The following is a 68,113-nucleotide window of genomic DNA, read 5'->3' on the forward strand; positions in this document are numbered from 1 at the left end:
AGGAGAGGGCGTCCGCGACTTGCAAGGGCCTGTACCCTCCCTACCCACACACTCCTGCCCACACCTCAGTGAATGCCGCCATTATGGACATTCAAACAGAAGATGCACAAGCCATGTTCCAGGCTCTGTGCCAGGCCCTTTTAAATAGTTAGTATTCATTTTAATATTTAATATACTAATTTAAAGCCATCACAACAACCTACGTCAGATCATGTAATTCCTTGGCTCACAAAATCCTCTGAGATGACTTCTGTTTTCACTAGGAATAAAAAAGCCATGGCCAGGCTTCCCTGGTGGCACAGTGGATAAGACTCCGCCTGCCAATGCAGGGGACACGGGTTCGAGCCCTGGTCCGGGAAGATCCCACATGCCGCGGAGCAACTAAGCCCATGAGCCACAACTACTGAGCCTGTGCTCTAGAGCCTGCGAGCCACAACTACTGAGCCTGCAAGCCACAACTACTGAAGCCCGCGTGCCAAGAGAAGCCACCTTAATGAGAGGCCTGTGCACCGTAAGGAAGAGTAGCCCCTGCTCGTTGCAACTAAAAAGAAAGCCCGCGTGCAGCAACGAAGACCCAATGCAGACATAAATAAATAAATAAATTTATTTATAAAAAAAAGAAAAAGCCATGGCCTACAAGATTCTAGGTTATCTGACCTCTGCTGCTTGCCCGACCTCTTGTCCCTCCAGTCTCCCCGCTCACTCCCTCCAGCCCCGCTGTCCTCCTGGCTCTTCCGGAGCCCACAGGGCCTATCCCACCACTGTCTGAAGCAGTCTTGCCCAGACTTCTACCCCGTTTGCCTCCCTACCCCTTCAAGATTGGCTCAACTGCTCCTAGCCAGGCCAATTCCCATCATCACCCTGTTTGAAAGTGCAAGTCCCCCACTACACTCCCATCTCCCTTATCCTGCTCCATTTTCCCACAATACTCATATTCTTCTAATGATCTCTACCATTTCTTTATTTCTTTATAGTTGTCTCCTTCCTCGAATATAAGCAACATGGGGGCAGGAACCCTCGTCTGTTTTGTTTGCTGCTATTTCTCTAGTGGCTAGCACAGTGCCAGGCACACAGTAGGAACTCAAAAATGTTTGTTGAATGAATGAGTAAACCCTGAGTTGGGCTACCCCCAATTTATAGATGAGGAAGCTGAGGCTTAGAGATGTTAGGTGACTTGATCAAGACCATACAGTTCATTTATTCAACCAACCAGCCAACATTTATTTGCAGACCACCTACTGTTTTCCATGCAAATTTTTGAGGCACTGTGGCAGGAAGTTTTGGATTATTGGTTTTTAAAAACAGTCTTGAATCCTTTGGTCTTGGTGTTCCATCTGCTTACAATGTCTTCCCCCACATTTTTACTTTTTAGAATTCAATTTACATTTAAGAATTCAATTCAGCATCAGTGGTTGCCTGGGTTGGCGGAGGGGGCGAGGTTGATTACAAAGGGGATGCTCCAGCCAATCTTTAGGGTGATGAGACTGTCCTGTACGGTCCTGGGGTAGCAGATGCACAGGTGTCTGCATATGTCAAAACCAGGAGAACTGCACATCACAAAGAGTAAAAGCTTTAATGTATGTAAACTAAAACCAAAGATTTTATTCCTCCAGGCTCTTGGTCCCTGTAGGCATAATTCAGTATTTAAATTGTTTCTTCTCTGCCCTCTCCATGCACACACAGACACAAGCACACTTTGACTTGGGCCTCCCAGAATGACGGGGTGGGGGGCTTGGGGGGGTGAATAAGTACCTTTCTCCATCTAATGACTCCCAGCTCCTCCTTTGACTCCCCCCTACCTTTTCCAGGCTTCATCCCTCAGGGCTCAAGGTCAGGCCTGGGTCTCTCACCTAAACATCTTTTTAAACTTTTTATTTTGTGATAATTGTATATTCACATGCAGTTATGTGAACTAGAAACAATACAAAGGGACTTCCCTGGTGGCCCAGTGATTAAGGCTCCGTGCTCCCAATTCAGGGGGCCCAGGTTCGATCCCTAGTCAGGGAACTAGATCCCACATAACGCAACAAAGAGATCGTATGCTACAACTAAAAGATCCCACATGCTGCAACTAAAAGATCCCACATGCTGCAACGAAGATCCCGCAAGCTGCAACTAAGGCCCGGCGCAGCCAAATAAAAAAATAAATAAATATTTTAAAACAAACCCAATACAGAGAGATCCTGTATATCATTCACCTGTTTTCCCCCAATGGTAACATCTATAGTACAATATCACAACCAGGAAATTGCCATTGATATAGCCCACCTTCTTCAGGTTTTACCAGTTTGCGCACTCAGTGTGTGTGTGTGTGTGTGTGTGTGTGTGTGTGTGTGAACACGTGCATTTAGTTATGTGCAATTTTACTGCATGTGTAGATTCATATGACTACCACCAGTCAAGATACAGACTGTCTCATCACAAAAGTCTCACTTAGACTTTTAAAAGCAGTAATGTCCTATCTTTTTTTTTTTTTTTCATGGCACGCGGGCCTCTCACTGTTGTGGCCTCTCCCATTGCAGAGCAAAGGCTCCGGACGCACAGGCTCAGTGGCCATGGCTCATGGTCCCAGCCGCTCCGCGGCATGTGGGATCTTCCCAGACCGGGGCACGAACCCATGTCCCCTGCATTGGCAGGCAGACTCTCAACCACTGCGCCACCAGGGAAGCCCTTTTTTTTTTTTGTAATGTCCTATCTTGATGTTTCTCAAGGTACAACTCTTAGATGCATCAGAGTCACTGGGCTACTGATGTACCAATTCCTGAGCCCTCCCAGTGCCCCATGTTGAACCTGCACCTCTGGGAGTGGAGCCTGGAAATCTGTATTTTTAACAGAGGCCATATTTTGAGAACCATGGGTCTAACTGCCTTCCACATCTCCCATCTCGAATCCACCCTCCACAACTGTGGCTGCTAGAGGGATCCTTGTAAAGCACAGCTCTGACAACATTAGCCTACTGTTTAACGCCCTGCTGTGGCCCCCATCAGCCATCAGGATAGACACCTTAGCAAGCAAAGGTCCTCTTATCAGGCCGCACCTCTCACCTCCACTCACCTTACCCCACTGCGGTTCAATTCCTCCAAACTCCTCTGATTCTTTTTTTGGCTTCGCCGTGGGGCTTGCGGGATCTTAGTCCCCCAACTAGGGTTCGAACTCCGCGCCCTTGGAAATGAAACCGCCGAGTCCTAACCACTGGACCGCCAGGGAAGTCCCCAAAGTCCTCTGATCCTTAGCACACGTCATCTACTTTCATCATGCTCTGATTTTGGTCACGCGGTTCCCTCTGCCTGGAACATCCTCCCCACTCTTCTCTGCCTGTTGCAACTCTATACAACTACCCATTTTTTACAAATGAGGACTTGGAGGTTGAGAGAGGTTTGATGTCACCCAGTAAGTAAGGGCAGGGAGCCAGTCCACCTGACTCCCTGCTCCAGGTCTTACTGTTCACCACGGCTGTCCTGGAGGCTGGGGGAGGCCACTGGTCCCTCTTCCCCAGGGTCTGCTCACCTCCACTTGGGCCTGCCTGCCCATCTGCCTCTCAGAAGTCTCACCCAGGACCTCCTCTCCCTCTCCCCCAGCCGCGTGGGGCTGGGAATCAGGGGCCTGAGAGGAGGGAGGAAGGGAAATGGGAAGGAGCCCAAGGGTAACCCGACTCCATGAGTGGGTGGCTGGAGGGGGTGGGGCACACCACGGGAGGGGGCTTGGAACACGTCCTCGGGCACCCCGTTAAGCCAAGGCGGGCGATGGGGGCTCCTAGAGGGGGAGAAGGAGCAGAGTGGAGTCCAAATCCCCTCCTCTGCTGCCCCCTCCCTCCACAACTCCCTCGGCAACCCGAGCCGGGGGGCCTAAAAATAGCCCCCGAGGCGCAACCGCGGCCGCCCTGGTGACCTTCTGGGTAGCACAGGCCGAAGGCGGGCGGGCAGCAGGAAGGCAGGGCGCCGGTTCCCCAGGACTCATCTCCCAGGGCAACATCCCCCGGGTGGCCCAGTGGCCGTCCGGTTCCAGCGTCCCCCCAGCCCAACTCGCAGAGACCATGCAGAAAGCCCGGGGCACGCGAGGCGAGGACGCCGGCACGAGGGCACCCCCCAGCCCCGGGGTGCCCCCGAAGAGGGCCAAAGTGGGGGCCGGCGGAGGGGCGGGGGCCGGGGCGCCAGTCTTCCTGCGGCCCCTGAAGGACGCGGCGGTGTCTGCGGGCAGCGACGTGCAGCTCCGGGTGGTGGTGAGCGGGACGCCCCAGCCCAGCCTCAGCTGGTTCCGGGATGGGCAGCTCCTGCCCGCGCCGGCCCCTGAGCCCAGCTGCCTGTGGCTGCGGAGCTGCGGGGCGCGGGATGCCGGAGTGTACAGCTGCAGGGCGCAGAACCAGCGGGGCCAGGCCTCCTGCGAGGCTGTTCTCACAGTGCTGCAGGTCGGAGGTAATGGGGAGGTGGGGGCCAAGCCTGGCAGGGAGGGCCGCCCACAGGTAGAGAAGGGGTACCTGGGCCACACCGGGGAGGTACCTGTTCATCCAGCCTTCTTCTCGCATTTCTGGCTTCTCAGCTGTGCTGACCCAGGAGTGCCCATCAAGAGAAACGTGCAGGGAAAGGGGTGTCAAGGTAGAGAGGCTCCCCACAGAAGGTCAGAGGTTAAGGGTCAGCATTTGGTAAGCAAAGCCTGAGCCTTACCCAGGCGTTTCTGGGAATTCCATAGTGGGAACCCTCCTAGTTTCCCTGTAGAGGGAGGCTTCCTGGGAAAATTGTTTTCATCGGCTCTGATAATTTAGACTGGAGACTTCTAATCAGCCTCTTACAGGCGTGCGCATGTTTGAAGGATGAGGCCAGCTCCCCTGGTGTGCTGCGATGTTGAGGGGATGGGTCAGAACCCCTCACAGTCCACTGCTAGGGCAGGCTGGTGTGGTCAGCACCAGGCCGGTTGGAGGAGGCCAGTGGGTGGACAAGTACGAACAGGGTGCAGAGCATCAGGGAGTAGAGCTAGGGCTGGGGGCTCCTAGGCACGTATGGAGGTGAGTGCTTGAAAATCCACATGCAAGCACGCCCGTGTGCATGTGCGTGTGCACGTACGGGCTGTGCGGGGGTCTGGTGGTACCAGCAGTTGAGAGGTTTGTGGAGTTGGTATAGAAAGTGCATGGGCCATGTGTGTCTGAAGTTCAGAGGGCATGGAAAGGGGATGCTTAGGCCAGTTTTGGGGCCCCAGTCTGTGTGTGTGAAGGGGTGGATTATGCCCACATTCCGGGCCAGAAGGGGAGGGGTACAAGACTGGTCCTGGTGCTCAGGGTCCTGCTGGGGCAGATGTGGGTGCAGGCCAGGGCGGAATCTCCTTGGGTCAGTGTTTGGGCTTCCTTTTTGACTTCCTCAGCCCCAAGCCAGTTCTTCTCTAGGCTGAAGACATAGCCTCAGCAGACTGAGTCTTAAGAAATAGAATGCTGGGCTTCCCTGGTGGCGCAGTGGTTGAGAGTCCGCCTGCCGATACAGGGGACACGGTTTCGTGCCCCGGTCCGGGAAGATCCCACGTGCCGCAAAGCGGCTGGGCCTGTGAGCCATGGCCGCTGAGCCTGCGCATCCGGAGCCTGTGCTCCGCAACAGGAGAGGCCGCAGCAGTGAGAGGCCCGCGTACCGCAAAAAAAAAAAAGAAAGAAAGAAAGAAAGAAACAGAATTCTGAGGAGGTAGGCTGCAGCTGGAGGAGATGGCAAAGAGCTTGGGGTCACTGAGTCTGTCCTGGATATTTTCAAGAGGGAATTCTCACTCCAGCTGGGTAGTGTCATATAGGGTACATCCTTGGGGGCTTAGGGGGAGGCATACCATGCCACCCGGGTTACAGTGGGACTTGGGGGCTCTAGCATCCTGAAGGAACTCAGAAGCTGGAGGGAAAAGAAGGCCGCAGGGCGCAGCTCTGTCAGGAGCTGGAGCAGGGGTTCAGCCTCCCTCTGTCAGCATCTCCACTGTCTCTCTAGCCCCGCCCTGCCCACCCTCCTCTTCAATGACACAGAGTGCCAAGGCTGGCTCCTCTTGGCTGCCTTCGCACCTGGCCAGGTAAAGGCTTTCCTTGCACCCTTCTGGGGTCAGGGGCTGGGGCCCATCCTGGCAGAGCTCTGAGCTGGGGAAGGATTGGACTCCTTGGGGGTCTTTGCTCTGATGCCCTCGGGGGCAAACGGGACTGAAAATAGAACATAAATAAAGGCACAATAGATAGATTGATGAGAATACAACTTGGAGGACAGAGATATTGGGCAGAGAGAGGAAGCGCTGAGAAGGAGCTTGGTGTCATAATGTTTGTTTAGAGTCAGAAAGGACCACAGAGAACCGCAGGTGCAAAGGCTGCCTTTTACAGGTGAGGACACTGTGGTCCAGAGCAGAGGGAGAGGCCATCACTAGCTAACTAGCTGAAAGACAAACAGCTAGTTATGTCCATCCCAGAACTCAGAACCCAGTCCTTTTGGCTTGGGCTCTGGGGGCATGTTACCTCTTAAGTTCTGGAGGGAGGAGAGAGAAAAGGGAAGGGGAGCTGTCCATTGTATGGAGGGTAGCCCGGCCCTGGCCTTTCTGAAGATGAGAGGCTCCTAGCCTGTTCTTGTCCCCCAAAGTGGGGAGAGTGACATCATGCTAGATCTCCCCAGACCCTCTGTAATCCGGGTGGCATGGTTGGCAGAGCTGAGCCCTGGCTGGGCATACCTAGCCAGAGGCCGGGAGGACGGTCTCCAGGCTGCTGTGGCAGAACAGCATGTTTGAAAGGCTGGGGTGAGGAAAAGACCCTGGGTGCTGGGGGACTGGATTGGGGGCCTTTTGCCAGTCATGTTAAAGCAAGAAGAGGGTTGGGCTGCAGCAAGTCACATTTGAGAACTTTTTCATGCTGGTAAAATCTTTGCCCCAAGAGCAGGTTTATAATTATGATTAATTGGTAATAATTCTTAGTAGTATTGATAATTCGTAATAATATGAATAGCTACTATGCCGCTGTGTGGTAGGCAATATGCTATTGTATCCTTTGATATATCATTTAAGTCCCACAGCAACCCTAGGGAAACTGAGGCCCAGAGGGATTAAATGAAGCATCTTGGTTGTACTGATAGGAGGTGGCAAGGCAGGGATGGAAGCCTGGGTCTGTCTCACTGCAAAGAACCACATGCTTATTAACTACTATGCCCCTCCAACATGATTGGCAAGTGAGGGGCTTTGCTTTGGTGATGTTGGGGGACTGACTGGGTGAGTCTGTCTTCCTCTTCTTCCTATTGCCCGCCCTCCACCAGTCCCTGCCTAGTGACAGGTCCTGGTCAAGGTCAGTTGGGCAGGCAGCTCAGCATTGCTCAGACTTACTCATGGAAAACTTTCTTGGTTGGGATCAACAGCAGGAGGACTTCAGGGTTCTCGAGGAAGTCCAGCCAAGACCTGGCTACAGAGGGAAGAAGGCTGTATCCTGGCTGGGATTGCTGTCTGGCTCGGCAAGACAGGGTGAAGCTAAGGTTCCTGGCGCTCCTGAAGCCTGAGATGTTAGCTCAGGGATAGAGGGATGTTGGCACGGCTGGGGGAGGCTGGGGCCTTGAGGAGACAAGAGGGCTGCAGGCAGGAGAGTCTGGAGGATGGGAAACAGGAGGGTGGGATTTGGGGTGCAGAAATGAGGAAAGACCAGAAATAGTGAAGACGGCAGAGATGCAGAATACTTGCAGAATATGTCACATGTGTAAAGCACCCTATCTCATTTTGGTATTTAAACTTCTAAGCCCCAGGTTACTGTTATGACCATTATATGTAGAAGAAAACTGGGGTTCAAAGAGGGAATTTACCCCAGGTTACATGGCTAGTGAGCTGGCAGGACCAGATCTGAAAGCTGGGTTTCTGGGTCTAGGTCCACAGTGCCTGTCCTCAGAAAGAGAAGTGTGGGAAGACTGAGGCAGGGATCTGTCATCCTGACCATCCTTCTGTCAATATCCCCAAAGCCATCTTCTGCCTCAGTCTCCAAGATAGGCAGGCATGCTTCTCTCTCAAAACATCAGGCTCCCACTTGCATGGGCTAAGGAGCCATGTGCCAATCAAGTAACCAGAGCAAGCGCCACCATTAAAGCTTGGGGCATGTGTGACCGGAGCAGGAAACCTGCACTGAAGGATGGGGGGTGAGGAGGAGAGAGCACAGCCACGGGGGGGCCCAAGCTGGCGATGCTCACCGTGTTTGGCAGTTGGAAGTCTCATAGCCAGGGCCTGGGAGACCCTGGTGCCAATCAGAAGGGCCAGAGGTCAACAGATGGTAGTGAGCCAAGCAGGGGACTTGAAGGCATGGAGAGGAGAGATTAGAGAGAAGGAGAGAAGGCCAATTAGCAAAGGAAAGGTGGTGAATACACCAGGAACTGCATGCGGGTAGATTGTGCAGTGTCATCTTTTTCACCTACAGTGTGGAATGTCCGGATGAAAAGCCAGGAGGAAACTAGTATGGAGTTGGGAACGGGTATTTACAGTGGCCCCCTTCATTCATGCCAAGCCCTAATTAGGGAGAGGAGGAGGGGCCAGAGAGAGAGCCGTGAGGAGTCCTGGGAAGGAAGAAAGGGAAGAACAGAGAGCGCATGAAGTTAGCCAAAGCCGGTGCAGGAGAACTTTCCTGAAGTTAAGGCAGGCCCTCCCAGGAAGATCCCAAGTGGAAAGTAAGATTGTCACTTCTCCAGTTTCTGGAAACGGGTCTGCGTCAGAACAGAGGAGGAAGGCTGGAGAATGAGCTGCTCCGGGAAGATTTACAGTCCCCATCCCCCCATCCCCATCCTGTCCGCCGCTGCTCTGTCGCCCCTTCCCATGTGTATTGAGTGCCCACCGTGTGCCAGTCACTGTGCTAGGTGCTTGAGATTTATAAGTGGGGGGGCGGGAGGGGGAAGACCAAAATTCTTGTCCTCGTAGAGATGACATTCTAGGGAGGGGACACAGCTTATATGCAATAAACAATAAATATGTGAAAATGATATAGTATGTCAGAAATACAGAGCTGGGTAAGCAGGAGGAAGGAAGGGAGAAGACTGAAGCAAGGCAGGAGAGAGAGGGGAGTGGGGGTCTGGCTCAGAGGAGGGTCTGTGTGAGAGATGAGGCATGGCATGACGACGGGTTTTCTCTGGTTAAGGAGAAATGCTGGCGGGGCAGAAGTTGGAAGTCTGGTTTCGGGAAATGGCGGGGGAGCCCAGCTGCCCAGCCTTGGAGGGAAATGGGACATTCTGGGACCAGCTGGGGCCCCGAGAGCGTGCCCCAGGCTGGCCTATGTGGGTGAGCAGTGCAGGCCCAGAGCAGGAACCCAGAATCTCATGGGCCTCTCCTCGGCCCAGCTGTCCCGTCACTCACGCCTGCTGCCCATTGGTTATTTTTGCTATGGAATGTGCCAGCCCCTCGGATTCTCCTGGGCAACAGGGGCTCAAGTTACTCCCTCTCCTCACTCAGCTCCCCCATCTGTGAGTGGGTGTGTTTGGGGGTGGGCAGGGAAAGCGCCTGTGTGAGTCCAGGGTCCTCTGGTTGCAACTGATGTGGACATGCACATGTACCCTCTCATTGCACGTCCTGTGCGTGTGTCTGTAGGCGCAACCTCTGCTTCTGGGGGTCTGGGAAACAGGACCACCTGTAGGCACTGAGATTATACAAGACATGACCTAAAACTTTAAAGGGCCACAAACTCAAATAACTTCAGGAGCCAAGTAGAAACTGAAAAGGAGCGAGCTGCAGTTGTCAGCAGCTGAATTTGAGCGTGTTTGCCGTGCAAAATATTGGGCAGGCTGAACAAAACTCATCAGTTGGCTCTGTATTTATTTTGGACCCATGCTTTAAAGAAAAAAAGTTAGGCGTCCCACTGACCAATCAGCACATGAGGCTTTATGGGACAGTGGTCAGTAACTCAGTCACAGTGCCTGGGTTAGAATCCTGGTCTCCCAGTTACCGGCTCTGTGACCTTGGGCAAGTAACTTCTCTGTGCCTCCGTGCACAGATTAAATGAGTTTATTTATATCAAGTGCCTAGGACATTGCTCAGTACATACTAAGCATGCTGTCAGCATTAATGATGATGACTTAGTAGTCACATCTCAGAAACCAGATTGGCATTACTTGTGCAGGCTGGGGTGGGAATTCGGATCTGGGGACCCATGGAGGCACAGAACCTGTGTGGCTTTGGCTAAGTGATAGGACTTCTCTGAGCCTTAGTCACTTATCAGTTAAATGGAGTCAGTTACACGTTCATAAGGGTTTCAAGCTCACCGTCTTGTTGTCAATAAGGTAACGTTTATAAAGTGCCTGGCATTTAATAAATGCTTAAGAAACTTAGTTATAATGATTGTTGGGGCGGGTAGTTTTGTGTAGGCAACATATGCATGGTACCAAATGAGAGGAGGACAAAGGAAATTTGGTGAGTGTGCTCACCTGTGAATGAGAAGGTGGGTTATATGTGTGAATAATAGGAGCATCTCTGGGCACCTTAGCTCGTGTGTGTGTGTGTGTGTGTGTGTGTGTGTGTGTGCGCGCGCGCGCCAAGATGCACAAAGTACCTATCATCACGGAACTCGAGGGCCCTCTCTGGCTTTCCTAAGCAGCCTGGGGGGATTCGCATTCTGGGTACATGTCACTACGAGGATCCTTGCCCTGTGTATGATCTGAGCGCCCCCGCCCGGCGCCACTGCCCTGCGGCGTGTTGGGTACTGCCTAGAAAGGCTGACGCGTGCGCATGTTTGTGGAGTGAGCCAGTGGAGATGCGGCTGACCTTCCGGAGCAGCCCCGCGGGAGGCGGGTGGGGGTGGTGTGGACGCCGCGTTGGGCGGCCAATGAGAGAGTGGCCCGAACTCTCCTAGGGGCCACTGCACCCCTTTCTGTGCCTCAGTTTCCCCAAGTGCCGATGCGGGGCGGGGGGGCCGCGAGGCAGGTGATCGTCGCCCCAGGGGACGCAGGGGAGCAGGCGAGGGAAGGGGCGTCCGGTGGGGGGGGTGCGGGCTGGCGGGGGAAGGGCCGGCTCCGGCCGCCGCCGCCGCCGCCACTGCCGCCTTGCCCCTGCCTGGGCTCCCGCGGCCCCAGGCTCCTTCCGCCACCGGCGCCGGCCCCCGCCCGCTCCCCGCCTGCTCCACGCCTCGCCCCCGGCCCCGCCTCCGACTCCGCCCCGCCCCCGCCCGTCCCCTCCTCGCCCGGCCGCCGGCCCGGCCCCCTCCCCCGCCATGAAGAAGCTGTGGGTGAAGAAGCGTTTCCAGGTGAGGGCTCTGGGGGCGGGCGGCGCAGGGAGGGGGCAGGAAGGTCTGGGCGCCCCGGAGGGAGGGCGGGTCGCCGCGGCCGGGCCCGGGGAGGGGGCGCCGGAGCCGCACCTGCCCAATCCCGGTCCCCGAGGCCGCGGGCCGGGCGCGCTCCGGGGGGGCTCCCCAGCCTGCGTCAGGCCCCTCCCATCGCCCAAGCGCAGACCCCTTCAGCGCCCGCGACCCCCGCGACCACCGGGGAGGCCCCCGCAGCAGCCCTCGGCGTGGAGCGCCCACGGGCTTCTGTGCCACCTCTCGTCTCTGTTCAACCCCTGGCCCCCGCCTGGCTCTCCCCAGCCCCCAACTCCGGAGCCTTCCATCTTCCGGTGCTCCTGAAAGCACCGCGCAGGGATCTGCGCTGAGCTCAATGCATTCCCCAAACCCTGCCCCGTCCTCCGCGGACCCGGGCCTCCTTTCTGCTTTCGTGAGGCTCCGGCCCTTTGGGAGATCTTGCCCTCTGCCCCTTCATCACCCTCCCTTGCCCTCTTGACACCTATCCCAGATGTCTGTCCTTGCCCCAGCAGGAATCTGTGTCCTGGTCCCTCCATCTCTCAGTCATCCAAGCATGTTCCCCCCACCCACCTCAGTCTCTTCCTTCACATCAGTCAGCCTCTGTCTCTGGGGGGTGTCGCTCAGGTCCCCAGTCCTCTGTCCAGCCTTTGGCCCTTAGTCCTCTCTCCTTCCTCCCCGCTCCTCCCCAGAGGCATGCTGGAGCTCCAGCCGGGAGGGCTGACAGGCAAGGAAGAGTGGAGACATTCCATACGGGGGAAGCTAGCTGCCCGAGGTCTCTTCCACTTCCCCCACCCACATTGGCCCCTGGAATGACTTTCTGTTTGATATAGCGGTTTGGACGAGAGGTATAGGGAGGTCAGGAGCAAGCCTTCCCCTCAACAACTCATTCTGGCTTTTCTCTTTCAGAAAACCGGCCACTCCCGCCGGGCCTTTGGCCGACTCACCCATGGTGCGTGGACCATGAGCTGCCTGCTGTAACCCATGAGCACTCCTCCTCTCGGTTCATGTCCCTTCATGAGGCACCCAGGCCTTGAAGATGGCCCATGAGATGCGGGACCCCCCACATGCCCACACTCACCCACTCACCCAAGAAGGCCCCTTGCAGCTGAGAGAGGGCCTAGCAATGGGGGTGAGGGGTTAGCTGGCACACCCCGTCATGGGCCTGGGCTTACTGTTCTCCATCTGTGGGCCCTGTGGGGATGAGTTCAGTGCCATGCTCCTATAACCAGTACACGGCTCCTGCTTGTCGTGGCACCTGGGGAGAAACTGAGGCACAGAACCTGATAGAATTTGGGGAAGTTAAAAAATGTGCCCAGGAAACTTTGCTCCTAGCCTGACTACATTTCTGAGGACCATTCAGCAGTAGAAGAGAGAGATCGGGAAGAGGGTGTCTGTCACATCATGATGCAGAACAGATGGGGAGGTTTGTTTGAAAGGAGAGGTCACATGCAGATGCACAATGCAGATATTGTAATAGAGGGTGGGCCTGACCCTTAATGGGAGGCCTGGGTCTGTGGCTGGGCCGAGCACAAGTAGGTGTGTGTATGTGTGTCCATGTGTGTGTGTGTGGCCAGTGGGAGCACCAGTGAAAGTGCCAAGGATGCCAGGTCGCTTGGGTAGTTAGTCGAAGAATCCGCCGAAGCACATGGGCTCCCCAGTGCGGGGCCCCGTGGAGCCTGCAGGCAGTCAGTGGATGAGAGATGCTTTGCCCATCCCAGGTGTCTCCCTCCCCCCACTTCCATCCCAACAGGGCAGCTCTGGGCACTGGGTAGCCTCATGGCCCCTCTGTCCTGCCTGCCCACCGTGCCCTGCCCCACAAACCCTCTGATAACAGTCTGTCCATGTCTCTCTCCTGCTGCTCCTATGGAAGCGAAGTTTTCCGCTCCTGCAGAAAGCAAAGTTACGGTAGGAAACTGGCTCCTGCCCTAGCCCTCCACTTCCCCACTTCCCTGCGCGACCCCGGCCTCTCCTCACCCTGCCTCAGCTGCACCCTGATGTGTTCCGGCTGGTTTGGGGTGGAGGACAGGCTCGCCCTGCGGTTGGTCGAGTGCCCTGACAGTACGACTCTGAGGTGACTCCCCTTTGTTCCTGGGGTGCCAGGACCCAGAATTTAGAGCCTTGGAACCTAGGACCTTATTATTTGGGGGGCTGCACAGGAACTTAAGTTATCACTGGCAGGGGAGGAGGGAGAGGGGCTGCAGCCCGCAGTCCCCTAAGTGGCCGGGAGGGGGGACTGTAGGTAGCTTTGAGGGCACCACCAGGGAGGCAAGGGTGAGGAGCCAGGGCCCCAGAGATGGAGCCAGGGGACTGGCATGGGAGGGGTCACCCTGCGCCTCTCAGGATGGGCAGCGGGATGTGGGGAGAAAAGGGGGGGAGGAGATAGATGCTGGAAGCCCTGCTGGTGGCGATACGGAGCCTCCTGTGGGGGAGGCAGGAGGTGACAGAGGGAAGAGTTGGAGTCGGAGGGAGGGAGCCCTGCCCACACAGACCCCTTCTGCTCCAGACTCGGAGACGGGCGAGGATGACATCAGCGACGTGCAGGGGACCCAGCGCCTGGAGCTTCGGGATGACGGGGCCTTCAGCACCCCAACGGGTGAGCTCTCTGGGGCGCTCACAGAGCCGGCAGGCGGCCTTCCCACAAGAGGTGTCTCGCTTCACTGTGCTCCTTTCTCTAGGCGGCTCCGACACCCTGGTGGGCACCTCCCTGGACACACCCCCGACCTCCGTGACAGGCACCTCAGAGGAGCAAGTGAGCTGGTGGGGCAGCGGGCAGACGGTCCTGGAACAGGAAGCGGGCAGCAGGGGTGGCACCCGCCGCCACCTGGGCAGCCCAAGGCAAGCACAGGCAACCGGGGCCGGGCCACGGCACCTGGGGGTGGAGCCGCTGGTACGGGCGTCTCGAGCTAATCTGGTGGGCGCAAGCTGGGGGTCAGAGGATAGCCTTTCGGTGGCCAGTGACCTGTACGGCAGCGCATTCAGCCTGTACAGAGGACGGGCGCTCTCGATCCACGTGTAAGTAATGGCCTCACCTGGGCCCGCACTGTCCCACCTTACCATGCCGTCCTGCACTGCCCCTCACTGCTCGTCAGCCTCCACCCCCCCATCCCCTGCACCATCCATCCCTCTGTGCACTTCTCCACCCCCCCCACCCCGACTGCTTCCACTCCTGGCCCCAGCCACCCACTCTTGTCTTCCCACACGGCTCCATCCTCCTCCTGTGCCGTCACCACCCACACCCTCCTGCTGCCACCTGTCCTGGCTCACTGTGCCATCTCCATGGTCTCGTGGACCCCTCTCTGCCTTCCTCGTCTCCTCCAAAATCTCCACTCTCCCGGGGGCCCTCTCCTGCCTCGCCCGTTCAGGCTCCAGTTGTCCCCAGGATCCCCCCCCACCAGGGGCCCCCTCCGTGCCTGCTGTCTCAGCAGCTGCTGCCTTTTCATCTCTCTGCACATTCCTGTTCCCATGTGGGCCTTTTTCTGGGAGGAACTGAACCTTTCCGCACGGCAGCTCCCGGGAGAGCAGGAGGGAGCAAAAGAACACAACCAGGAGACAGAAGCGAGCGAGGCGGCCAGGGGGTAGTTGGGGCCAGGGGCCTGGGAAAGCAGGGGGATGTGAGGTGCGTGGAAGGCAGGGGGCTGGGGCAGGGAGGAATGGCGGCGATGGCGGGGGCCTAGGGTGGAGGCAGAGGGCTGGAGTGATGGAGGTGGCGGCATGTGAGGATCTTGCGGGAGACGCCCAAGGGTGGGGTTGAAGGTTGTCCTGGTAGGCGGGAGGTGAGGAGCAGAGGTGTTGAAGGCATTGCAGCCATTTTTGGAGATTTGAGGCCGGCAGATACAGGAGGGAGTGCTATGGTAGAAGAGGGGAGTGGCTGATGAGAGAGGTATTAGGGGGCATTTGGGGAGCCGATGGGGGGCCTGATTCGTGATGGGTATGGGTGTGGGGGGGAGGTACCATCACGGAGGAGAAAGAAGGGGCCTGGTGGGGGGAGGCGTCTGTGAGAGTGGCTGAGCTTGCTAGTGGTAGGCAGGGGAGAGGTCTCGGGCAGGCGCAGGGGAGGCGCCCTTGCTTTATCTGGTTGGCGTTAGCCAGGCACTCCCGTGCCCTGGACTTGCCTTTTCCTTCCCTGCCTTTCTTTGCCAGGCCCCAGCCTGAGCCTGGAGTTGCTATGGCAACTTCGGAGGAACCCATTTCCTTAGTGATATCTGTGGTACAGAGGCTGGTCTAGAGCTCGAAACTGCCGGCAACAGGCCTCCTCTGCTGTCCCCAATTTCTCTCCATGCCTCACCCAGTTCCCAGAGGCCATTCCTCAGGGACTTTGTTGTCCCTCCCCCAGAGTAGACTCTGCCTCCCTGTAGGTGGCTGGCTGAGGTTCTGCTCCCTAGGGCACTCTGGATTGCATCCCCGCCCCCCATCAGAGGTGAGGTCTGCAGTGTAGGTGGCTGACCCGGGTAGTTTAAAACACTCGGCCATCCCTAGAACTTCTGCTCTTGGCCAGTACCGTACTATTTCTCCTCCCTTCTGTGCTGCCAAAATCCCATTTTGCAGGGAACAAGGGCTCAGAAGCCAGACTACCTGGGTTTCAACCTAGCACCAACCATTTACTAGCTGTGTCACCTAAGTAAGGCACCTCACCTCTTTAAGCCTGTTTCTTCATCTGTAAATGGAGATAATAACAGTCCTGTCGCAAAGGACTGTTGTGAGGATTAAATGACTCAGTGCATTTTAAGCATTCAGTACATGCCTGACACATGATAAGTACTCAGGGAGCCACTTCATAAGTTTTTTTGTTTGTTTGTTTTATAAATTTATTTATTTATTTTTGGCTGCGTTGGGTCTTCGTTGCTGCACACGGGCTTTCTCTAGTTGGCGGCGAGTGGGGGCTAGTCTTCCTTGCGGTGCGCGGGCTTCTCACTGTGGTGGCTTCTCTTGTTGCGGAGCACGGGCTCTAGGTGCGCGGGCTTCAGTAGTTGCGACTCGCAGGCTCTACAGCACAGGCTCAGTAGTTGTGGCGCACAGGCTTAGTTGCTCTGCAGCATGTGGGATCTTCCTGGACCAGGGCTCGAACCCGTGCCCCCTGCATTGGCAGGTGGATTCTTAACCACTGCGCCGCCAGAGAAGTCCCCATAAGTTTTCCTTAAGCTGTCTCTTATGTGTTAGGTATGACGCTAATATCTCAGATTCCTTTTCTTGCTAATTTCTATGCTTGATGTGCCCCTAAGAGTCCAGATGGGGGAAACTGAAGCCCAGCTCTTGGGCATCAAAGCTCTGCAGGTGAGAGGGGCACTCTGGGCTGACCAGCTCCTTCCCTCCTCCTCTTCTCCCACACCCACTGTTCAGGGCCACGCAATAGTTATTCGGGAGCTGAGTTATTCCGGAGCATACCCCTCCGGCGACTTTCTGTGTTTCTTAGGGGGGTTTCCAAGGGCTCAAGGTAACTTTCCCAGGGACAGGACAGAGTCAAAGCCCTGTACTGGGGGCAGATTTATCAAAGGGAACAGGAACCTGGGTTTCCCACTCCAGGGACCCCAACTGCCTGCCACCTGCTGTTAGCACTGCTGAGGGGCTCAGGTCTGAGGAGGTGCTAGGCAATCTCAGGGATAAGGGCATTGCTCCTGGAAAGCTTATGCCTGTTCTTCCAGGGGCTCGGTGAAGGGGGTATGTCCTGCTGAGGATGGGCAGGGCTGTGGGGGCCAGCTGGGGGCAGGAATGAGTGGGAGGCTGCATTCCTGAGGGGGCCCCTCCCCACCCAGCCCTCCTGCCTTCCCTCACCCACTTCATCCTTCGGGTCCTAAGCCTCATTCTTTTCTCTCCCACCACTCAGTTCTGTTTCTGCTGTTTCCCAGCTTCTGGGGCTGGGGGGAGGGGGCTGGCCAGAGCCCCTGGGACTGAGTCTGTACCTGGACCCAGCCACCAGCCCAATGTTCCGGTGCCAGAGCTGCCAGCCTCTCCCCAGCACCTGCTCTGGCTGTGCCTTCCTCTTGGGGGGGGGGAGGAGGGGCTGGCCCATGTCACCCCCAAGCCTTCCCAGCATGCCCACCACCCGATTCCTGTCACGACCTGAAGGTCTAGGAGGGGAGGCCCCTGAATCTTCTGCCCCTCTTCGTCTTGGTCCTGCAGCAGTCTCCCTCAGAGCGGATTGCACAGGGAGGAGCCTGACCTTCAGCCTCAGCCGGCCAGCGAAGCCCCCAGTCGCCCGGCCCTCCCGCCTCCCTCCAAATCCGCGCTGCTGCGCCCACCGTCCCCTCGGGTGGGTAAGCGGCCCCCACCGGGACCCGGAGCCCAGCCCCCAGGCCCCCCGCAACCACCCCACCGGCGCACCCGGGAGCCGGTGCCGCCCGAGGACGCCACCGCCGAAGAGAAGCGAGGGAAAAAGTCCAAGTCTTCGGGGCCCTCGCTAGCGGGCACAGCGGAGTCCCGGCCCCAGACGCCCCTGAGCGAGGCCTCGGGCCGCCAGTCGGCGCTGGGCCGCTCGCCGAGGCTGGTGCGCGCCGGCTCCCGCATCCTGGACAAGCTGCAGTTCTTCGAGGAGCGCCGGCGCAGCCTGGAGCGCAGCGACTCACCGCCGGCGCCCCTGCGGCCCTGGGTGCCCCTGCGCAAGGCCCGCTCGCTAGAGCAGCCCAAGTCCGAGGGCGGCGGGCCGTGGGGCACGCCCGGGGCCTCGCAGGAGGAGCTGCGAGCGCCGGCGGGCAGCGTGGCCGAGCAGCGACGCCTGTTCCGGCAGAAGGCAGCCTCCCTGGACGAGCGCACGCGGCAGCGCAGCCAGGCCTCTGACGTCGAGCTGCGCCTCGCCCAGGAGCTGGGCCGCATCCGCCGCTCCGCGTCGCGAGAGGAGCTGGTGCGCTCGCACAAGTCCCTGCGCGCCACGTTGCAGCGCGCTCCGTCCCCTCGAGAGCCCGGCGAGCCGCCACTCTTCTCCCAACCCTCCATCCCCAAGACCCCGCGGGCCTTGAGCCCCGCCGCCGCCCAGCCGCCCCCTCCCAGTGTCGCGGGGAAGCCCGGGGATGAGCCAGGGAGGCCCCGGAGCCGCGGGCCAGCGGGCAGGACGGAGCCGGGGGAAGGCCCGCAGCAGGAGGTTAAGCGCCGGGACCAGTTCCCGCTGACCCGGGGCAGAGCCATCCAGGAGTGCCGGAGCCCCGTGCCGTCCCCGGCCGCCGATCTCCCCGAGACCAGGACGAAAGCGCCCCCGGGTCGGAAGCGGGAACCCCCGCCACAGGCCGTGCGCTTCCTGCCCTGGGCCACGCCGGGCCAGGAGGGCGCTGCTGTGCCCCAGACCTTGGAGAAGAACAGGGCGGGACCTGAGGCCGAGAAGAGGCTGCGCAGAGGGCCGGAGGAGGACGGCCCTTGGGGGGCCTGGGACCGCCGAGGGGCCCGCAGTCAGGGCAGAGGTCGCCGGGCCCGGCCCACCTCGCCTGAGCTCGGTAAGGCCTCGGGGAGGGTAGAAGAGGTGCTGAGACCTGGGTGGAAGCGTGTCTGGGAAGAGCGAGGCTGCTAGGCAGCTGCAAGGGTGCAGTGTCCCAGGATAGGCATGGACCCAGGTTCGAGTTTGAATGAAGGATTGTGAAGGCCCCTTGTGTATAACCTGCCCGCTGGTGACGCAGTGTGAGAGTGTTTTGTTGGAGGCTGGGCGGAGCCGAGGTGTGAGTAGAGACCTGGTGCCCAGTGTTTGCTATAGGCCCCCTGAGTCCAGTGGCCTGCTGGCCCTAATGGTGGGGGGAGGTACTGTGGGAACCTAAGGAGCCCCTCCACCCCCCACCCCTCTGTGGGGGAAGAGACAGAAGCCCGTCTCAATAAATAATTGGTCATGTCCCTATTACAGGTGAGCTTTGGGCCAACCAGTTCTCAATATTTACCTTCCCATCCCGGCACCATCTCCTGACCCATCATAGCTGTTGAGATCTGACCCAGCCTGCCTTCTAGCCGCCTCCTCTCTCCCATCTTTGAGTCCCTGCATGGCTGAGCTGACTGTGTGTTGTCTCTCAGTCTTCCCGTGGGTGGTGGCCAATAGCCAGAATGCCCCTGCCGCCCCTAACTCTGCCTAACTGAACATCAACTTGGGGCCATTCCTGGAGCGAGACAGAGGAAGCCGTCCTTCGCTCGCTCCCACCTCAGCTGCTTTCTCAGGCCAGATACCTCCACCCCCTGCTCCTAGGACGCCCTGTCAGTGTCTCTTTCAGTGCCTATACCACCCCTGGTTGGTTTTTTTTTTAATCACGTTATTTTTCATTTTAGTATTACTGTCTCAAAATCTTTAGAGATGGTTAGGAATCTGTTCATGGTCCTGCTAGCCACATTGTTGCATATCCACAGCCGTGTCCCAGGCATTGTGTTAACTGGGCACTTAGGGGTGTTACTTTATTTTAATCTGTATGTTAGCTCTGCACGATGTTGGGCGTTATTTATCAGCTCTATCTTATAGATAGAACTGAGGCACAGAGCTTATCTAATTTGCCCAAGGTTATGTAGCCAGAAAAACAGCGTAATTGGGATCCTCTCTGTTCTTTTGGCTACATACGCTGTGCTTTAATCTAGCTTATAGAATGTCAGAATTAGAAAATACCCAAAGAAATCCACAACAGTGGAGTTTTATGATCTCTTTGTGTGTACGAGCTTCCCGTAAGCAGGGACTGTGTCTTATTTCCTGTTGTGTCCCTGGTACCTGTACAGAGTAAGCAGTAAGTGCAGTGTTACTGTTTGATGAATGAACACAATCTGAGCTGATCTTCGTGAGTCCTCTCAGATGGCTACCGGAAGCACCTGCCACTCCCTCTTTTGAATCCAGTGGCATCACTAGTTTGATAGTTCATCACGTGTTGCCCTGTGACACTATCATTGCTCAAGTCTTGGTTTGCTGTTGGTTTGTCTTCTGTCTGTTTGGAAGCTTGTGAAGTCTTGTGCCCCTGAGAGCACCTTACACAGGGCCTGGTCTACCATCCCTGATGACTGATTTGTGTAAAGACATACACAGCACAGTCCCTGTCTTCCTCCAGAAACCAGCACTCTAACTGTGGCTGAAATTGAGCAGGCAAACCACTGCAGAGTCCAGGCCGCCCTGTCCCATTTAAGAACTCCCTTCTGTCTTCCTTTCTTTCCTGTCTCAGGACATTCAGGAGAGAGACCCTTTGCTCCCTAACCCTTGCCTTCTAGAAGCCCCTCTCTCTGGGTTTGCCCTCTCTCCCCCTGAGTCACCCCCACAGGGACCGTGTCCCCTTACCCTGTCACCCATGTCTCCGGCAGAGTCTTCGGATGACTCCTATGTGTCTGCTGGAGAGGAGCCCCTGGAGGCTCCAGCCTTTGAGATACCCCTGCAGAATGCGGTGGTGGCCCCGGGGGCGGATGTGCTGCTCAAATGTATTGTCACCGCCAACCCCCCACCCCAAGGTGAGCTCTAGGCCTGGGGCCAGGCTAAGATTGAGAGAGGGAGGGGAGATCCCCCCTCCCTACCCCCCACCCCAGTCCTCAGAGGGCGGGGTAGGGTGGGTGAAGAGGGGAGATCATCTGCTCCATGGGGCTGGCTGGACTCCTCTGTGTGTGTGTTAGGGGAGCTTCTCCAGAATCCCTTGAGAGAGGGGAGGGCAGGCCTGGGCTTCTGTGACTGAGGGGCATGCCTCGGGTTTCCCTAGGGTGGGAGAGGAGTGCCGTGGGCTCTGTGTGGGGTGGGGCGAGCCCTAGTGGGCCCCTTTGGGCAACGGCAACCTAGTTATCCCGCTGCTTCCGCACAGTGTCCTGGCAGAAGGATGGGTCCTCGCTGCGCAGTGATGGCCGCCTTCTCATTCGGGCCGAAGGCGAGCGGCACACCCTGCTGCTGCGCGAGGCCCGGGCAGCCGACTCAGGGAGCTATACAGCTACTGCCACCAACGAGCTGGGCCAGGCCAGCTGTGCTGCTGTGTTGGCCGTGAGACCTGGTAGGGAGCCTGCGGGCCCTGGGGCCGGGTGGGGCGAGCAGTGACCCTTCCCACTCCTAGCCTGGAGCTTGGGCTCTCAACCAGTGTGCAGTCTCTTCTCGTGTGTTGGCTGCTCTGGTGGAAGCATTTTAAATGGCCCTGGCCTCAGGGCAGGGGCCAAATTCCCAGGGCACACACCAGATGGGCCAACTCATGAAGTCATTGAAATTTGTCTTTAGCATCATCTAAATGCCATCCTCCCATGGCATTTTCCTGATCAGGGTCCTGTGGAGAAAGCAAATTATTCTTCAGTCTCAGAGAAAAAGAGTCTCCCAGCTCAAAAGGCTTAAAAGCCATCAGGAGTCTTCTGAGGCCATTTCCCGTCTACAACAGTCACCCTCCCCACCCCCACCCCCGCAGTAAAAAGAGATGCTTTTAAGTGCCACAGCCCTCCCCCACTCCCTTGCCCCTTCTGTTGAACCCAGAGCCCTAAAGAAGGTGCAGCTGAGAGCGCCTTTCAGGAGGTGGCAGTGGCTGAGGCTACCTCGTTTTCTATTTTTATGAAAGTCCTTTCTGGGTGTCAGACTACTTCCTTTGGATTTAAGCCCACTTTATTTCAGGTTGAGGAGTGGTGTCAGTGTGCATGGCCAGTTCAAGTCATTCAGGTTGCTGGGCCTGACAAGGTGCTAGCCCTGGGCGGGGCGTGGCGGGGGGGGGCGGATAGGTGAGGCTGGGTGGGGGGTGTTCCAGGAGGAAAAGTCGCAGACTCAACCCTTAAGGATATTATCACTGGGTAGTGAACTTAGATCAGAGGACCTGGGTTGGCGGACAGTGCAGGGCAGATGAACTCAGTGCCTAGAACAGCCAAGTGGTCGGTCAGTGTTGTGGGATGCTGGACTGAGAGACATCAGAGCCCTGAAGGGGCCTGGGAATTAGATGGGCAGCGGGTGGGGCCGGGCATGCCTGGAGAGGGAACAGCACGTACTATTCTGTCCGCTTTCACTCGGTGCTGCAGGAGGCAAGATTACAGAGCCCGATCTGCTGTGGTCCTGGGGCCTCAGCACCTTCACGATGGGGGAGTTCTCGGTGGCATCTGACCTGAGTCCCAGTCCTGCATTAGATCCTTTGGGCCGCACATGTCTGGCTCTGCAGGACTGCAGGTTCTCCCTCTTCCTTAGCTTATGTACACCTCCCAGGAGCCCGTGTGTTAGGCTTTCTCCTTCTCCTCACCCCTCCCGCCACGCTGAATCATACCCATCCCTCCACTGCATGCTTCCGTCCTTCCATCACCTCTGGGATCTGCCTTCTGACTCAGCTCCCAGCTCCCCTTAGGTGGCTCGGACCTGGCTCCAGGACTCCGGTCAATACCTGGCTTGGGCTGAGATTTGGCACGGGGTTGTGAGCGGGTTGCCCCAATACTGGCTTGGGGCCATTTGGGAGCCTTTTAAGGTTGGGAAGGAGGCTTGGGCAAGGCAGCTGTCAGCACTTGACTGGGAGTTCTGCGTTCGCCACGCAGAAGCTCCCTGCACTTCAGTTTCCTCATTTGTAAACCAGAGATAATTATACCGTCCTTACGAATGAAAGCAAATGTGTGAACGAGCTTTATGAACTGTAAAACTGTAGATAAATGTTAGTTGTTAGCGTCATTAAGGGGTGGTGTGCACAGGAGCATGGGTTTCCACGTGGCTGCTGGGAAACTGCTTCTTCCTCTTCTGCCCTTTCTTCAGACTGTCTGTGCCTTGGGGACTCCTCCCCTGCCCTTGCCAGGCCTGCAGTCTCTCCATATTTCCCAGTCCCTGGGTCTTCAGCCCATCACAGCATCTCTGTGCCTCCTCCACTCCGGGGAGCCAGAAAGCTTCATCACGGGAGTCAGCTGTACCAGGCATTGCAGCCAGGGAACAGCTTCTGTAAGTCAGGCTGGCTGGAGGGCCCCAGGGCTTGAGGGGCAGGCATGTGAGTCTAGATTTGGCTGTCGTGGAAAAAGCAGATTTTCTTACCCTACAAGGCACTGTTTGGTCCAAAGCAGCTGGACAGGGGCCAGTGGACCCAGAGAGCAGCAGAAATGGGCGGAACCGGTGGGTGGCACAGACATTAGGCAAGGGAGGGGGTCCCACGCCTGGAGTCTGTCTGTGGGGGAGTGAGGGGGCGGAGCAAGGGAAGGGTGTGTGCGCCGTGGCTGGGAGTGGAGCGGGTTGGGGGAGGGAGTGTATAGCGTCTTGTGAGAAGAGGCCTCATGGAACCACCTCCCTTTCTTGCTCCTCACAGCCCCCCCTGCTAACCAGGGCTGGCTTCCCAGTGACCTCTTGGGGTTCCCCCCTCAACAGGACCAGCTTTTGAGATCCCACAGATCTCAGTTCCTGGTTGGGAACTTCGGGAACAGGGAGAACTGAAGAGGTAGTTCCCTGGGTGCTGTGATTTCGGGGGGCAAAGCCTGTCTTCACTGCCTCTGACAGCCCCACCCCAGCCCTGGCTCCCTCCCAGCCTGCTCTACCCCGCTGGTAAACTCTGCGGAGACCATGGTCATGCTCCCAAAGGGGGTGTGTGGATTGGGGCGGGGGCTTGGGGAGTGTGGGAGGTATGCTTAACCAAAGCTAAGCATTCTCAATGCTGCCCGCACCCATCACACAGGCCTTTAGTGAGCACCAGTCGGGTGCTGAGCGCTACATCTCTCTAAGTAGTTTCTTGTGTTTGGAGAGTGCCAGATACTTTTTTCCAAACCCTTTCACATTTCTTCCCTTACTTGAGCTGCACCGCACCATATATACCCCTTGAAGAGGGACATCTCAGGTAGTAATATTACCATTTTACAGATGGGAAGATGAATGCATAAAGTGACAGAGTTAGCACAAGGCCAGCAGCCTTTACTGAGCATCTATAATCTGCCTAAGAATGTTAGAAGCACCAGGTGATTTAGGGTGATGGAAGCAGATAAACTTAGTACGGATGGCAGAATAAGATGACACGACTCCTTAGCATCTACTGCATGCTTCGTGCATATCAGGCCCTGTGTTGGCTGGGTTATCACGTTTAATCCCCCACTGGGAGGTAGCCTCTATTATCACGCCCATGTTACAGATGAGGAAGCTGAGACTTGGAAAGCTTTAGCAAGTTACTCCAGAGCATCACTAATCATAGAACCGGTGATAGAAATGTTCTTACGTGCACTAAAGGGTAGCCACTGGCTACATGCGGCCGGCCGTTGAGTACATGAAGTGCGGCTAGTGTGACTGAAGAGCTGACTTTTCCATTTTCTTTTAGTTAAAGTGCACTGAAATAGTCTAAGGAAGCTAGTGGCTACCCTGTTGGTGTGCTCAGCTCTAGAAGCGAAGGCCACTGGGAGGCCGGGTCGTGAAATGAAGCCCTGTCCTTGGGTCTCCCAAACCTGTACTCCTAACTACTGTGCTGTACCATCCCTTTTCCCACTACTCTGAAAGGGTTCAGGGTTAAGGTAGAATTGTGAGCCTGAGCTCCTGGGGCAGGGGGTGGAGAGGCGGAGACTATCGATGCCCTCTGTGGGTGGGTCAGCCTGAGGGGAGGGTTCCTCTCCTTCCTCTCTGAGTCCCCACCTTCCCCGTGGCTCTGGTCCTGCTTTGTTTCCCTGAGTGCCTGGGGTGCCCATCCTCGGCTCACCCCCACCGCAGGCTCTGGTCAGGAGTAGGGGGAATACAGGGGATTCGTGCACCCGGGCCTCCATCCTGCTGCCTTCAGTCCTCCCCTCAGGCACAGGTCTCATATATTGGAGCCCAAGGTTCTAGAATTTTCCAGCTGAGACCTTGGCTTCTATACTTCCCCTCAGCTGGCCACCGTGTTCTCATCTACAAAGCAAGGGTCATTGTAACTCCTGGGCTACTTCCTTGTGAGGCTCTGTGGGGCTAATGATTTAGCTAAGGACATTTTGGCCAGAGGATGAGGCTTAACAAAGCTCATTCTGGTCCCACCTATAGGACCAACACCACCATAACAGAAAAGAGGTGCTTTATTGGAGGTCATGAGTATAAAAGGAAAGGAAGAAGAAATCACGGCACCAACATCTGCCCCCCTCTTTTCCTGGCCCTGGTCTTGGCCAGCTGCTGCAGAATTACAGGTTTTCCCTTGGGAAGGCAGTGGCTGCCCATGGAGAGGATCTTGAAATGCCACACGGCCCTTTTGTCCATCCTTGATGGGGGTTTGGACAGCATCTAAGAAACCAGTATGGTCCCTTGACCTGACTCAGCCCTCCGTCCCCACTCCTGTCTACCAGAAGCAGGTCGGCCCCAATCGGTGCCCTTCCCCAAGGCTGTTACCTCAGAATGGGGGTCCTCACGCACAGCTGTCAGAAGAGTGAGGGTGGGGAATTCCCTGGCAGTCCAGTGGTTAGAACTCAGCGCTTTCACTGCCGAGGGCCTGGGTTCCATCCCTGGTCGGAGAACTAAGATCCTGCAAGCTGTGTGGTAAGGCCAAAAAAAAAGAAGAAAAAGAAGAATGGGGACCTAATCTATCATGGGTGCCAATTCATCTAAACGTGCAGCAACCCCAAGTAACACACGTAGGGAGTTAACCAACTTCCACGGCTAGGTCAGGCTGCCCAGGTGAAATGCTCTCCGCTTCGTTGTCCATTTTAAGCCGAAACGGAAGCATTCTCAGCACAGCCCTTCTCCTTTTCCAAGGGGAGATACTCACGGCAGCACCTGTGGAAATTCCCAGCTGCAGGCCAGCCCTGCGCATTCTTTTCCCTCACTTCCGTGGTGGGATTGCACAGCAGACATATATAGAAATCCTGAGACGGTGCGTGTGGAGAGCCGGCTGTGAGCCGCCAGACCATTTATGTACGTGCTGTGAACCTCCAGCACGTTACTCCTTCCTCAGAAACCTCACGGAGCTCCCCTTCGCCTTCAGAGTGAAGGCCACACTCCTGGCCTTGACCACCTGGACCTGAGGATGACCCAAGGGTGGCTGGAGGCACCTGCTCCAACACTCCATGTCCACTTCTTTCTTGTTTACCCGGTTCTGAGCCAGAAGGTTGAGCTACAGTTCTCTGCACACACTTTCTGCCTTTGAGCATTTGCTCAAATGGTTTCCTCTGCTAGGAAATCTGCTTTTTCCTGCTTAAACCAAACTCTTAATTCTAATACCACCCTTCCATCAGTTTTCCCTTCTTCCCTGAGCCAAAAGCAATGTCCTGCTCTCTGTACTTGTCTGGCCCTTATCTGCCCCTCTCTTGCCACCTTATTCGTGCTTGCTGTTATAGTCGTGTGTGTATCTGGTTTGTCATCCCAACCAGCCAGAAGGTTCCTGAGGACATCACTGTGTCTTCACCCCTGCAGCCCTTCCAGCCATACCTGAGGCCCTCCTGGACAGTCAGGGGCTGAGTGGACCACAGGGACTGTGTGTGAGGTGGCAGTGGGGGTAGAGACTTTCACAAGGCCCTGGAAAAACCTGGGTCCCATGCAGAGGCTGGGCGGGACTTGCATCTGCAAAGGGTAACGAGGATCTGCCTGAGAGTGGAGGTTGGGATGGCAGAGGAGACCACAGAGTAGTGGTCCTCGAAGTGTGGTCCCCAGACCAGGAGCGTCGTCAGCACCTTGGGAATGCGTTAGAGATACGTGATATCAGCCCCAGCCAGACCTACTGGATCAGAAACTCTGGGGCTGGGGCCCAGCGAGCTGTGATTTAAGGAGCACTCTACGCGATTCTGGTGCCAGGTGAATTCTGTGCAGCACTGCCGTGAGGCAGGGACCTTGCACCAGGTGGGAGGCCAGGTGGTCAGTGCGAAGCATGTGGGCTGTGGAGCCAGGCCTCCAAGGTTCGGAGCCTGGCCTTGAAGTTTGTTAGCCGAGTGAGGTGAGACTTAGTGATACTACCTTTTTGGGTTGTCCTCCTCCCATGAGGGTCTCAGGGGTCCCTAAACTTTTGTGTGCGTAAGAATCACCCTGGGGGGTGCCTTTTAACAAATTTCCCATGTTTCTTCAGGTCAGAGTAAGGCCCAGAAATGTATAGTTTAAACAGGCTCCCAGGTAGTCCTCATGTGGGTGGTTCAGGGACGACTCTGAGAAACCCTGATGTAGAGGGCCCTGTGTGACGCCTTTCATGTAGGTGGCTGTGACTATATCCATCCTGGGGACACCTTAGGGGATGTTGAGATGCACTGGTCTGGAGATGAAGGGCTTCCCAACTTGTGGGCTCCCCAATGCCATTATTTTCATTAAATGAATCTGACCTGGAAGCAGTGTTGAAAGGCGAGACAAGGGCACAGAGTGTGTAGGGGCAGCACATGGCGGGCATATGTGCATCTTAGATTTGGGGGGCACCTGCTGCCGTCTCCTTGGCTGGTGTAACTGTGTTTCCCACAGTGAGAGCCAGGCTTGTGGGTGGAGCGGGGCTGGGATATAGGGACAGAGATGGTTTTGGCAGTGGGGCCAGTGAAAAGTCGGGTGGCGCCAAGGCCTGGCTTGGAGCCCCAGAGGCTCTGCGAGTGGAGACAAATCCTTGATCAGCCTCCTTGTTCTTGCAGTTCTGGGGGTACAGAGGGGTGAGGGGCCACTGCCTTGTTTTGAAGAGGCCTAGTTATGACTCCTTTCGAGCCTGAGCGTCCTGCCTGGGCTGCTCTGACAGTTCCCCTCTCTAAGGGGCTTGAGAACTCTTGAATCACTTGGTCCCCTGATGCCCCTAGGGGTGCTATTCCCCCAGACACCACCAGGGGTCTCTGGCTGCCTGCAAACCCTGCCCATCCAGCTCTAATCTGCGCAGTCCCTCCCTGGGCCCTTGATCTGCTTCATTGCCGTGCAACCTGGAAGTGACCCCAGAGGGGGAGGGAGTGCCTTCCTCTGGGGACCGTGCCGGTGATCTCAGCATCAGCTAGTGGCCCAGCCCGGAGCAGAGGCCCATCAAGCGCCATCCTGACTTCCCTTTCCACCCCCATGTCAGGACAGACGACCTGAATGGTGCCCCCGCCCCCGCCCTTCTTCACTGGGAGTGTTGGGAAACACGGGTCACAGCTTGGGAATGTGGCCCTGGGACATGGGTGATAGGAGGCGGGAGAAGGCCATGTGACCTCTCCTCAGCGGCTCCCCTGCTCCGCTGCTCTTCTCCAAGCCCCATCGCCACCAAGTCCAGATGGGTGCTAGTCGTGAGGGGTCACTGAGGGGAGCAGCCCTCATCCTCCTGACTGTTGGCTCTCGTGGGGCTGACGGGGTGGGGGAGCGTTGCCAACAGGTCCCTGGTAGAGCCTGTAGGAGGGGGGTAGGGTGCAGACCCAGGAACCGGGGCGGGGGGCGGGGGGAGGGTTGCTGGGCCAAAGCTGCCATGGCAGGAACGGGGAGGCAGAGGTGGGATTCCGGGCCCCTCAAGTTGAGGGGCCAACATCTCTGGGAAGGAGGCGGAACAGCTCTCTGACTCTTAGCACCAGAGTAGACCGGGTATGGCCCGGCGCCAGAGTATTTGAGGCTTGTTGGTGTGGATTGCAGCATCAGGGATCTTGGCAATTTGGTCAGGGAAAGGGGCACCACAGGGGCCATTTGTCGTCAGTACCTCCTCTGGTGGACACATCAAAACAAATGGGTCAGTGCAAGCACGTTGGCCGCTGCAGTGAAGTACCACCGCCATCTTCCCCGGGGACTAAGGCCCCCGTCCTTTGAGTGGAGGTGCCACTGAGGGGGCTTTGTTTGTCAGGGTCCAGGAGCTGTAAGGAGAGAAAAGGCAGATCCCGCTGCCTGGGAGTGAGCAGGGTGGCTAAATACAGCTGGCTGCCCCTCCCCTCCCCTCCCCTCCCCCCCCCCCTCCGGGGCCCAGGCTGCCTGTGGCCTCGCAGGCACCACCTCCCCAGCCAGCTGCCTGCTTGCCGCCCAGCCTGTCCCGGCCTGGCCAGCCCTCACCTCCTCCTTCCCCTCCTCAGGCTCCTTCCCCTCCCCCAGGACCTCGTGCAGAGCCTCAGCAGAGTGAGTGGGGCCAGGCAGGCTGGGCTTCTGCTCCCTGGGGAGCGGCCGGCGGGGGTGGGCAGTGGGCAGGCAGCCGGAGGGCCTGGTGCCAGGACAGAGCCTTCGGGGCAAGCGCAGGCTGGGGTCCGCGTGCAGAGTCTCGGGGTGAGTTGGGGTGCAGCCCTGCCCCTGGCATAGCCAGAGGGGCTTGAGGTGGGGGGTCAGGAGGAGGGCCGGGGGCTGCGGCAGATTCATGTCTGTATTTGGCAGTCGGATAGGAGCCAGCTCAGTGAGGCTGGGCCCCTGGCCAGTTGCAGGGGAAGGCATCAGGGCTCTGGGGACACCCCTCCCCCAAAGCAACGCTGGTGCCCCCTCCTCTTCCCCAGGCTGAGCCGCCCTTCTCTGTGGATGAGTCAAACTCTGCTTTCCCAGCGCCTGAGAGTTCTGGGGGCTCTGCTGTAGGGATGGGGCCAACAGGTGTCCCTGGGGTATCTGGGGCAGGAAGCTGAGAAGGGAGCGGGGGAAGGGCTGGCTGGACAGTGCCGCCTCATTGGCCCTGGCACTGAGGTCAGGATAGGGCTTGTCTGAGGTGTGTGTTCCTCTGCACCAGGCCCGGCTCACCCGAGAAACAGGTGTCCTGGTTGTGCCGCTCTGGGGTCCAGAGACATGAACCGCCTGCGTTGGGAGCCTGCAGTTCTGTGCAGGGAATGTGGGTTCCCTGCTCCAGTGGAATTCCAAGTCTTCCACGGCCCCTCTGGTGCCTGAATCCTTTGCCCCAGGCTGTTCCCTATGGTTCCAGCACTCAGGAGGATCAGGGTCAGGGTTCGGAGAGTCTGTGGCAGAGCACGAGTCAGGGGCTCAGGGACAGGAAACTCCTGGGCAAGGTTACTCAGCGAGTGAGTAGGAACCCCGGGGAAGTGAAGTCAGGGCAGGGCTGGCCTGTGGGAGCTGCCTGAGCTCCTGGGTTCTGGGATATTGCAGACCTTATCAGGACCTTGACCCCAGGCTGTCCCATCCAGTTCTCTCTGTCTCCCTGCCCCTCTTTCTCCCCTGGCATCTCTACGCCACTACCTCTCCTGTGTCTCTCCTCCAGGCGGGTCCACGTCCCCTTTCAGCAGCCCCATCACCTCTGACGAGGAGTACCTGAGCCCCCCAGAGGAGTTCCCAGAGCCTGGAGAGACCTGGCCCCGAGCCCCCACCATGAAGCTTAGTCCTGGCCAGAACCGCCGTTCCTCCGACACTGGCTCCAAGGCGCCCCCCACCTTCAAGGTCAGATCCCTGAGGCCAGCCCCCAGATCCCTGGGTGCCCCTATTCCTTTGTGTGGCCCCTTGGTCTTGGGGCCACGCCAGGCTCCAGCAAGGCCTGGAGCCTGGTCCCGTTAGCCCTTCTTATCCAGAGCCAGCCTTAGACTGGTGTGGAAGAGGCCTCTGTCCCAGATCCCCCTGCCCCTAGGAGCCAAAGCTGGGCCTTGTCTCACCTGACGCTTTGGGGTTCCCCTTCAGGTCTCACTTATGGACCAGTCAGTAAGAGAAGGCCAAGATGTCACCATGAGCATCCGTGTGCAGGGCGAGCCCAAGCCCGTGGTCTCCTGGTGAGTGGCAGTCACTGACCACCGTCTGCCAGCTTCCCCCGCTCCAGGCTGGGCCCTGTGAAGCCTGGCTTTGGGTGGAGGGCAGTGGACCCTTTGTGGACTTCCCAGTGATCTGCCCTAGGGGGCCTCATCCCAGGTGCAGTGGTGCCGCTGCCCGCAACATGCTGCTGCCCCTTTCCTGGCGTTCATGCTCAGTCAGGGCTTCCCCTCTGGGGAGAGGTTTGGGTAACACGTGGTCTCCTGTCTGTCTGCTTGGCATGACTAGCCAGGAGTCATCTCACTCCTGAAGAAGCCTGTCCCCTGCCATTTCCACCTCAACACCCATCCTTTGACAATAGGGTGATTTTTGAGGCCTGTTCTGCGCCCAGCCCTGTGCTAGGCTCACACACGACAATTTGTGTCTGAGCTGCCAGAGTCCAGAGTTAAACTCGGACCTCAGCTGCAGCGCTTCATCCCAGGTGCCATTTGATTACTCAGTTCACTTAGCTTTCTGTTGGTTTGGGTTCTGTTTTTTCATTCTTAATTGATTATCTAGTCCCCAGTGTGATCTTTTAACGTTCATAGTCCTTTTGGGAAGTGGGAAAGCTATCTATCCATTAAAATAAATAAAAACAAAACATGACATCTAAGAATTGTTAAGATCTGAATAGCTTTGGTGCTGCTCTGAGTGCAGTTAGGTTCCAAGAGGGGAGAGACCCAGGTGGGCAGAGGGGCTGGAAGTTCCTGGAAGGGGTGGGATGGCAGAGTCAGGGTGAAAAGCTAGCCCTGTAACCCAGGGGTGAGGGGTGCCCACAGTCAGCGGGATAGGTCTGAGGAGTGGACAGATGATGTGGAGGGAGGGGGGGCCTGCTTGGTTCTGCAGCCCCACTCCCCCACGCCTGCAGGTCAGGACCTTGGGCCCAGGGACTGAGTTCTAGCCCCTCTGACAGGCTGAGAAACCGTCAGCCCGTGCGCCCAGACCAGCGGCGCTTCGCCGAGGAGGCAGAGGGTGGGCTTTGCCAGCTTCGGATCCTGGCCGCTGAGCGGGGCGACGCCGGCTTCTACACTTGCAAGGCGGTTAACGAATATGGCGCTCGGCAGTGCGAGGCACGCTTGGAGGTCAGAGGTGAGTACCTCACGCTCTCTACGAATCCCCTGCCCTGGACCCCGCCTTGTCCCTGCCCAGTTGTCAACTTTGACACTAGCTTAGTTATAGCATGCCACAACTGAGAGGGCCTTCGAGGTCTGGAAGTTCAGCTGCTTATGCTGTACTTGAGTAAACTGAGGCCCAGAGAGGGTAGGTGATTTGCCCAAGGCCACATAGCAAATTGTTCAGTGCTCAGCTTCCTACACAGTACTGCCTTCCCTACACTCAATCACGCCTGCCCTGGTGCCAGCCAGAGAGACCCTGCTTCCTGTTGCCGGCCGTCCTCCTCCCACACTCTTCCAAGCCTTTGTCACCTTGCCCTTGCCAGGCCCCTTCCTCACACCTGCTCCCCACTCATCTCTCGCCTCCTCTGTCCATCCCACGGCTATGCAGAAGATACTGTGGTTGGGGGTGGCAGTGGGGAGTGTCTGATAGTTGGACCCGTCCGGAGGGGCCCTTGGAGTGACTTGGGCATGGAGCATCGCAGGGCCCCGAGGGGTGTCAGGGTGAACAGAGCTGGGAACTGTGGAGAGGGCTGGGCCCCCGGACTCGGGGCATAAAGGCGGGCGGCCTTCTGGGCGTCAGGGACGGCAGGCCCTGGCCAGGCTGCCCTCAGGGGTAGTGGTTTTCCTCATGAGGGCAGGCCGTCTGCCTCACATTCTACTCACCCTTACCTGTGGGCAGTTCAGAGCCAGGAACTCCTCGGTAGCTCCACACTCAGCCACCACCGCTCTCTTCCTGGCAGAGGCCAGCTCTGAGAAGACCCCCGGCCCCCTGTTGGAGCCTGGACGCTGAGAGTCATGTTCAGCTCCCTGGGCCCCCCAGCCTCAGTTCCCCTCCCCTGTGCCTCCGGCTCCTGTGGTTGCCACCTCCTCTGTCTCTGAACTCTTCAGCTCTCAGCCCCCCAAACCCAGCCCCACTCTCTGACCTGCTCCTTCCCCTCCAGGGTCTGGCTCTGCCTTGCTTCTCTGTGTTAACCCACATCTCGGTGCTTCTCTCTCTTTGGAATTCTTCCCACTATCCCCCAGGCTTTGGGGTGCCCCTGACACCTAGGAATGCCTCTCCCTTGGTTGCCCAGGGCTTCTGCCTACCCAGGAACCCCGGAGACCTGGCTGACTGCCAGCCCTCACCCCAGGGCTGACCTTGGGGGAGCTGAAAGTGGCAGTACCGCCCTGGCCGTTTTAGGGGGGCCCTAGCCAGGTCTGCGTGCGCGTGCGTGCCTGTGCTGCGTGGGTGTGCGTGTGCTGCACTAACCTGCCGCTTGCTGACTGAGGTTTTTGTCTGTACACAGGCGAGTGAGCTCAGGGGCCGCCTGCGCTCCCCCCGCTACCCTCCGAGCCGCGCCCCTGTCTCAGGCACCTCTCGGACCTCGCTGTGTTTCACTGCCTCCTGCCCACAGACCCTGCCGGCCCGGACCCTGTCCCAGCCTCCCCTCCCCTCCCCACCCACGCAGCATTCTGGGATAGCCCATGAGCCCCTGTGGACCCTTCCTCCCCCAGTGGACATATGACTGGGCAGGCTGGGAGCCCCCCCACGGACTGAGTGCCAGGAGGGGGCGGCCCTGAGGGGTATCAAGACCACCCCCCAGTCTGTCCCCGAAGGGGAGCACCCAACGAGTGCATGTGCTGCCGCTGCTACAGGCCCTGTCTGTCTTTCCGTTTGTCTGTCTGTGTGTCTGTGACAGTCAGGGAAGGATGCCTCCGAGCTGGTGTGGGGTGAGGCAGAGGGGGAGAGGACAGGGCATGGCATCCGTAGGATGGAGGGGGCCAGAGGGGCAGGGGGCTGAGGACAGGGGGATCAGGGGGCACTGACCATTCCAGAAGAGGGGGATATGGGCACTGACCATTCCCGAAATGGGTTTCAAATGGCACAATACTTTTTATTTCACAAGAGACCAAAAGCCAGAGGCCCCTGGGCCTTGTGCTGATGAAGAGGCCTGGCTGAGTTCTGCCCCGGGGCAGGCTTAGGGCCCATTTGGGGCTCCCTTGTTCACGGCGAGGGCCAGGGCTGCTCTGTCTAGGAGTGAGGGAGTTAACCAGGCTCGGCGCAGGAGTAGGGGCCTGCTGTAGTGGGTGTGGACGTGTTCAGAAGTACCTGTTTCTTAGCTCAAATAAAGTCCAGTTTGTACCCAGCTGGTGTGCTGTGTTTTCTTTTTCCGCCGCCGTCTCTGCCCCTATGTGGCCCTTTCAGTTTTCATGCCTTTGATTCCCTCCCACTTCCCCTGAGTTCACCCTCTCTGTCCCACGTGGGATCGCCATCCTGAAGCCAGGCCTGGGAGCTCCTTGCTGTCTTGGCCTGCTGGGTGGGTGGGCTTGCCCTGTCTCCAAAGGAACAAAATGCATCTCTCTCTCTGTGTCTGTCTGTCTCTCTGTGTGTGCGTGTGTGTCTCCCTTGCCCCGTGTCTCTCTGCTCCACGTGTGCCCCTTGTGGCTGCTTCCCCCAGCACACCCTGAAAGCCGGTCCCTGGCCGTGCTGGCCCCCCTGCAGGACGTGGACGTGGGGGCCGGGGAGATGGCGCTGTTTGAGTGCCTGGTGGCAGGTCCTGCCGACGTGGAGGTAGACTGGCTGTGCCGAGGCCGCCTGCTGCAGCCCGCACTGCTCAAATGCAAGATGCATTTCGATGGCCGGAAATGCAAGCTGCTGCTCACCTCTGTGCACGAGGACGACAGTGGCGTCTACACCTGCAAGCTCAGCACGGCCAAAGGTAACTGCCCGCTTGGGCCAGAGGGCTGCCGCTGGCACCCGAGAGCTGGAGGGAGGGGAGTGGAGGTGAAGGACCGGCGCAGAATAAGACGCCCAGGAAAGGGAGCTCCATCTCCCGGGAGAAGAGCAGTGGGGTGGGAGATGGTGCTGTACACCTGCCTCCATAAATCAGCACTTGTTGTCGCACCTGGCACACAGCACGTTGTGTCCGCGTTCGCTGTGGTTCCTGTTAGGGAGCCAGCTGCTGAAGTGTGGTGACCACACCTGCGCTTGGGTTCCAGTTCTTGCCCTGCCACGTACCAGCCGTGTAACTTCGGACAAGTCACTTCATCTCTCTGAGCTTTAGACGGTTCATCTGTAAAAAGGGATCATAATACCTATCTCATGGGGGGATCGGTAGGACTAATGAGATATAATGTATGCAAGGAACAAAGCACGGCACCTGGCAAGGTGTGGACCTAATAAATGTCAGCCATTATCATTATTAACGACATCTCTGACCTGGTCCTCGTTCTCATTTGAAGAGCTAAGATAACGCCTCATCTGGTTGTGGTGTTGAGCACCTAAGGTGACACTAGAGGGCCTTTGTAAGCAGGAAGGGATCAGGTCAGCGTAAGGGGCTCTTATTTCCCCCAGACGATTCTGTGTGGGTGGTAGAGTGGGGCACAGGGGCATTTGCTCTGGGTCTGGGGTGCGGGTGAGGGAGTGTGGGCATGACCCATGGACAGAGGAGAGTTCCAAGGGTAGGGGAGAGGGGTGTGGGGGAGGGAGTGGGCTCGGCTTCTAGACCCTTCTCCTAGAGCTGTGCTGAGATTCATCCTGGGTGGGCAGGATGAGGTGAGGGGGGAAGAGCCAGGCCAGGCCCCGGACTCCTGCCGTATCCCCAGCCACTGTGGCAGCCTGCCGCCCACCCTTGCTGACTGCCAGCCTCCTGAGATGGTCCGCTCTTTAGATCTTAACCATTGCCTCACTCGGGTGCCCTGGGACCTCACTGGGCTCTTCCCAGGCTCCAGGTTCTGGCCCGGCTCCTTTTTCCTGCCCAGCACGAGGTCAGGACCCACGGGTCGGGGTGCCTGGGGGCTCTGTGGGCTTCCCTGCCCCAGTGCTGACCCCTCCTCACCAGATGAGCTGACCTGCAGCGCCCGGCTGACAGTGCGGCCCTCGCTGGCGCCCCTGTTCACGTGGCTGCTGGAGGACGTAGAGGTGCTGGAGGGACGCGCAGCCCGCTTCGACTGCAAGATCAGCGGCAGCCCGCCCCCCTCTGTTACCTGGACTCAGTTTGGTATGGCCCTCCGCCCTGCAGATGTTGGGGGACCCCCAGGGCCAGAGGGGAGGGCCCCTGGCTGAGGCTGCTCTGCATGCCCGCCCCTCCCTCCCAGGCCGCCCCGTGGAGGAAAGCGAGAACTTGCGACTTCGGCAGGAAGGAGGTCTGCACTCGCTGCACATCGCCCACGTGGGCAGTGAGGACGAGGGGCTCTACGAGGTCAGTGCCACCAACGCCCACGGCCAGGCCCACTGCTCAGCCCAGCTCTACGTGGAGGAGCCTCGGACGGCTGCCACTGGCCCTAGGTACCGCCCGGGGCCCCCGGTGCTGCCAGGGCTGCCTCTGTGAGGCCCCGGCCCTGTGGTGGGAGGTGCGGCTCCGGGCCTCTGGGCAGTTGTGTGGTTCTTACAGCTCGAAGCTGGAGAAGATGCCGTCCATCCCTGAGGAGCCGGAGCAGGGCGAGCTGGAGCGGCTGTCCATGCCCGACTTCCTGCGGCCGCTGCAGGACCTGGACGTGGGACTGGCCAAGGAAGCCATGCTGGAGTGCCAGGTGACCGGCCTGCCCTACCCCACCATCAGCTGGTTCCACAATGGCCACCGCATCCAGAGCAGCGATGACCGGCGCATGACACAGTGTAGGTGTCCGGGAAGGGACCCTGCGGGTGTGCCCTCCAGCACCGTCTTTGCTTGCAGTGCCCGCCCCCTCTCCCCACCCTCGGGCCTTCCTTTCCTCACGTGGTCAGGGATGGGGCGTCTGGGAGAGGGGAGCCCAGAGAGGCTATGGGGTCACTGCCTCCTTCCTTGAGCCCACACGGCGCCCATCTGCTGGGTCACCACTCTGGGCCTCGGTGTCCTGTTAGCACTTACTGGACTGGCAGTCCAGCCTGCTGCTGACCGTGGACAAGTTACAGAACCCCTTCAGGCCTCGGTTTCCTCATCTGTGGTAGGCTTGTGGGGAGAACTGAAGCAGTTAATACACAGAAGCGCTTAGAGCAGGGCCTGGCAAATAGCGAGGGGCCAGTGAGTGTTAAATCTTAGTGTTACTGCTGTTACTGTTGCTACCGTCGTTATCCGTGTTGATAAAGTGATGCCCCTTGAGAAATTCCAGTGAAAAGCCTGATGTGGGTCGTGTCTGGCATCAAAATGATGCTTGGTCCAGGGTTGTTCAGTAGTAAATAAAGAAGACAGAGCAGGGAAAAATACTCTCTCACGGTGTATCTCAGTTCCATCCTTGAAGGAGTCTGAGTCTCGTGTGAGAAAGTCTGCCTATGCCTCATCAGACAGTGCCACCCCGTGACCCGTGGTGGGCTCCTCTTACGGCTGCCACGTGACAAAACTCCCCTCTCTTAAGCGCTTCCTGAGTGCCAGGCCCTGAGCGCTAAAGGCCTGACGTGATGATCTCACCTTCCTCACCACGGGCCTGTAAGGCAGGTACTATGACCCCTGTTTACAGATGGGGAAAGTGAGGCTTACAGAGGGACAGGGGTTTACCCAAAGGCAGACAAATACTGTCTGACTTCCTAACCAGGATGTCCCCTGTCACCCGTGCCCCACTCTCCCCTCCCATCTCCAGTGTCACCACTGCGGCTCTGCCCCTCCCCTTGGCCCCCTCTGCCACTGTCTTTGCTCAGCCCACAGGCTTCCTATCTCTCAATCTGCTCTGAGGCCCCTGGTGGGTGTCTTTCTCAGGATCTGAGCCGGCGCCTCTGCTTCTGTCTGTATCTGGGGTCAGTGGCAGCCCTGGGCTTCTCTTCCTTTATAAATAGTGTCAGCAGAGATGAATGAATGGGTGGGTGTTCCATGCAGAGATAACCGCTAAGAGAAGGGAGGGGTGTTTGGGAATGGCCCTGACGTCAAGGAAAGAGGACAGTGCAGATCTCTTCCCCTTCACGTCCCGCCAAGGATGGCCTCCTGACCATCATTCAGGAAGCACGGTGTAGGGAGAGGGCTTTGGAATCAGAGGGAACCAGGTTCAAGCCATGGCTTCATCATTTATTAGCCGTGTTTCCTTGGGACAAGTTCGTTAATGTCTCTGACCTCACTGGTAAAATGAGGATACTCTTGCAGGGTTGCTGAAAGGATTATGGAGAAAAAATGTATGTCAAGTATCTGGCGTGGGCTGGGTACAGTGCAAACAACTCTTACCGTAATTTATAATCTAATATATTTGCACTTACTGCATGCAAGACATCCAGTTCTGGGCCCGGCAGGACATACAAGCTCTGTCATTAAGGAGCTTACAGGAGGCGTGATGTGTGCAAGAAAAGAAGAAGGACCACCCAAAGCACCGTGGTCTGGGCGCTGGAGGTCCCGGGGAGGGAGTCAGAGATGGAGGTGCAGAGGGGACCAGGGGTGTGGGGAGGAGTTCCCAGGGCTGACACCCACTTGAACTGCATCTTGAAGGAGAAATAGGCCTTAGGTAAGAGGAGAGCCGTCCAGAAGGGAGGAATTTTGTGAGCGAAGGCCTGGAGAAAGAACTCACGTGGCTTGTTCAGGGACCTGATGGTGGGTCAGGATCAGGACGTGTAGGAACAGCAGGACGAGGCCGGACGGGAGTTTGGGCTGAGGCCACCTGGTTAGCAGTAGATGCCATTAAGGTCCCCAGATCGAGAGATCACATGCGATGCTGCTGGTGGGGTGTGGACCGCACGCGTGGAGGCTTTCATGGGCTCTGAGCTGGAGATGGGACCGGCAGTGGCTGTGAGGATGGAGAAGAGGGGACTCTCCAGGGCAGGAACCCACAGAGAGTGAACTGGCGTGGGAGGAGGATGAGAAGTGGCTGGGCCTGTAGTGCTGGAGGGCCAGGCAAGAGGTGCAGGGCTGCAGGTGTGCACTTGGTAGCCTGGGCCTAGAGTGTGCTGCATGATGGACACCCTTCTTGTGTCTGCCCCACCCTTCCCTTCCACCTGTAGCGGGTGGGAGTGAAGGGCCTGGCCTGGGGGACATGGGCCCACCCTCCAAAGTATCCTCCTAGCTCAGACGCAGTATCACTGTCCCACCCCGCCCACAGACCGGGATGTCCATCGCTTGGTGTTCCCTACTGTGGGACCTCAGCATGCTGGCGTCTACAAGAGCGTCATTGCCAACAAACTGGGCAAAGCGGCCTGCTATGCCCACCTCTACGTCACAGGTGAGGCAGGTACCCTCCCGGTCAGCTGTGTGCACAGCCTAGCCTCTGGCCCACCCAGGGGCCTGGGTGAGGGCAGGGCCTCCACACCAGCTCCCTCCCCCTCGGTCCCCCGGGGAAGCCGGCTGGCCTTGCCTCTGCCCCCCGTGGCTGTGCCCCCGGCCCCCAGCCCACTGCCTGGAGGCCTGGTGATCCTGCGGGGCCATTGAGCCCAAAAGGACCCAGCGGACGGCGGACCTGTGGCTTTCAGATGTGGTTCCAGGCCCCCCAGATGGCGCCCCACAGGTAGTGGCTGTGACCGGAAAGATGATCACACTCGCATGGAACGCCCCCAGGAGTCTCGACATGGCCATCGGTGGGTCCCAGCCACACAGGGCTATGGGTGGGGGCGGGGCCACTGAGGGCACCAGGAGAGGAGGGCAAGGCCCAGGGGGGCCTACGGGTGCGGGCCTCTTCCCCACGGTGGACAGAGCCCTGGCTCTGGGTCAGGAGAGGAGAGAAAGGGGGGCTGCCACGTGCCCTTCTCTTCTCAGAGGGACTGGGTGCTTGGGTCGTGGTCCTGGGGAACGCCTCTCCTTCCCTGTGCACTATCTCCTGCTGCTCTGTGCCTCAGTCTCCCTACCTCAGGTAGTAGCAAGGAATCGGGACTAAGTCAAGGTCCCTCCATGCCTGTAACTGGATCCCATGCCCGACACCTCGTGGGCTCTGAGCCTGGACAGGCCTGTGGCTGGGCAGGAGCAGATAGGGGACGGGCAGAAGCGACAGGAGAAACTGAGGCAGGTCCTCAGAGCAGACTGATGATGAATCCCTGAGTCCCGAGCCAGCTGAATGGGGGCGGGGGGCACCCCAGCAAGGCCCGCCTCTAGCAGCTGCCTCCCCACCAGACCCGGACGCCCTGACCTACACTGTGCAGCACCAGGTGCTGGGCTCAGACCACTGGACAGCGCTGGTCACGGGCCTGCGGCAGCCTGGGTGGGCGGCCACCGGGCTGCGTAAGGGGGTCCAGCACGTCTTCCGGGTCCTCAGCACCACCATCAAGAGCAGCAGCAAGCCCTCGCCCCCCTCTGAGCCCGTGCAGCTGCTGGACCGCGGTGAGCCTGGGGTACTGTGGGGCGGGGGCGAGAGCTGCTGGGCCAGGGAACTGGGCGTCCGTGGAGGAGGCTCCAGGGCCGGTGTGGACGTGATAACTAGTGCGGGACTGGCATGGCTGGGCGCGACCCCTACCTGTCAGAGTGCTTCCTTCTTACTCCTAAAAGGAGCGCACGCAGTGGGCGAGGCTGAGGCTCTGTGTCCAGTCCCAGCGCTGCCGCTTGCTTCTGGCTGAGCTCCCTAGACAAGTCGCTAAACCTCTCTGGGCCTCGGCTTCCTCATCTGTAGAAATGGAGCTCGCATGGCGATTGGGAGGGTTCAAGGAGCAGTGGGTGCTGAGAATCTGGTGTCGAGCCCAGCATAGAGCCAGCCCTTCTGCTCCCAGGCCCGCCCCTGGAGGAGGCGCCCGCCGTGCTGGACAAGCCCGACATCGTGTGCGTGGTGGAGGGACAGCCTGCCAGTGTCACTGTCACCTTGAACCACGTGGAGGCCCAGGTCGTCTGGAGGAGGTGGGGCCCACCTGGCATGCCCTACTCCTCACGTGAGGCAGTCCCGCTCCAGCCGGCCAGGCCGACCTCCCTGGGTCTGGATCTTGGGTGACCTCCCTGTGCTGTGTCCCTTAGCTGTCGAGGGGCCCTCCTAGAGGCCCGGGCGGGTGTGTATGAGCTGAGCCAGCCAGACGATGACCAGTACTGTCTTCGGATCTGCCGGGTGGGCCGCCGGGACGTGGGGGCCCTCACTTGCACTGCTCACAACCGCCATGGCACACAGGCCTGCTCGGTCACACTGGAGCTGGCAGGTAGGTGACAGCCGCCTCCTTCCCTCCCCTTCCTCTGAGGCCCACAGCCCTCTCCTCACACCCCCAGGTGAACACACCTACCTGCCCATCCTAGGTCTCCCCTCTCAGGCCTGTCCAGCTAATGGCCATGATAATAGCAGTACTAGTAACAACAGCAGTACTAATAAGACACTTATTGAGCACCTCGTATGTGCCAGGCTCAGTGCTAAGTACCTTACGTGTATCACCTCATTTAATATTTACATCAACCCTGTGAGATGGAGTCAGTTATTATTGCCATTTTACAGATGGGGAAACTGAGGCCCAGAGAGTGTGCTAAGTAAGAGGCCCAAGGTCACACAACCTAATAAGTCAGGAGCTGGGATTCAAGCCTGGATGCCCTACTCCAAAGCCAGACAGTGTTCTTAGATCCTGTGTTAAACACAACAGGAAATAGTACTTCAAATGAAACAAACGGGGAGGAGGTGGGGGACCAAGTCAATTAAAAAAAGAAAAAGGTCCAAGTGAGGCATCTTATCCCTGGACTCCCAGCTCTGGGGATCCTGGCTGCTGCCCTTTCACACAAGCCTGTTTGACAAGGCCTTCCAACCTTTGCAGTGAGGACCCTTTTTATAATTTCTCCTTTCGAGATGTAGTCTCTCAGACTGTAACATGCATGAAGTAGTAATTGTCTTGTTTTCCGGTTTGTTAATTAACTCTAGACATATGTAACTGCCACTCCGAACGTCAGATCAGCGTGAGCTAAACAGTGTTACCTGCTGAGTAGATAAGATTCCAAGCAACTGCAAAGAAAGTGACATTTTAGTTAGCACAGGCCATCTTATTATGGGGTAAATGTACACATCCTAGTGCTTTAAAAAAAATTGTTGAAGTTCACTTGAAGCCTTCTGATCCTTTGACCTTCATAGACTGACCTCTGTCACTGCCCCCATCCCCACTCCCAGCAGACCAGGGACCAGATTCCTAGAGGGCAGAGCAGGCAGCCTTAAAGTAGGAGAGAGGTGGCAGTAGGGTGTGTGAGGAGGAGATACGGGGACGCTACTGGCCCCGCGGTAGATGGGGTACTGGTTTCCCTTTTATGTGTCTTCCCCCTTTGCCCAGCTTCCCCCCACCTCATCCCGGCACTTCCTACTCAACCGCCACTTTGCTCCTTGGTTGTGTGTGTGTGTGTGTGTGTGTGTGTGTGTGTGTGTGTGTGTGTGTTGTTTTGTTGGCCGCACTACGTGGCTTGAGGGATCTTAGTTCCCCAACCAGAGATTGAACCTGGGCGCCCCGCCCCGCCCCGCCCCGCCATGCAGTGGAAGCCCGGGGCTAACCACTGGACCACGAGGGAATTCCCAACTGCTTTGCTCCTTGACAGTACCATCTGCAGGACTCATCTTTCTTCCCAGATATAGGAGGAGCCTTGGGGTTTGGGGAGGCTCTGGACACTGAGAGCCCTGCAGCCAGCCTGGCTGGGACAGTGACTGAGGGAGACCGAGTCCCAGCTGGCCAGGGCTAGAGCAGGCCTGGGGCTTGGAATCACACCCCCTCCTGCTGTGCCCCACCCCCTACCCCCCAGGTGGGTGGAATGGCCTCTCCCCCCCCCCCCCCCCACACCTGCTCCGCTGATGCATCTTCCCCAGGATGACCTCCCCCTTTACCTGTATAAAGGCTGAGCTGTGTGCCTGTGGCCGGGTAGTGCTCCTTGCCCAGCACCCCTGCTTTTCCCTCAGGGCCTCTCTCTCCCACTCCCTTTAAAGCCCAGATCCTCAAACGTTCTCAGAGGAGGGGGAGGGCACCAGGAAGTCATAGGCTTCTTCGAAAAGCACAAGCACATTGGAATATGTATTTAATTCCATCGTGAGAATTAGAAGCTGCTTTACCAGGAAATAACACAACCGCATGATATGTGCAGAGAATAAAGTCAGTCACATGTGGGAGAACTAAACTGAGAATCGGTTCCCGTGGATTCATCTTGCCATCTCCCAGATGGTTGAAGGCCCCTTAAATATTTAAATAAGATTCAGAGAGAAAACTTCAAGATAGAGGCAATGCCCTCCATGAACTTGATTCAGGGTCATAGACAGCCGCCTGCAGGGCCCAGGACGGTTAGAGTTCGAGAAGCCCACGGTAGGACTGTGCTGAAGGGCCACCACCCACAGGGGGCAGTGTCGGCCACTCCTCGCCAGCCCATTAATGCAGTGAGGGAAGCAGCTCAGGACAGCCAGTCCTGATTTTCCGAGAGAGGCAGGAAGTCCAGATTTCTTTTGTGTGTGAAAATCTCCTAATTTCAAAGCTGGCAAATGAATACTGAGCCAAACAAAGCAAGCCTGCGCCCCCGGCTTGGGTTTTCTGGGATCTGGAGAACGTCACGTGTGGATTTGCAGGGACAGCGTTTGGCCCAGGCCAGGAACTCATGTTGCTGGGGGTGGAGTTTGAGAGCCCCAGGGTGGGCTGCTGGGGCCCTGGGGGGGGGCAGGGGGGGTCTGGTGTTCCGCCTGAGCCAGTTGCTGAGGGAGGGCTTAGAGAGGCAGGCCCCGTGACCCCCATATTCTCTCCCCTCCCTCCCCCACCCTCACCCCTGTGTGTTTCAGAGGCCCCTCGGTTTGAGTCCATCATGGAGGACGTTGAAGTGGGAGCTGGAGAAACCGCTCGCTTCGCCGTGGTGGTTGAGGGGAAACCACTGCCGGACATCATGTGGTACAAGGTCAGAGGCTGACGAAGGCGTCCATGGAGTCCCAGCTGGGGCTGGCCAGGAGCCTAGGGGGAAGGGCGGAGTGATTTCCTGGGGGCGTGGGAGGGGTCAGGGGAGCCTGGACAGAGAACAGAGCAGTTGCCAGAGGTGTGATAAGGAGGAGGAAGTGGGACCCAGAGGTGCTGGTGAAGCTGGGAAATAAGGGTGGAGCTGATCCTGGGTCTGAGCAAGGCCCCTAAGGCGGAGATAATGGTGGGCCCTAAGGTAGGGATGAGACTGGGTCTCTGGCGTGGAGGTAAAGCCGGGTCCCAGGTGGAGGGGAAGCCAGGCCTGGACTGGAGGTGACGGCCACCTCTGCAGGACGAGGCGCTGCTGACCGAGAGCAACCACGTGAGCTTCGTGTACGAGGAGAATGAGTGCTCCCTGGTGGTGCTCAGCGCGGGGTCCCAGGACGGAGGCGTCTACACCTGCACGGCCCGCAACCTGGCTGGCGAAGTCTCCTGCAAAGCAGAGTTGGCTGTGCACTCAGGTGGGCTGGAGTTCAAGAGGAGTAAGGCCAAGGGCTCACCCAGGAATCCCATGTGAGCGCCCTCCCACCAGGAATCACTCACCCGGCCCTTCACACCAGACCACCACCTGCTCCAGCCCCAGCAGCGCTGCCTCGGGCGCCAGCATTCTCGCTTCTCTTCCGTGTCTTCCACCTGCCCTCCCTGTCCCAGTCTCTGCCCTCGTTCCTTCTTGCCCTCTCCACCTAACACCAGGCATCTCTCCTCAGCTCAGACAGCTATGGAGGTGGAGGGGGTCAGGGAAGACGAGGAGCGGCGAGGAAGGAGACTCAGCGACTTCTATGACATCCACCAGGAGATCGGCAGGTGTGGGGCTAGGAGGGGGTGTGGTGTCCGGGGCCCAAGGGAGGCTGGGCCTGAGGCTCAGCAACTGCCTGAGCCCTGTCCTCTCCCCATGTCCTCACCCAGGGGTGCCTTCTCCTACCTGCGGCGTGTAGTGGAGCGAAGCTCCGGCCTGGAGTTTGCAGCCAAGTTCATCCCCAGTCAGGCCAAGCCAAAGGCATCAGCGTGGCGAGAGGCCCGGCTGCTGGCCCGGCTCCAGCATGACTGCATCCTCTACTTCCATGAGGCCTTCGAGAGGCGCCGGGGACTGGTCATTGTCACCGAGCTGTATCCTGGGACAGGCTGGGTGGGTGGGGGAAACATGGCCTGAATGACTGGTCCTTGTAACAGCCAATTAGCAACACGTTTCACACTTTACAAAATGGTCCCATTGACAGCTGGGAGTTCTGAAGACATCTTATAAATACTTCACAGAGTGGAGTCTGGAGACTTGTGTGAAAAACAACGTTTTTTAGCTTAAATTTACATAGCGCTTGATGTGTGCCTGGCAGTGTTCTAGGAGTTTTACAGATATTAATCTATTTAATCATCGCGTATGCTTATCTCTTGGAATTTTATTATCCTCACTTTATAGATGATGAAACTAAGGTATAGAGAAGTTAAGTAACTCACCCGAGGTCACACAGGTGGCAAAAGGCGAGTGATTTTTATCATGAAATGCCGTACAGTATATCTGAACATTTGCAGTGACCCCATTAATACTTGGCTTTATTTGAGAGGCTCTTCTCATAAAGAATGGATTTTATCCTTTCATAAGAGCTATGGTTAAACGAAGTCACACTGGGGTAAGGATGCTGGATGGTTGGCTTGTCACTGCCACCTGCAGGGTGACCGTGTCCCACATGCTGGCCTCCCAGTCTGTACTGTTCGAACCCAAACCTCAGTAAAATGACAAATTATTATGTGTCGTGGGCCTTCTGGGTCAATCTCAAATAGAGTCAAGGAGTTCCATCCACAGTCAACAAAATGCTGCTCTAACTTGATCCTTATAGATACTTCACAAGGTGGGTGAGAGGAGTCTTGTCCCTGTTTGACACCGGAGGGAACCTAGGCTCAGAAAGGTTACGTGACTTGCCTGAGATCCCACAGCAAGTGAGAGTTCAAGCAGGGTTGTCCCATCTAAGCACCCAGATGACAGGGGGAAGAGGGAAGGTGCGGTTGCTCACTGGTAGCAGATGTGCTTTTCGGGGAAGGAGGACCCTGTGCTGAGCTGGGACCCAACTTGAGCTCTGGGGGTGGAGGGCACTGCCTAAGGCAGGCCCAGCAGTTGGCACTGGTCACTGTTCTCCTTGATCCAGGACATAGCTGCACAGAGGAGCTGCTGGAGCGAATGGCCCGGAAACCCACCGTGTGTGAGTCTGAGGTGAGGGCAGTGGGTGGTAGGGGCCAGGTTGGGCACCAGTGTTCACCCACCTGAGCTCTGAAACCCGAGGGGTGCGTCCTGGGCATGCCATCTGTGCCCACGAATAGGCCAGGGGTGGTGTGGAGAGCACTGTTAGGTAGGCAGCAAAGCCCCCTTCCCCCATCAGAGCAGACCCCCACGCTGGGACTTAAATTGTCTTCTGAAAACTTCGGCACCCACCCTGGCCCCCAACTCTGTTGTTTCCCAGTATTCCTCACATAAAGGCTCCTCAAGCCTTACCCCAGAAGGAGCCCCATGTAGACTCTGTTCAGTCTCAATGCTGTCCTGCCATGTAGGGCAGTACAAGTTGTGCACTGCACAATTCTTTTTATTATCATGCAAATGGAGCCCTCCTATAATGGTGCTGTGCCCAACTTCTGCAGCTGTATATGGAAGCCCTGAATCTCAGTAACCCTAAACCTCCACCAGCCCCCTCCACCAGCCACCTGAAGGCCACTTCCCAAGCATGGCCTGGCTTCTTGCTACAAGCCTGGTGGTGATCAAACATAATACACCCCCCCTCGGACTCTGGGCCTCCTGTTTCCACAGATCCGGGCCTACATGCGGCAGGTGCTAGAGGGAATATGCTACTTGCACAAGAACCATGTGCTGCACCTGGATGTCAAGGTGAGATGCAGGTGTGGGGTGGGGAGCAGGCAGCACCTGTGGGAGCCAGGCACTGGGGTGTCCTCCCCGCTGCACTCAGCTCCCATGTCTTGCCTTGTGTCCTGCAGCCTGAGAACCTGCTGGTATGGGATGGTGTGGAGGGTGAAGAGCAGGTGAGGATCTGTGACTTTGGGAACGCTCAGAAGCTGACTCCGGGAGAGCCCCAGTACTGCCAGTATGGTACACCCGAGTTCGTGGCACCCGAGGTTGTCAACCAGACCCCTGTCTCTGGGGTCACTGACATCTGGTAACGTTGGCACACTGGGCTGCTGGGACGGGCCAGGGCAGCTTCCCTCAGTGCCATGCTGAGGGCTCGCTCAGTGGCACAGAGGAGCTTTACTAAGCCCGGATGCCTACTGTGACAGTTGGCTGGTGGCATTGCTCATGGGGGTCTCCTGCCCACGTCACTACCTCCCCCTCATCCATCAGGGCTGACCCAGTCACTCAGGGCCTCAGCCCTCACAGTCCTGGGTGCTGGGCCTCCACACCTACAGCCACCTTGTCTCCCCCAGTGAGGCAGGCACGGTCTCTGGGCTTCCTAGGCCGGCCCTGCCATGACCCTTAAGTCCTCCAGGCATGTCGGGATCTCTGGGTTCAGGGTCCTCCCCCAAGGAGGCAGCCCTGTGCCCATTTGTCCACGGCAGTGTTCACAGGGAGGACCTTTCCTCAGTAGATCAGTGGTAGCAAGAGGACTGCTCACTTCCGTTGGGAGCTGGGCTGTCCTCTTACCCATCCACTCTCCTTTCCCCTCAGGCCCGTGGGTGTCGTCGCCTTCCTCTGGTAAGGACCCCTCTGCACTCAGGACCCCGTCTCCTAACAGTCTCGTAGCAGGCCCACCCCTAACGTTTGCAGAGCCTGGGGCAAGAGAGAAGTTGGGGGCCTGCAGCCTGCCTCTTCTCTTCCGCACCCTGGTTCCTTCCTGCACTGGGAGGGGCCTCACATGCGTGAATGTGGATACCCAGACTGAGTGTCCAAGCTCTGTCCGCCACCACACCCCTCCATAAGGGGTGGGCACACGTGGCGTGCTTGGGAGGCCAGTGCCGGCTCAGTGCTATTTAGGCAGGGAACTAGTCCAGAACATGGGCTACGAAGGGAAGGCCCAGGCTCCGGGGGCATATCCCCTTGGCACAGGCTCCTCACCTCAGGGACAGGCCGCGGCTGGAGGAGGGCTGGAACAGGTCCTCTAGAGCACGGGCCTGGGGTAAGGACCTGGTGGCCCAGGTCTCAAGGCAGTACTGCCTCCTTGCCCATTCAGGGGATCGAGTAGGGGCAGGACAGGCAAAACTCTGCAAGATTCTGCCCAGATTCACCCAGCCTCCACCTGTCCCCGGCCCTGTGCTCCCATTGGCACCCCACTTTGTCTCATCTCAGCCCCGGGGCCCACCTCTCACTCCAGCCATCTCCACCCCTGCAGCCTGACGGGAATCTCTCCGTTTGTCGGGGAGAACGATCGGACAACATTGATGAACATCCGAAACTACAACGTGGCCTTCGAGGAGACCACGTTCCTGAGCCTGAGCAGGGAGGCCCGGGGCTTCCTCATCAAAGTGCTGGTGCAGGACCGGCTGTGAGTACGAGGCCCGAGGAGCCTCCCCCATGCAGAGTCCCCTCACGCTGCCCCTACTCCTGCCCAAGCCTCCGCCCATAGACAGTCAATCCCCCAACTCCTTAGGGGCCCCGCTTTCCCAAACATTTATTGAATGAATGAATGAATGAATGATAAATCCCTTCTTAATTCTCTTTCCTTTGCAGGAGGCCTACCGCAGAGGAGACCCTAGAACATCCTTGGTTTAAAGTGAGTCTTGTCTTGCAAAATGGTGATAGAAGAGGTGGAAGGAGTGAGAACATTATTAACAGCTCCATTTTATTGAGTCCCTAGTGTGTACAGTAACCATGATATACATTTTATTTACGTATGATCTGTTAGCCTGACAATAGCTCTACAAAGGAAGGTATTATCACTCCCCTTTTGCTGATAAGGAAACTGAGGCTCAGCTTGGGGTATCATGGACTCCAAGGCACAGGTCTGGACCCCCACCCCTCATCCTAGGATGCACATCAGTGTTCTCCCTGGCTCTCGAGAGCAGCCCCAGTCCTCACTCCTGTGGCTCGTGGGTGGCCTGGCTGTCTTGTCCTCTTGGCTTTTTTTTTTTTTTTTTTGTGGTACGCAGGCCTCCCACTGTTGTGGCCTCTCCCGTTGCGGAGCACAGGCTCTGGACGCGCAGGCTCGGCGGCCATGGCTCATGGGCCCAGCCGCTCTGCGGCATGTGGGATCCTCCCAGACCGGGGCACGAAGCCGTGTCTCCTGCATCGGCAGGCGGACTCTCAACCACTGCGCCACCAGGGAAGCCCGTCCTCTTGGTTTTGAACTCCCTATGGCAGAGTTCTCACTCATCTTCAAATTCCAGCACTGCAGGGCACAGCGCCAGGCAGAGGGAGGGGTTCAGCAAATGAGCGAGAAAGAGCGACTGAGCAAACCGTCCAGGGAGCATTGTACTGGGTCAACAGAAGGCTGAGGTCATTCTGGTATCTGTCCTTGGAGTACAAGCCTGGTCTCTCAGATCGGAAATGAGCTCTGAAAAGGTGGCTGAGGGAAGCATCTGAGGTCTGGCCCCCCAAGGCTCCAGATAGATGTCTGGGGCACTGTCTCTACATGGAGACAGATGGTGAGCCAGGGAGCAGGGTTCAAGCTGGGGGCCTGAGCACGGGCCTCTCAGGGCAGCCAGTGTACCAGGACAGGGCCTTGAGCCCTGGCGTAGGCTCTGAAGCCTGGGAGCCACCGATTTCCTGCCTCACCGCTTAGGTTCAGGCAATTCGTCCACATGTGGGAACCTTGACTGTGGGAGTTATTGTGACAGATCCCCTGGGAAAGGGAGCTCCGGGAGCCCCAGGGGCCCAGACTCGACGCTGCTCTGTCTGCTGTCCCCTCCTGTGGACGTTGTCTCTCCATTGCCAAACCTGGAAGCTTAGGGTTGACAGAGGACTTTCCCTCAGGCCCTTTCTTGGTTTACAGGCACAGGCAAGGGGCGCAGAGGTGAGCACGGATCACTTAAAGCTATTCCTCTCCCGGCGGAGATGGCAGGTGAGTTTGCCTGGGCCCTGCTCTGTGGCTTCACCTTCTCACTCTACAGCCTCCTCTCTCTAACCCTGCTTTTTCTATCAGGTGCCCTCACTTCTGCTCATCTGTCTTCATCCACCTTTTAATTCTCTCAGCTCCCACTTCTGCCTGCCGTAGGCCTTCTCCCCCGGGGATGAGGTGGGCCTGAGTGGGTCAGTTTGGCCCCATGGGTCCCTCAGATCTGACTCTAGTACCCTGTCTCCAGCGCTCCCAGATCAGCTACAAGTGCCACCTGGTGCTGCGCCCCATCCCTGAGCTGCTGCGGGCACCCCCGGAGCGGGTGTGGGTGGCCGTACCCAGAAGACCACCCCCTAGTGGAGGGCTGTCGTCCTCCTCCGATTCTGAAGAGGAAGAGCTGGAGGAGCTGCCCTCAGTGCCCCGGCCACTGCAGCCTGAGTTCTCGGGCTCCCGGGTGTCCCTCACTGACATTCCCACTGAGGATGAGGCCCTGGGCGCCCCAGAGGCTGGGGCCGCCACCCCCATGGACTGGCAGGAGCAAGGAAAGGCCCCTTCTCAGGACCAGGAGGCCCCCAGCCCTCAGGTCCTCCCCTCCCCAGGCCAGGAGCCCAGCCCCCGGCGGGGAGAGCTCCGGAGGGGCAGCTCGGCTGAGAGCGCCCTGCCCCGGGCCGGGCCGAGGGAGCCGGGCCGGGGCCTGCACAAGGCAGCGTCTGTAGAGCTGCCGCAGCGCCGAAGCCCCAGCCCGGGGGCCACCCGCCTGACCCGAGGAGGCCTGGGGGAGGGCGAGTATGCCCAGAGGCTGCAGGCCCTGCGCCAGCGGCTGCTGCGGGGCGGCCCTGAGGATGGCAAGGTCAGCGGCCTAAGGGGCCCCCTGCTGGAGAGCCTGGGGGGCCGTGCCCGGGACCCCCGGCTGGCTCGGGCGGCCTCCAGCGAGGCAGCGCCCCACCACCAGCACCCGCCCGAGACCCGGGGCCTGCAGAAGAGCAGCAGCTTCTCACAGGCTGAGGCGGAGCCCGGGGGCCGGCACCGCCGAGCTGGAGCGCCCCTCGAGATCCCCGTGGCCCGGCTGGGGGCCCGCAGGCTGCAGGAGTCTCCCTCCTTGTCCGCCCTCAGCGAGGCCCAGCTACCTAGCCCGGTGCGGCCCAGTGCCCCTAAGGCTTCAGAACCTCCTGTCGCCACACCCAGTGATGCTGCACAGCCCTCGGCACCCCAGCCTGCCCAAGAGAAGGCCCCAGAGTCCACGCGAGAACCAGCCCCCAAGCCTACACAGCCCTCCCTAGCTCCGCAAACCCTAGCGCCCCCCCTCACACCCTATGCCCAGATCATTCAGTCGCTCCAGCTGTCAGGCCACGCGCAAGGCCCCCCGCAGGGCCCTGTCGCATCGCCGTCGCAGCCCAAGCCCCACCCGGCTGTGTTCGCCAGGGTGGCCTCCCCACCTCCGGGAGCCTCCGAGAAGCGCCTGCCTTCAGCCGGGTCTCCGCCAGGGCCAGCCGAGAAAGCCCGGGTCCCTACGGTGCCTCGCAGGCCAGGGAGCAGTCTCAGCAGCAGCATCGAGAACCTGGAGTCGGAGGCCGTGTTCGAAGCCAAGTTCAAGCGCAGCCGTGAGTCGCCCCTGTCGCGGGGGCTGCGGCTGCTGAGCCGCTCGCGCTCCGAGGAGCGCGGCCTCTTCCGCGGCGCGGAGGAGGAGGACGGCATGTACCGGCCCAGCCCAGCGGGAACGCCGCTGGAGCTGGTGCGACGGCCTGAGCGCTCCCGCTCCGTGCAGGACCTCAGGGCGGTCGGGGAGCCGGGCCTCGTCCGCCGCCTCTCGCTGTCGCTGTCCCAGCGCCTGCGGCGGACCCCACCCGCGCAGCGCCACCCGGCCTGGGAGGCCCGCGGTGGGGATGGGGAGAGCTCAGAGGGCGGCAGCTCGGCACGGGGCTCCCCGGTACCGGCGGTGCGCAGGAGGCTCAGCTCCACGCTGGAGCGGCTGTCGAGCCGCTTGCAGCGCAGCGGCAGCAGCGAGGACTCCGGGGGCTCGTCGGTCCGTAGCACGCCGCTGTTCAGCCGGCTGCGCAGGGCCACGTCCGAGGGCGAGAGTCTGCGGCGCCTGGGCCTCGCGCACAACCAGCTGGCCGCCCAGGCCGGCGCCACCACGCCTTCCGCGGAGTCCCTGGGCTCCGAGGCCAGCGCCACGTCGGGCTCCTCAGGTGAGGAGGCGCCCAGCGGGAGAGTGGAGGGCGAATGTGTGAACGAGTGTGTTTGGAGTGCGGGTGTGGGGCTGGGATGACAGGCGCGCTGGAGGGACGTTCTGGGAGAGGGAGAGGGCCGGGGACACCCACCGCAAAGAGGCTCAGGCGTTTCTGGAGGCCCTGAGGGCGGAACTGGCAGGGCTGGGCTGACGCAAGGCCGAGGGGCAGAGGCTGGTGTGGGAACAGGCTAGGGTCGGGGCCAGAAGTTCTCTGTCCTCTCGTACCGGCTGGGCAGGTGCTCATGGGCCTGGTTCTTAGCAGCTCCTGCAGAAAGCCGAAGACGCCTGCGCTGGGGCCTCTCTCGGCTGCGCAGGGACAAGGGGTTGTCACAGCCAAACCTCTCTGGCAGCGTCCAGGAGAATTTGGGTCACCAGTATGTGCGCAGCGAGTCAGGTAATAGAGGCCTGCTCGGTGAGTAGTCCCCTTTGAGCCGCCGGGAAGGTGGGGAGATGGCCCACGTTGGGGGAGCCCTGGCAGCGGTGGAGGGAGCCTGGAGTCAGGAAACGACAACAACAACAGTAATAGCAGCAGCTGCTGTTAATTAGCAATGCCAAGCGTCCTATTAAGCACGTTACAAGCATTGCCTCACTCAACCCTCCCACATTGCTTAGGAACTATTCTTGTCATCGCCCTGTCTTACAGGTGAGGGAACAGAGGCTTAGCCATGCTAAGTAGCTTGTCCAAGTCACAGAGCTGGTAGGGCTGGACTGTATGACCCTCTGCAGTCAGAGCCCACAAGTCGCTTCGCGACATCGTGCTAATGCCTTTCTTCGGCCAGCCTCCTCCCCAGAAGGTCTCTGTCACTGGGGTGTGGTACTGACAGAGCTTGGGATAGGGCTCCCTGCCTCTCAGCCCCCCTGCAGATGTGTGTATGCGCGAACATGCTCCCAAAGACACCCTTTCTCTCCCAGCCTAGAGGCCCGCAGTCTGGACTGTGCCTCCAAGCTTCCATTTCTCTATAGCCCCAAACACCCGATCGCCCCTCCCTGTCCCCTCTGCCCCTACAGAAGGCACTTCTGCACAGATAAGCAGCCTCCAGGGCTCTTTGCTGGGGGGAGGGACACCTGAGATATGCCCTGGTCCGTTCCTCTTGCCACTTGTCCTGGGGCTGCAGGGAGGGAGGTATTCTCCACCTGGGTCACCTCAGTCCTCTACCTGAAAGGGGGGTGTTACTCAAGGACAACAAGCAAAGGTTCAGGAGGCCAGGGTTTCCAGACCAGCCTGCAGAAAGCAGCAGGCCCACCAAACCAGGCTGCGAGCATAACCTTTATCAGTCACCATCTGTCCTCCAGTTTCTGATAAAACTCCTCAGAGCTGTCCCAGACGCGCCTCAGCCAGGCTTGCTACTGGACACGTAACCGTGTCTCGCCTTGGTCAGGGGAGCCGGGACATCTCACTCGAGGCAGTAGACGGTGGGGCTCTAGTGAGGGAGCAGGAGGGAGGGAGGCCAGCTGGTGGGGGCAGTGGTGGAGAAGGAGCGGGGAGAGAGAGGGAAGCCAGCACTGCGGCCTGGGGACAGCTGATCCCTTCCCACCTGGGGCCTCCCTCCCACCTCCGTTTTGCTTGTGCTGCTGATTTCTTGCCGAGGCGAGGCCGTGTCCCATTACTTCATCCTCTCCCCCCTCCCCGCAGGAAGAAGGCCCCATGTCCGCTTTACCAACTAGGGCTGGCCCCTGGGGAGATGGGGGTGGGACTGGCAGAGCTGGGCCAGGGTCACCTTTCACCTCTCCTCCTCGGCTTCCTCTCTCTCCCCCCTACCCAGTACCCTCACTTGGTCTGAAGGCAGCCCATTGACGAAACTGTATTCACTTTATGTTATTGGAGCCTCGGTGTGGGACCCCTCCTTGGGGAACACTGGGGTACAGTGGGAGAGGGGGTACGCTGCTGTCCTGATCACCCACTTCTGCAGATCCTCTTCAGCCCAGTTCAGCCGTACCCTACTCCCTCCTGATTCCGCAGACAGGCAGCAGCTGGGGCTCCCAGGGGTATCTACCTCGCAGCTCTTTCTGCCCACGTGAAAGAAATCCACCCCCACCCCCACCCCACCCCGCCATCCCTGGACCAGAATGGGATTTTTCTAAAAAGACATTCCCAGGGAGCAGGAGTGCAAATCCTCATGGCACTAAGAAGCCACAGGCCAGCAAAGACATTGGCCATCGCAGCCCTGCCGTGGGCCCATTCACCAGCCAGCTGTGAAGCCAGCTTTGCTGAAACAGCCTCTTCCCACGGGGGTCTGTGCCTGGCTTCTCTACTGGGCATATTAACGAGATAATAATCAACAACAACAATAGGAGCTAACACCTTCGAGCATTTATTATATGTTAGACATCTGCTAAGCGCTTTACGTGCCTCTTTGAATTCTCATAACAACCCTCTGCGCTGGGTGTTATTATTTTCCTCAATTTACAGACAGGGTCCAAGGCCATGCAGATATTGTCTCTTTCCCCTTCAAAAGCTCTCACCACTTAGCTGACCTGAGGGGGTGCGTAGAAGGTCTGGGACGGGCTCCCCAGACCCCAGGGGGCGTGAGGGATGGGGGAGACGGACACACGTTCGGGGTCTGCCCCGGGTTTGCCTTGGCTTCAGGTCTTTTGAGATGGCACGTTTTGACTGAACATTTGTTCACTCCTGGGAGTCTCAGCTCAGGTCACCAGCTCCTGTCTCTTGCCCTACGGTGCCCCAGAAGTAATAGGTATTGCAGGAGCTTAACCACTGTAGTTTTTCAATATTTGGTTTTGTTTTATCTAATAAGTGCTTACAGAGCACTTACTTAGTGCCAGGCCCTGCTCAAAGTGACTTACAAACATATGAGGTAGCAACTACCAAGCATCTTCAATAGTCAGTAGAAGATAATTCTGCACACAGTGAGTGCCTGGGAAACTGATGCTTGCCCCAAAGGCGATTCTCAAAGGCAAGGCCTTCTACTTCCCCCTCTGACTGGGAAGAGACGGCCTTTCAGTCTGCTCCCCGAAGGCAGCGCCAGCTCTCACATGCATCCATCCTCCCGTCGGTCAGCAGCAAGTGAGCCAGGGGCCCCGCAGACCCAGGGCTATCTTTGCTCTCCCTCCAGACTTCCCCCCGGTCTTCCACATCAAACTCAAGGACCAGGTGCTGCTGGAGGGAGAGGCAGCCACCCTGCTCTGCCTGCCGGCGGCCTGCCCTGCACCCCACATCTCCTGGATGAAAGGTGAGGCGATCACTTCTCCCCCAAGGCCAGGGGATGTTCAGTGGGAAGTGGCAGCTGGGGGTGCCCAGAGGGGGGCTTCGCTCAGCAGCCTCTTCCTGCTCCTCCTTTGCCCCCAGACAAGCAGTCCCTGCGGTCCGAGCCCTCGGTGATCATCGTGTCCTGCAAAGACGGCCGGCAGCTGCTGAGCATCCCCCGGGCAGGCAGGCGGCACGCCGGCCTCTACGAGTGCTCAGCCACCAACGTCCTGGGCAGCACCACCAGCTCCTGCACCGTGGCTGTGGCCCGTGAGCCCGGGGCAGGGGCCAAGGGGGCTGTGATGGGGGATGGGCCCTAAGCTAAGGCACAGGGGCTCACTGTGGCTCCCTTTCTCTTGCCAGGCATCCCAGGGAAGCTAGCTCCTCCCGAGGTGCCCCAGACCTACCAGGACACGGCGCTGGTGCTCTGGAAGCCAGGAGACAGCAGGGCACCTTGCACGTACACGCTGGAGCAGCGGGTAGATGGTGAGGGACCGGCAGGCTGGTGGGGGTGGGGAGGGAGGGCGGGTGGAAGGCAGAGAAGCTGGGGAGATGAGTGCCTTCCCCGGGCACGGGTCCCCAGGCTCCTCACAGATGGCACTGGGAGCTTGGGCCACCCCTTCTGTGGCCTCAGCCCCTCCCCCATGCTGCCTGTAGGCGAGTCTTCCTGGCATCCCGTGAGCTCGGGCATCCCTGACTGTTACTACAACGTGACCCACCTACCAGTTGGCATTACTGTGAGGTTCCGTGTGGCCTGTGCCAACCGCGCTGGGCAAGGGCCTTTCAGCAGCCCTTCTGACAAGGTCCTCGTCAGGGGCATGCGAGGTCAGTGGGACAGGGTGGGGGATGTCCAGAGAGGGCAGGGGACCCTGAGTCCAGGGTCCACCCCCTCCTTGGAACACCCGGTTTTGCCCTTGGGGCACCACGGTGATGATTCTCTGTCTCCACTTAGACGCCTCAGCTCTGCAATCTGCTGCTCACAGAGACGCCCCTGTTACCTCAGGGCCAGCCAGGGCCCCGCCTCCTGACTCTCCTACCTCACTGGCCCCTTCACTGAGCCCCTCCCCAGCTCCTGCCCCCCCAGGCCCCCAGTCAGCCCTTCTCAGCCCCTCATCTTCCCCAGCACCCCCCAGCCAGGCCTTGTCCTCACTCAAGGCTGTGGGTCCACCACCCCAAACCCCCCCACGAAAGCACAGGGGCCTGCAGGCTGCCCAGCAAGTAGAAGCTACCCCACCCAGTGCCCAGGTCTCCCCGAGTGAGCCCAAGTCTTCCGTCCCCGACACTGGGACCCCGACCACAGCTTCCACCTCTCAAGGGGTGAAAACAGCATCTTCCTCAACTCCCCTGTATATGGTGACCTCCTTTGTGTCTGCACCACCAGCCCCCGAGCCCCCAGCCCCCGAGCCCCCTCCTGAGCCCACCAAGGTGACTGGGCAGAGCCTCAGCCTGGCCAAGGATGTGGTCAGCTCCCCTGGGGGTGGTCCCCCCAGTGCTCCCAGGCCAGAGAGCACCACTCTTCGAAAGGGCCCCCCTCAGAAACCCTACACCTTCCTGGAGGAGAAGGCCAGGCAAGCAGGGCCAGGGCTGGGGAAGGGAAGGAGGACAGAGGCGGGGAGCATGTGGAACTTTGGCAGCACAGGGATTTGGAGAGGAGACCAGCCTGCTGGGGCCTGGGGAGGGGGCAGGGAGCCGGGACAGGGGACGAGATCTGGGTCTTAGCATGATTAAGTTCAGATTTTCTCTGTGCCAGGCCCCGCGCTAAGCGCTTTGGCCATATGATCTCATTTAATATTGACAACTGAGAGGGAGACACTGCATTATTCCATTCCACAGATGGGAACACTGAGGTTGGAGAGGTTATGGGATTTGCCTGAGGTACTGAGCCAGTTAGTGGCAGAGCTGGGGCTAAAACCCAGGTTCCTGGGATTGAACTCCAGAGCCCACCCTGGGAACCACAGCATTCTTGCCCCCAGCAGTCGCTGCTACTCCCTGCTTAGCCCACAGAATGCAAGTGTTCCCCTCTCTCCTCTGAGCCTATGATATGCTCCCCAACACACAGGGGCCGCTTTGGTGTAGTGCGCGCCTGCCGGGAGAATGCCACCGGGCGAACGTTCGTGGCCAAGATCGTGCCCTATGTGGCCGAGGGCAAGCGGCGGGTCCTGCAGGAGTACGAAGTGCTGCGGACGCTGCATCACGAGCGGCTCATGTCCCTGCACGAGGCCTACATCACCCCACGTTACCTCGTGCTCATCGCTGAGAGCTGTGGCAACCGGGAACTCCTCTGTGGGCTCAGCGACAGGTAGCTGGGCATTCTGGGGGAGCAGGAATCGAGGATGGGGGGAGCTGAGCTGGGATATCACCTGACCCACCCCCGCCACCTCTCTAGGTTCCGGTATTCAGAGGACGACGTGGCCACCTACGTGGTGCAGCTGCTACAAGGCCTGGACTATCTCCATGGCCGCCACGTGCTGCATCTGGACATCAAACCAGACAACCTGCTCCTGGCCCCTGACAACGCCCTTAAGATCGTGGACTTCGGCAGCGCCCAGCCCTACAACCCCCAGGCTCTGCGGCCCCTTGGCCACCGCACGGGCACGCTGGAGTTCATGGGTGAGGGCACCATGCCAGCCGGGGGGGAGGTGGGGTACTGCCAAAGGGGCAGCAGCCAGGGCTCACCCCACTTCACTCACCTGTGTGCCATTTATTGAGTGCTTACTGTATGCAAACAATGAATTAAGTCCTTTCCATGGACATTTTTCAGTTTCTCTTTATAACAGCCCTGGCGATTGGCATAATATTACCCCTATTTTACAGATAAGGAAACAGAGGCGCCGTGAGGTATTTGTTCAATATCAGACAGTTATAAATGGTAGTGCCAGGACTCGATAAAGCTAGAAAGACAGGAGAATCAATGATTAATTTACGTAAAAAAGGGAAACCAGCTACCATTTAGCTACCTGCTAGATACTTTCTGTTTGTCATCTCCATTCGAGTAATTCTGCAAGCCACGCTTTACAGATGAGAAGATGGAGAGCCAGACAGGTTTCGTACATTGCCCAGGGTCCTGTCGCTAGAAGGGGCAGGCTGGGATTAGAGCCAGCCAGGCTGATTTCAAAGGTGCTTAATCTTGGTGTGGGCCACACCCTTTGTGAATGGGCGCCCACCTTCGGAGCTGATCCAGGAAAACTTGTGACCCTGGTTCTTAGCTCCTCTGCAGTTCTGGGGACCGCCCACCATTCAGTGCCTGGGCTGATTCCTCAGGTGCCCCACATCTCCCCTGGGGGCCGCTCTGCCCGCTGGCATCCAGGGCCTGCTGCTCTAATGTACCCATGGTCTGGTGACCTGGGCACTGTCCTGCTCCTCAAGCCCCCAGGGGCCTCCTCTGCCTCTCCCTGGTCCCTTACCACCAGGAAGCTCATTCAACTTGGCCTCTTGTCTCCTGTCAGCTCCTGAGATGGTAAAGGGAGACCCCATCGGCTCTGCCACGGACATCTGGGGAGTGGGTGTGCTCACTTACATCATGTGAGTGCCCCCAGGACCCACCCTCTGCCTGTAGCCTCCCCCCCACCTCCCCAGCCACACATGCATGTGCACACTCGTGCACGCACACACACACACACACACACGCACATACACACACGAGTACCCAGGTGCGGGTAGCCTTGTGTCCGAGCGCTATGCCCCTAAGAACCTCCACACTAACATCCCCCTGGACCTGTGAGTTGACCCTCAGTCTGCATCTGTCAACTGAACTGTCTCCTCCACAGGCTCAGTGGTCGCTCCCCGTTCTATGAGCCAGACCCCCAGGAAACGGAGTCTCGCATTGTGGGGGGCCGCTTTGATGCCTTCCAGCTGTACCCCAACACGTCCCAGAGCGCCACCCTTTTCTTGCGAAAGGTCCTCTCAGTACATCCCTGGTGAGTGGGTCCCACACCTGCCAACCTCCCAGCATTACGTGCCTCTGGCCTCAGGCTGCCCTGGCCCAGCCCATGCCTAAGCCCCCACCTCCTCCCCCGCCCCAGTAATACACTGCTGCTGCTGCTGCTACTACTTTTCCTACTCCTACTCCTCCTAAGTGGCTGCACTACCACCATTTAAAGCCCATAACAGGGGCTTCCCTGGTGGCTCAGTGGTTGAGAGTCTGCCTGCCGATGCAGGGGACACGGGTTCGTGCCCCGGTCCGGGAAGATCCCACATGCCGCGGAGCGGCTGGGCCCGTGAGCCATGGCCACTGAGCCTGCGCGTCCAGAGCCTGTGCTCCGCAATGGGAGAGGCCACAACAGTGAGAGGCCTGCGTACCGCAAAAAAAAAAAAAAAACAGAAAACCCATAACAGCCCTATGATGTAGGCAGAATCACTGTCCCCATTTCAGAGACTGGGAAACTGAGTCCCAGAGTTGTCTAAGCTCACTCACTAGGGGCAAAGCCCTCTGGGAGGGTGGGGCCCCCGAGGGTGGGGCCCCCTCCCTGCTCTGGGAGCTGTGCCTGCAGGCTCACTGTCCCTGGCTTCCCCTGGCAGGAGCCGGCCCTCCCTGCAGGACTGCCTAGCCCACCCATGGCTGCAGGACGCCTACCTGATGAAGCTGCGCCGCCAGACGCTCACCTTCACCACCAGCCGGCTCAAGGAGTTCCTGGGCGAGCAGCTGCGCCGCCGCGCCGAGGCTGCCACCCGTCACAAGGTGCTGCTCCGCTCCTACCCAGGCAGCCCCTAGTGGCTCGGACCACAGCCCGGCCTCGGGCTTCGACTCGGGGTTCCTGCTGACGCCCCCTGGACATTCCAGGGCCCACGCTGAGCCGGGTGGGCCCGGGGCTTTGGACACCAGCAGCAGCAACATCCGGCCGGGCTATTACCTCATGGACCTGCGGGGACAGAGACCCCGGGCTTTGGCCAATGCCACCCGGCCAGAGCCAGAGTGGGAGACCCGTTGTCCAGGCCTGGTGGGGTCAGGAACAGGAAGAGGGGCAAGAAGGGAATGGGCAGGTGACGAGGAAAAGAAGATGAGGAATAGGGAAGGTTCTGGGGGAGGGAGACAGTGCATCTGCGGGAGAACCAACCCAGGAGGGTGGGAGTGGCTGAAGAGGAGGAAAAGCGGGGAGACCAGGCTGTCTACAGGCCATGGGCTGGGAGTGTCAGTGAAGCAGGAACAGGACATGTAGATGGTGCCAGGAAGCCAGAGCCAGTATGTGAGAGAGGGCAGTGAGGTGGGGGAGGGAGAGGAGAGCCGACTCAGGTGGGGCTGGGGTGGCCAGCTGCCAGCACCCGCAGAAGGAGAAGCATGGAGGACTGGAGGCTGGAAGTAGTGGTTTCTTGAGCCAGCGCTCTCCTCCTGTCCCAGTGGATGCAGCTCTGGGCACTGTGCTGGCCCGAGGATGTTCTCATCACCTCTCCGTGGCCTTTGCCCCTCTGCCCATTAATATTTATTTATTTATTGACTTTTATGAAGTCTCTCTGCCATCCAATCCCTACCGCCTATGTTGTCCTGACCATCCCCGAAGCCATTCAGCTGTCTGTGCAGCTGTCTGTCTGTCTGTCTGTCACAAGGAAAATAAAAACGGCAAGCAGCAGGACCTATGTGTGTGGTCTATGGGGAGGGATGGCTAGGGGTACGGGGGGTGCACGATGCTGGGGGTACTGGGACAGGGGCATTCCAGCCTTCTCCGGGCCAGTGAGAGCCAAGGTATACTAGCTATAGCACTTGGGACCTTCCTGCCCCACCCCTTGACCCTCCTGGCCCCTCACGTCTCCCTTATTCCTAGAGGGAGGAAAGATGTAGGTCTGTATCTCCATCTAAAGTTTCTGGAATCCCGGCAGGACCACTGAATCCCCACCACCGCCCTCTAACCAGACTGGCGGCCCCCACCTCTTCTCACATGTTCCATCATCACAACTGGGAGGACGCTGGGCTCTGGAATAGACCAGCCCACACCCCAATCCAGGCTCAGCCTTCTGCACTCTGCCCAGGAGACAGGGCAGCTCTGGTCCTGACTCCTGGGGCAGAGGGGGTTTCATCATGATGATTGGTCAGAGCAGGATGTGTAAAGAGCTCTAGAGGAAACCAGGACAGTCCCACGTGCCCACGCTCTCAGTGTTGGAGCACCAATCTGGACACATGGGGTACCAGCAGCACAGGGCAGCTGTGAGCGCTCTGGTTGGTGTGTCTGCTGTGATGGGGCTGTAGACGAGCATTTTCCTAGGGCCCAGGGACACTCAGTCTGGACCTCCTTAGTCCCATGGCAAGCCAGGGTTCCGCTGGGGCTAAGGGGCCTTGACTCTAAGTGCCCCCTGCGGTGCCACGGAAGGGTCACTGGGTCCTATAACTGAGCTGCCCTGCCCTGAGGTGGGGGGAGGGGAAGCCAGTTCTTGTGTCCAGAGGGACTTTTCCCCACGCCCCTCCTCCCATTGCAACTCTGCTCTTGGCAATGTAAAAGGAATAAAGGCTTTCACCATGAGCAGAGGGACCTGGTGCTGGTGTGTTGCTGATTGAGGTTGAGGGCCTCTTGGATGTAGCCCAAGCAACCCTTTGCCCAGCCCACCCCAGTCTCTCTGGCTTCCCAGGACCCCAGGGAAGAGGCAAGGCCCACCATCATAAAATAAGAGGATATTAAAGCCAGCTGGAGAGGCCAGAGGGACACCTTTCCCACCTGCCATTTTAGCGATGAAGATATGCAGTTTGCCTGTGAGAAGCTCTAATCCCTTACACACTGCAAATGTTTTCATATAAAAATCAGGTGCCTGAACTCATATCTTGATAAATGGTAAAGTTCTCCTCCCCCCTCTGATGTTGAGCTTCCTTCTCATCTCCATTGGAAATGGCATGTGAACTGCTTGTTCCAAACCCGGAGGAGCAAAGGTAATTTATGTCATCAGAGCCATGTCAAAATTGCTCTGATCAAAAGGTGACAGCGCTCCAGACCTGGGCAGGCAGTTACAAGGAATAGAAGCAAGGCTTACCTGGTGCCCTGGCCTGGGCAGACTGGACTCCAGGCAAGTCTCAGAGGGATTAACCCCTTCATGCTCTGATGCCCCTATGCACCAGCTGATGCCCAGAGAGGGAGCTTGGCTTGGGCAGACCTAGAGTTTTAGAGTCAGTATTAGTGCCAATCTCCAGGGACAGTGTAGCCCAGCCTGACCGACCATGTCACATGGAGGCGAGTGAGTGGGAATGGGGTGGCAGGAGAGGATGCTGTTCCCAAAAGTCTTTAAGGTCTCCTCTAGGTTTATCTCAGTTTACCACCAGGAGGCACAGTGTGGAAATGACAAGCCTAGACTCCTGGGGTGGGGGGAGTAAGGCGCTTCCGGATTGGTTCTGACTGCCACGTGACCCTCTCATAACTGGCTAGATGGACAGTGAAGTCCATCGCTATTCTGGCTTCAGTCAAGGGCACCTCCACAAACACTCGCACCCCTTCACTGACTGTGTCCAGGAAGGACACGTTGTCCCACTGTCCAGGGACTGACCTGAGTATAAACTACCCCAGCAAGGAGCTGAGTCTCTTGTCGACCTGAGGCCTTGTCTGTTCCTCCTGGGAGTGGGATGGCTACCTCCTGCTCTGGGAGGGCATGGGGCCACATCCAGCAGCCCAGCTGTCAGGGCGCTGACGTGTGAGGCACCCCAGAGCCGCTCAGGTTTCCCCCCGGGGCTGCCCTTGTGGCTGAGTTAGCATCCCAGGCATTCTCAGGCTAAATAAGGAGCCTGTCTGGGTCAGGGGGCGGGGGCTGGGGTCCCCAGGGGCTTGGGGCAACCACGTCAAACAAGGCAAGGAGAGGAGAGATGTATAAAACCTGGGCCTGGGGCTGAGCACCTGCCCGCGCCCTTGCTGTGCCATCTGGAAGGGCTCCGAGCCTCCCGCTACACAGCCAGTGGACCCAAGTCCCCAAGTCAACCCCTCACTGTGAGTTCAGATCCTCAAGTCAGCCCTAGACACTCCCACGTCAGGAGATGTTCTGAATCTGCAGGGAAAGGGCTGAAGTTTGGAGTCTCTGTCAGCCTAGACCCCTTTGTTTTCTGTTCTCCAGATGTCCAAAGCAGCTCCTGCCAAAAAACGAGTGGCTGCAGCCCCGCCTCCAGGATGTACCCTGGATATCAAGGACCCCCAGGTCCAGAGGGCGGCCATTCGCATCCAGGCCTCTTACCGGGGCCACAGGTGAGGGGGAGCCCTGGAGAACCTCTGGAGGAAGGGAGCTGGAGCTGCAGAACGCTCATGACTGCATTTGGGGGATGGATGGGGGCTGAGCACAGTGTCATGGACCACTAGGGTCACTGGACTTAGGGGAGAGCAGTTACTGAGGTGTGGAAGGGTGGCTGACACAGAGTAGACAATTTTATTAGGGTAACAATTCAGTAGCCATCACCTTCCCTACCCACCCCCATGTTTAAGGGTCTAGTGGGCTGAGGGGGTGGGCAGGGGACGGTGTACGGATGACAGGGCTGCAGGCCGGCCGGGGCCGTGTCATGGGAGCTCTGGGCCCTGACCTGGGCTGCGGGTAGGTCCCGGAAGGAGCTGCGCGAGAAGGGGCCGCCGCGAGTGCTGGAGCCGCTGAAGGATGTGGTGCTGATTGAGGGCAGCGCGGCTAAGCTGACTTGCCGCATTTCGGCTTTCCCGGACCCATTTATCCGCTGGAGCAAGGACGGCAAGGAGCTGCGCGACGGGCCCAAGTATCGCTACGTCTTCGAGGACCCTGACGTAGTCGCACTGGTGGTGCGCGACGGCGAGCTGGCAGATCTAGGCCAGTACAGCATCAACGTAACCAACCCCTTCGGCCAGTGCTCCGACTCCGCACGCATCCTCGTGGAAGGTACGCGCGCCCCGGGTGCAGGGCCACCGTGCAGAGCAGCACCACACAGCGGGCGGCCGCAGCCGGCTCCAGCCGCGTTTACCTCTGAGCCTTGCCGAGTCCGGATGCGGATGTGACCCAGCCCCGGCACAGCCTAAGACACGGAACAGGGCGCAGCGCCGGCCGCGCGTAGTCCTTTCCTACCCCAGAATTGTGTCCCATACAGTCTAAGAAGTCCGCTATGGGCTTCAGTCACTCGATTCCAGGGCCTCAAGGTCACAGCGAGCCAGAAGCAGAGCCAGGGTTAGAGCCCTGGTCTTCTGGCTCTCAGCCCAGGGCAATTTCCAAGGCGCCGGGAGATGTGTGAACATTCCCGGACTTTCACCCCTAGAATCTCTTTTGATCCTCCCTTCACCTCTGCGAAGGGCAGGGTTAGTCCCGTTTGACAGTTGACGAGATGATGCCCCAGAGAGGCTAAAGACTTGCTCAACGTCACACAGAGAGCTTAAATCCATCTCCTATTTAGAGCCGGGTATTAGCTGGGGAGGTGATGCCCCTGCCCGCCTCACCTCTAGGTTCCTCACTGGGTGGCCCTTTCCCTTCCTCTAGTACCGGCGAAGATTCAGAAGGGACCGAGTAACACTAAGGCGCGCAAAGGCACCACGGTAACGCTGACTGCCGAGATCATGGGCGAGCCTGCGCCCGACGTGGGCTGGACCAAGGACGGGGAAGACATCGATGAGGACGACAGGTGTGGGGGGGGCGGGGCTTGTAGCAAGGACAGCGCCTGGAGCAGGAGCTTGGGCGGGCGGGGTCCAGAAACTGGAGGGAGTGGGATGGGGGCGGGGAATTTGGGAGGCGAAGAACAGAGCAGGATAGTTAGCCCGACCCGATCAGGGCGCGCGTAAACTGACCGCAGGCCCTTCCTCCCCTTCTTCCCACCTAGAGTGTTCTTCGAGATCGGCAGTACCACCACGACGCTGACTATCCGCCGGGCCACGCCTGAGGACAGCGGCAAGTACGAGGTGTACGTGGAGAACAGCCTGGGCATGGACCAGAGCTTCGCTCGCGTGGACGTGGCCTGAAAGGGACCCTCAGACACTTCACCCTGGCTGGAGCCCCGGGTGGGTGGGACAGACAACCCTCCTTCATCTTGCTTAATAAAGCTGCTCTCGCTGACCCTCCGCGTCTATTCGGTTCTTTTGAGACGCCATTTCCCCTGCATTTGCACCCACGCTTTATTCCCAGACCTACACCCCGAGGTCACAGAATGTTGAGGTCAGAATGTTTGGGGAGTGCCTAGTCCAGTGCTTCATTCTGCAGACAGTAAATCTGAGATAGAACTTCTCTCACGGTCAGAAGTTCCTTCACTTCCCAGACAGACTGGCAGAGGAGTCTACGACTCCGCCTTCTCTTCTTTTGTATGCCTCAAGCCCCACCCTCTCCTGGGGGTTTGCACTCTGGGCCCTCCCATTTCAAGGCTAGCCACACACCCCTCAGGACTCTAGCCTCGCTCTTCCCTGTGACCCGGCTCTAGGCTTTGGCTGGTACCCCTGGGCCCTTTCCTAGACAATTTAGGTCCTAATCTTAAATTCCAACCTCTGCTTCTCAGGCGCCATCCCTCTTATTTATAGCCGCCCCTAGATTCCTTGGCCACGCCCCCGTACTTTCCCATAAATCCCACCTCCTCCCTCGGTTAGAAAGCAAGGAGATAGTAAGAACTACAATTCCCGGCAGACTCCGCGAAGGAGTTCTCGCGACTTGCGCGAAGACACGTGCGCGGAAGGAGCAAGCAGTAGTGGGCGACAGATCTGGCAAAAGGGAACTAATGGTAAAGGGAGAGAGTGGTAAAGGGACCAGGTGGAGGGGCGGCGTAAGGGGTAGGGGGCAGAGGACGGACGGTAGACCGAGAGAGGCTCGGAGGCCTCGGCTGGCTCTCCGCACTTCCGCTCTTGTGTTGGTTCCACAACCCCTGGCTACGTGAGGCGTAGTAGTTGTGGGGTTCAGAGGGTCAGCAATCAGTTCTCCGAATCCAGAGATTCAATACTTGTCGTCAGTATCGGTACTCAGGGCTTGGTAGGTTCGGTGTTTGGGATGCTAAAGGAATCTGTCTTTTGAGTCAGGGTCCATCACCTAGAGATTGGTTTTAGGATCCAGGTTCAGCCTATGTAGTTTTTTTTTTGCTAGGATTTGGGATGCATCAGATGCGGATCGGTATTAGTTCAGTACTTGGGATTCATTCTTAGGATTGTAGTTAAATATTTGGGGCTCACTCAGGGTCTGGGGTTCAGTATTCAGGCTTCACTATTGGGGTTCAGGGCTTAACATCTAGAGTGAGGATGCAACAATTGGGAATCAGTGGGTTTGGGGTTTCGGTTTTTTGAGGTTTGGGGTCTGAGAAGGGCTTCTCTTGCCGAGTTTCAGAGTTTGCTGAATTTGTGGCCAGAGGGAGGTCTGTTAGGGGTCAGATTGTGGGGTGTGAATTTCAGAATTTGGGTGAAATCCCTGTGGGATTTGAAGACTGCCTGGAGGCTGGGCTAGGATTTGAGTTGTGTGGGATTTGTGAGGTGTTGTGTCCGGGGCAGGTCTATATTGAACTTCGGATTTACATCCTCCGAGGGGACTAAGTGTTGCTATTGGGGTTTTGGGGGCTTGGTTGGGGTATGAGTCAGGTTCCTGGGTTGGGGTGTGAGATCTAAGCCTGACTTCTCTGTTGGAATTTGAGGTTTAGGTAGCAGTCGCCATCATGCTCAAAGCTGTGATCCTGATTGGAGGCCCTCAAAAGGGTGAGGAGCCAGGGGAATTGGGGGAGGAGGTTGGGCTGGAGTGGTCGGTGGGGTGGGGACAGAGGGAGGCAGGAAGCTGAAATGTGCTTCTTTCTCCTCTCCCAGGGACTCGCTTCAGGCCTTTGTCATTTGAGGTGCCCAAACCACTGTTTCCTGTGGCGGGGGTCCCTATGATCCAGCACCACATTGAGGCTTGTGCCCAGGTAACCCCATAGGCTCCCCCTCCCACCTCACTTCCTGCTTCTCCTTCTTGCTGTATTTCCCCCTTTTCCAACCATGACCTTCCCACAGGGACCACCATTTACAAGTGAAAATGTGAATGTCGCCCCCTGGAGTTGTGCGGTACAACTGCTCTGCTGTCTTCCTCTAACCTAGTGTCTCCTCTGGCCTCCTGCTCAGATTGCACTCCTATTTATTTTTAAAGCATGGAATGTGAGATCAGGCAAGACTCTTAGAGACAATTTAACACTGCAGCAGGGGGAACCTTAACGATAGCAAAGCACAGGACTCATACCTTTGCTCATTGTGGAGCTAATTTCTTTATTGCTTTTGGTATTGAGGCAGGCATGGTTTTATTTGAATCCAGTCTCTGCCTCCTGTAAGGACTTGAGAGCAAATTTCCCATCCTTTCTGAGCCTTAGTTTCCTTATTTGTAAAATGGAGGTGATTAGACCTGCTTTGCGGGGTGGCGAAGCTTGCAATGATGTTTGTAAAGTGCCTTGTACAATGTAGGCGCCTGATAAATGATATCCTCATCTCAAGCTCAGATTGACACATAATAAATATGGGGGGAAAATTATGGGTTATTCTTTTTTTTTTTTTTGCGGTACACAGGCCTCTCACTGTTGTGGCCTCTCCCGTTGTGGAGCACAGGCTCTGGACACAAAGGCTCAGCAGCCATAGGCTCACGGGCCCAGCCGCTCCGCGGCATATGGGATCTTCCCAGATCAGGGCACGAACCCGTGTCCCCTGCATCGGCAGGCGGACTCTCAACCACTGCGCCACCAGGGAAGCCCTATGGGTTATTCTTCAACGCAGCTTGGTAGGCAAAATCTTCTCTAGGGTGAGCCCCAATTCAGATGTGAGGGGGCAGGGGATAATAGAATAATAAAAGGTTAAAAGGTCAGGGACTGAGACTTCCTCCAACTTCCTCATTGTCCAGAGGAGAAAACGGGCCAGAGTGGGAAAGTGAGTGCCCAGGGGCCCCATAGCTGAGAATGAAACTGGTCTCTCCAGACTTATGGGCCAGTCCCAGGGATTTCTCCCTCCTATCAGATATTTTTTTCTTCCAACCTCTTCCTTTGTCCCCAGGTCGCTGGGATGCAGGAGATTCTGCTCATTGGCTTCTACCAACCTGATGAGCCCCTTACCCGGTTCCTAGAAGCTGCCCAGCAGGAGTTTAATCTTCCGATCAGGTGTTTGTGCGCACATGCTGTATGGGGCTGAGGGGTCAGGGCCTTAAAGCCTCTGGTTCTCGGGAGTGGGGTGAGTCAGCATTGGCCAGACTTCACCCTCACACGCTAGGAGGGTTCCTATTTGGGCATCTTTGAATCCCTGAGTATATTGCCTTCTCTGTGGGCCTTGGGCAGGTATAACCCTGGGAACAGGAGTCGTCAGGTGCCCAGACTCCTGGTATCTGTCTCCTCTGATCTCACTGAGCTGGCCCTGGGGTCCCTGGGGACAGG

At 58.2% G+C, this 68,113-nt stretch overlaps 3 protein-coding genes across 7 annotated transcripts in view; all 3 read left to right on the forward strand.

Moving 5' to 3' along the window:
* Nucleotides 1-4,033: 4,033 nt before the first annotated feature.
* SPEG (striated muscle enriched protein kinase) lies at nt 4,034-59,578 on the forward strand (the record flags this gene model as incomplete). 5 transcript variants are annotated; one of them, XM_082841239.1, is made up of 43 exons in its annotated part: nt 4,034-4,412; nt 12,140-12,182; nt 13,104-13,138; nt 13,737-13,826; nt 13,909-14,245; nt 17,351-18,651; nt 20,468-20,611; nt 20,953-21,135; nt 30,100-30,275; nt 30,510-30,598; nt 31,528-31,703; nt 34,168-34,428; nt 35,551-35,709; nt 35,807-35,996; nt 36,103-36,326; nt 38,702-38,821; nt 39,069-39,173; nt 39,703-39,909; nt 40,293-40,416; nt 40,531-40,706; nt 43,283-43,395; nt 43,744-43,912; nt 44,159-44,255; nt 44,358-44,558; nt 45,597-45,654; nt 46,243-46,320; nt 46,428-46,606; nt 47,113-47,139; nt 47,774-47,926; nt 48,112-48,154; nt 49,373-49,441; nt 49,683-51,624; nt 51,928-52,059; nt 54,737-54,853; nt 54,970-55,137; nt 55,231-55,353; nt 55,525-55,692; nt 55,820-56,435; nt 56,927-57,166; nt 57,254-57,477; nt 58,314-58,389; nt 58,635-58,784; nt 59,386-59,578. In XM_082841239.1, the coding sequence occupies 43 exons, from the start codon at nt 4,034-4,036 to the stop codon at nt 59,576-59,578; spliced, it is 9,855 nt and encodes a 3,284-aa protein (XP_082697365.1). The 5 variants fall into 5 exon arrangements, with proteins under 5 accessions (XP_082697365.1, XP_082697366.1, XP_082697367.1 ...); XM_082841242.1 differs by lacking the exon at nt 4,034-4,412 and adding an exon at nt 11,150-11,182 and having other exon boundaries at nt 13,109-13,138; nt 51,925-52,059; XM_082841243.1 differs by lacking the exon at nt 4,034-4,412 and adding an exon at nt 11,150-11,182 and having other exon boundaries at nt 13,109-13,138.
* Nucleotides 59,579-62,883: 3,305 nt separating this feature from the next.
* Nucleotides 62,884-64,727, forward strand: SPEGNB (SPEG neighbor; the record flags this gene model as incomplete). The annotated part of the gene is made up of 4 exons (XM_082841258.1): nt 62,884-63,011; nt 63,356-63,663; nt 64,252-64,393; nt 64,589-64,727. 4 exons carry the CDS (start codon nt 62,884-62,886, stop codon nt 64,725-64,727), a joined length of 717 nt encoding a protein of 238 aa, XP_082697384.1.
* A 664-nt stretch (nt 64,728-65,391) lies between these two features.
* GMPPA (GDP-mannose pyrophosphorylase A) overlaps nt 65,392-68,113 on the forward strand; it is a 7,253-nt gene continuing 4,531 nt past the window's right edge. Inside the window, exons 1-5 of the mRNA XM_082841421.1 lie at nt 65,392-65,473; nt 66,368-66,428; nt 66,534-66,631; nt 67,740-67,843; nt 68,113. The exon at nt 68,113 is cut by the window's right edge and continues 186 nt beyond it. Coding sequence (XP_082697547.1) covers nt 66,389-66,428; nt 66,534-66,631; nt 67,740-67,843; nt 68,113 — 243 coding nt within the window. The 5' untranslated portion in view covers nt 65,392-65,473; nt 66,368-66,388. The remainder of the gene's footprint in view (nt 65,474-66,367; nt 66,429-66,533; nt 66,632-67,739; nt 67,844-68,112) is intronic.

Source organism: Leucopleurus acutus (genome assembly GCF_964270905.1).
Source record: "Leucopleurus acutus genome assembly, chromosome: 6".
NCBI lineage: Eukaryota > Metazoa > Chordata > Mammalia > Artiodactyla > Delphinidae > Leucopleurus > Leucopleurus acutus.